Genomic DNA, 72,089 nt, shown 5'->3' with positions numbered 1-72,089 from the left:
TAGATTCATTTCTTTTCCTAATTTGAGTTTTACAATGAAAATAGTTAAATAAAATGATCACTTTTCTACCCTATCAAAGGTAAAGTAGCTGCAGAAGATTTATAGGTACCGAGTATTTTCAGTTTAAAAACATTAATAAAGATTTTCAAAAATGAATCAGACACATTTTGGCATTGTGTTTTACATTTCTTATGTGCTCATATACCTATACTAAATAATACATATCTATGATTCATTAAGTTACTTACTCTTCACATTTATTGCCATTGTTCATAACCTTTTATTCTCCTTTTTGTATTTTTATTTACAAATATTAGAGTTTAGCTTTCTCTAGAAGTTTGCCTTTTGATCCTCCATCTCTCCTGCCCATGAAAGAAGGAGCCCCATTGCATGGGGTGATTTCAGGAAAGCAAGACCCTCATTCTAGCCACTCAGGTAGCCACAACAGCCCAAGCACACACTCACACAGATTTCACCACAGGCCAAATTGAATAGCAAAACACTTGTCTTTATTATGTATATTAAGTATCTGGTTCCTCAGGATCTGACCTCCCCCAAAATTAAGTATTTCCATTAAAAAATATATGTTATCATCTGATCACCCTGGACTCAGTCATCGAGTGGCAGGAGGCAGCCCCCAATATACAACACTGAGAGTGTGTATAGACAAGTATTTGATTTGAACTTCCAGAGGAAAAAAATCCTCAGTTTTCTAGGTTCTCATTAAGGTGCCTCTTTAGGCGGTGGCACGTGAAGGAAAGGTTTTGGCTAAGGCTAAGGGGCCAAGTTGTCTATTGCCCCTCCCTAGCACGCCCCTCCTCAAACGTTTGTCTGGGAGTGTTCCTGTTCCCACCTACCTAGAAGCCGGAATACAAATTTGTTCGGAACTCTTCCCTCAGTTCGAGGGCCAGGTCAGGGACAATGGGGATCGTGGGATCAGCGGGTTACCAGAGCGCTGGACGCAGGGAAAAGTCGAGAGAGGGCTAGGGACTGCAAGCTTTCGGCTTCTCACACAACAAAACAAACCCTGCAAATGGATCGCTCCTTCCCCGACTGTGTTTTCCCGTTCACAGTCTACGTCGAGATGAGCGCAGACGAAGGGGATTAAAACAACAGATACATGCAAATGTAATACTGCATTCGACATTGGAAGGAGGAAAATAATTCTTTGGGATTTCCTGGAGTAACACAAACTGCTCTCCTCCATACAGATAGGCGGAGGATGCACTTTTGTTTACCAGTTCCCTGCAGCCAGGACCTAGATCCTGAACCCCCATTCACCTCTCTGTCTGTCAATTTCCTCAACTTTCACAGCTTCTCCTCCTCCTCCTCTCCTCACTCTCCCGCCCCTCACTCGGCTTGCTGGCCCAGATGCCCCAAGAGGTAAAAGGCTTCTGCCCTGGTCCACACACAAGCTGTAGAAGCCATCCGGATTTTTTTTTCTCCTTCTTTTAATGTCACAGCTAATGATTTCTGCGCGGGGGGGGGGGGGTGAGGACATCAATTGTGTTTATTTTGGACCATGTGGAGATTTTTTTTTTTTAAAGAATCTATTCTCGTTTCGAAACGGAATTGATCTTTTCCTCTGAAGGAATTATTCCGACCGTGCGTTGCTACGCAGGAGGAGGGCAACTTCTTTCGGAGTTGCAAGCAAAGAGTGATAAGGGGACCCCTAGATTGGGCTTGTGTGTGAAGGGGTGGGGGGTGGAGGGACGGCAGGGGTCCAAGCCCAGCCAAACGGTTTTCTCACGTGCGAACTCGCAATCCAATCCTTTCGGAGTTGAGCCCAGGATAGGAGGGGGAAAGTCTTATTTAAAAAAAAAAAAAAATCGAGAGCATCTCTCTAAGAAGCCCTTTCAAACAAAACCAAAGCAGGACCGGAGGACCTTAGACAGTCCCTAACATCCCTGCTGCGAGGCCCCTGGGCTGTGGAATCTCGCAAGTCACCTGGCCCCAGCAGGGTGGCCCGCTGATTGGAGGTGGGGTGCGGGGGTGGGGGGTTGGGAGGGATGGGAAGAGTTCTTTTCTTTTCTTTTTGAAGTAAAGACTGAATTTCGGCTTCAGAATTGGGGCCAACGTTTCTGCTCACCAGAAACCCAGCAAACTTCAGGACCCATATGAGCATCTTAATTTATTGATACAAAACAGGTCGGCTCGGTTGTCCCCAGTTCTCGGCCCGCCCTGCACCCCTCCCCCGCCTCCTGGAGTTCCGGGCGTTCCTTTCTGATTTCAGGGAAAGGCCCCGCAGCGCAGGCGGAGCGCGTGTGAGTGTGTGTATGTGAGTGTGTGTGTATGAGTGTGTGAGTGCGTGTGTATGAGTGTGTGTGTGTGCGTGTGAGTGTGTGTGTGTGTGTTGGGTGGGGGAGCGTCCCAGCCTCCCCGCGTCCCACCCTCCCCCTTGCCCACCCTCTACCCCCCTCACCCTTCACCAGGCCGGTCCCCCCCCCCCCCGACCCCGGGAGTCCCCCGACCCCCACCACCGCCGCCCGGTCAGCTGACCTGGCTAGCTGGCCTGGTCCCCGCCCGCCGCCCCGTTTCCGGTCCCCCGGGTCCGCGAGCCGCGCACGGAGAGGTGATGCGGGGGGCTGATTATCATGAGAAAGGCTGTGCCTGCGAAAGCCTCCTCCACGCGACTGTCAATCTCCTCGAAGGGGGTGGACGGGAAGGGGCCCTGTAGGAGTCACCAGAAAACTTGGAGTAAGTTGGATGCGACGCATGCAGGCCGGAGGAGGTGGCATGCGTAGCCACTTGGAAGGCCTGGGGCGTCCAGGGCGCAATCGCCAACGACCTCACCAGGGGACTGGAAACCAAAATTCTTCCTCTTGCCCTCCATTCAGCCCCCCCCCTGCCCTTCATACGTATTTTTTTCCCCCTTGAAATTATTTCCCAGTTGCATTTCCTACATTCTCTTTTCTTTTGAGATCCCTCCTGCCAATGTCTTTTCTTTCTTCAGCCTCCCCCCACCCCCTTCTCTCTCCTTGGGATTCTTTTCCGTGTTTCCTTCATGAGTCCAGATTTATCTTTTCGGTTTTTAAAACACAACGGTTAATATGCAATTAATCTACCAGCAGGAGGTCAGGGACACCCTGACTAAAATAACTCCCGGTGTCTCAGAGACTACACGTTCACCAGGTGTCAGTGAAAAGTACCTCCCCCCCCAAAAAAATGACTAAAGATAAATCAATAGCTCAGTGACCATAATGGATTATCAAATCAGCTCTGACTGCTTATTAAAAAAAACAAACAAACAAGATACAATCTTCCCGAAAAAACAAATGTGCTTAGCGTTTGGAATAGGGAGAATCTTTTAGAATTAAGGCAATATGCACATTTAAAAATTTTTTATAGTGCTACTTTAACAGTGCAGAGCAGACTTTAGAAATTGCAATAGGCAGATTTAGAGAAACTTAAGTTGTGACTTTATTTTAATGTTTATTTGTAAAGTAAAAAAAAAAAAGTCTCAAAGCACTCTTCTGCTCCTCAACAAAGACTGATCACTTCATCTGGTCTGGCTTTCCTTTGCTAGATTGCCTTCTATTTATCTAGCAGGTGAGTGAGCTTGAGATTTTCTGTGTCATGAATGGTTGGCAATGTTCTTAATTTTCATTATTATGAAAACTATTGTCCTTTCTTACACATTGAGCACATTTGCAGTTCTACTTAAGATTCAGAGTTTGAATTTTCTTATAATTTGTTTACTTTGTTGAATTTTTAAAACTTGTTAGAAGTCAATTGAACACGTATATGGAAGCTTTTTTAGGCCAGGAAAAATAAAGATGCCTTAGAAAGATGCCTTTTAAGCTTCATAATTATTAATTGACATTTTTATGATGAATAATTAATCATTTGAATAATTTTGGTATCTCTGATCTGAACACATATTTGCATATCTAATGCTCAATTTTTAAGTGTGTCTTTAAAAAGTCATTCTCTCAGGACAAAAAATAAAGTTATATTTTAAGATAAATTTTCTCTTCTACACTTGTAAAAGTTTATTGAGCTGTAATTTTTTTTCTTGCTTATCTGTAAAACTTCTTAACAATTTGTAAGTCATTTATGTAGCAGTCACATATAAATCTGGTAGAACTATGTAATTAGGAAAATGATGGGTAAAATCAAGTAACTGTTCTCTCTAAATTCAGAGACATACACTAATTATGCACCATATCCTGTTATTGAAAGTTGATCGTTGAACTTCATATTCTATTTACTTAGTCCTAAAAGCAGAAAATCAAAGCATTTGATAATTCAGCCTTGGTATTTAGGATAACTTTTCATCTTTTACTTAGTAATATACGGGCTGATTTAATTTTTCTAAAAAGTGATTAAGTAAGCCTTTCTTTGATATTTTTATGCTGCTGTGCCACTTGAAGTCCAAAGTATCTATTTTTAATATTAGCCCTGCAGGTTACTACCTGTGTGATCACAGGCAATTTACTCTAAGCCTCTTTCTTTATCTACAATGTGGGTATAGTAATGGTGCTTATTCCTTAGGGTTTTGTTAAGAATTAAATGAAATAGAGCATGGAATGTCACTATAGTGGTTTTATTACTGCAGTGAAAGGTCGAACACATAACATGGAATGCCCAAGTTAAATAAAAACAACATAAAATAATTTTGAGTATTAAACAGAATTACTTTTTTGTATTTTTTAATTGAAAGATGAGTTTCTGTCATTATGTATTAAAAGAAAATGGAAAACATTGCAGGATTTATGCTGGTTTATGATTATTTAAGAACTATTCAAAATGTGGTACATAGTCACAAAAGTAAAAATAAAAATACCATTTTCTTTCTTTTAGTTCAGCAGTTGATTTATTGTATTCCATATAATCATAATCTGGTCATAAATATCACATTCTTTTGAAAAGGAGTTTAGTCCAAAAGTTTTACAAACTCTGTAACCCTCTATTTAGTATAAGGGTTAAATGTGCAAAAGATCAGAAGCGATCTTGAGTAAGACTGTTTTTTTTTTTTTTTTAAAAAAAAAGCAACTCACAACTTTGGATACCAGAAATTTGCTGTCAGAATACTATTTGCTTTAAAACCATTCATAATGAATTGAACATTCCCTTTTGGAATTGTATCCTGGGGTTTGCGCTAATTTCAAGTACCTATAGAAAGGGAGAAAATCAGTTTATTAAGTGGAAAATGAAATTCCCTGGTCTCTTAAATGTGCATGAGGCCAGATTTTCTTTAGTTGCAAAGCTGAAAAATCAATGCAAATGGTAGGGGAAAAGATTGTGATAGTTAATCCTTATACTGTGGCTTTTCTGTTTTTTTTTTTTTCTTTTGTTTTTTCCTTTAAGAATCTTCTTTAAAGAGTCTTTACATTGTTTCCTTTCTTGAAAGATCTACTCCAAATTCTGTGTCAGTCAAAACTAGCTTAGGAGATTTGAAGTGATCTGTACCTTTTCCTTTTTTTTTTCTTTTTTCCTGGGTATTGGACCAGAAATGGCTTACAACTACAAATTGTCCAAAAACTTGAAAATAGCCTCATAGTTTTTCAAAGTCTTCTTTAACACTCCTTATTCTGTTAAACATTTGACCTTACAAATTATGCCATAGAACCATACTGACTTTATATTTTTGCCATTCTAGGGATTCTTTTTTCTTTTTGCAGTTTTCCAGGTACTTAAATATAATACCTTTATGTTATAAAATTCACATTTGTTCATATGTATATAATCACAATTATTAAATAATAATAGCTATAAAAGACACCTTTCTTCCCTAGGTTTGCACAATGGTAAATCCAGTCACATACTACTCAATTCTGATGGCAGATATGAAGGAGTTACATCTGCCATATTAGATAAGAAAACTTTAGCCTAGAGAACCAATGACTTCTCCCTAATTCTTGGGGAAGTTTGTGCTTGGTTGTTTCTAGGTCTTTGAATCTAATGGGTCCATTCTCAGAGCCAATACCACGCATGTGACATATAACTTCTTATTATTAAGTATTTGTACAAAGGAATTATAATTTCATAAGTCAGATATTGAGTACTAGGCTTCTTGGTCAATGTTAACCCCTAATATTTTCCTTCCTTCCTTCCTTCCTTCCTTCCTTCCTTCCTTCCTTCCTTCCTTCCTTCCTCCCTCCCTCCCTCCCTCCCCTCCCCTCCCCTCCCCTCCCCTCTCCTCCCCTTCTCTCTCTCTCTCTCTCTCTCTCTCTCTCTTTCTTTTTCTCTTTTCTTTGTGTCTTTAATGGGCCTGGAAGTCAGTGCCTGGTGGTTATTACTTAGCTTTTTGACTCTGTTCTGGTGGTCTACCACTTGAGTCACTTCTGGCCTTTTGCTGTTTAGAGATAGGATTCTCTTAATGAGTTACCAGTGCCTAGCTTACTTTTTTATTTCAAAACATTTTTCTAAACCCTTTGTATTCATTCACTCTACACACTGATTTGTGGCCCATTTATACTTCTCCTGGGTGCTATAGTTTGTTGACCTTATATGTTTTTCGTGTATGGCTTACGTTGTTTTTTACAAACTGTAAACTAGAACATGGACATCAGTGTATTTACACCAGATTATTTATGTAAACCACAGTAATAGCATATTATACATTCAAATATATAGTGTTGTCAAATCCATGCACTAGATTTGACTCTGTTTTGTGAGGGTTAATTTTGTGCTGAATCTATCATTTAAACCCTGTGAACATCATTTCTTTTTTTAAATGAGCAAAGGAATAGATTCCAGATAATGGTAGTAGTGGAAAAAAATTGACAATATGTGTTAAACATCTGTAAAAACTAGTCATATTAATGCATTTTAAATCCCATCTGTAATTACCTGTAAATAATCTTTTATGTTTGGTATGTATGTATGTATGTATGTATGTATGTATGTATGTATGTATTTTTTTTTGCCAGTCCTGGCTTTGAACTCAGGGCCTGAACACTGTCCTTGGGCTTTCTCAAGGCTAGAGCTCTACCACTTGAGTCATACCAACCAACACTTTTGTCCATCTCTATATATGTGGTACTATGGAATTGAACCCAGGTCTTTGTATATGCTAGGCAAGCACCTCTACCACTAGGCCAAACTCCAGGCCCCTGGTTTATTTATTTTATTTTTTTCATATATTTTTTATTGTAATTAATAGAAGGGTTACATGATATTTGCCAGATAGATGGTGCATTAATTCCCATACATTGATACCCTTTCACATGTCTTAGTCCCCATTTCCCTCCCCCACACCCCTTCCCCTCATTTATTTTTTAACTGTGTTTTCTTGTTTGGTGCTGGGGATTAAACCCCAGATGTACTTGTTAGGCAAATGCTTTGTCACCAAGCTACATCCCAGAAATAAATCTTTCAGATGATTTATATTTGACATTATTACCTCTAAAGACTTTTTTGTTATCTTTTTGTTTCTGTGATTTTATTAAGAGTTCTTTAATTTGTTTCTACATTTTAATAAAAAATAATGTTTAATGATAATTACACCAAAAACTTAGTAGGCTCATAGGATTTTTTAATTTGTAACTTAAAAAGTGGGGTGTCTGTGATGATAGAAGATCATGGTATTAACAAAGATGAAAAGTTATCTTTTAAACTTGATTATATATTTCACACGTGTATGTCTACCCTATGTATTCTAACTTGCATAAAACACCCTTCCAGCCAGCTTAGGGTGGTCAACAAGTGTCAGTCAAAGATCTCACTTGAACAAGACAAAATCAAAGAAGAAGAAGGAGGAGGAGGAGGAGGAGGAGGAGGACAAGGAGGACGAGGAGGAGGAGGATGAGGAGGAGGAGGAGGAGGAGGAAAGGAGAAGCTCTTAACATTGCTCCGCTTGTCACTTGCTCCTACAAAAACATCTTAGAGTAGATGGACTAGTGGAGAGATAGAAGGGATAGACTAACACTGAGGAAGTTTGCCTGCATCTCATCATTTTCCCACTCCCTTAGGTTAAAGTGCTTGGACATCTACCTATAAAAAGAAAAACAACAACACAGCAAAAAGGTGAGACTATGTATTTAGTTTAGACGTTGCTCTACTACTCTCTGCCTGCAAATTTGGGAGTAGGGTTGAGTCAGCAGGCCTTGGCAGGGTCTACTGTGTATGTGACTTTTCTACCCTATGCCCTAGAAAGGAGAGTGTCAGGGGAGGACAGGGAGCATATTGTTTTAGTGGTTCTGCTACAGTGCAAACCAGGCTTCTTTCTTTTTCTCTGGAACTAGCTTTGCTACACATGCAAAAAAAATCTGTTTCTATTAGATTGTTTTTTTCCTTGGTCATTGTAGGACCATAAATATGGCTCCTGTGGTAGAAGGAACATTTTTTTCTGGGTTGAGGGATGCTGACGTACCTGTTGCTCTTGGCACACAGCTAGCACCAATCTAGAAGAGGGACAGAATGCAGTTGAAAGTTAATAGAAAATAGTTGCCTTTGACATGAAAGGGAAAAAAATCAAACCGTGCTCTTTTAAAGCTTAATTTATCAATCTACTAAATATTTGGAATCTCAATTTAGAGAAATCAGTATACTCCTGAGTCACATTATCAGTTACTGTCATTTACCCTTTAGATGGGACATTGAAATTTTACTTACAATAGTTTTGTCATGTCATTCTGTAGTTATGATCTATACTGAAGTTTTGCTTCTATTGGGGAAGATTCTTACATGACTGAGGGAAATGTTCAGATTGAGGCAAATATACTTGAAAATGTCATTTGAAATCACAATTGACCTAGAATTTGTGGCAATCATACTTTTATTAAAGCAAGTCCACAATCATGTGGAAAATTTAAGCTATTGCTTCATTTAGGATCTCCACAAAGTAATTTATTTGACAAGGGAAGGTGATCTATCACTAATGTACCTTTCACAACCCCTGAAACAGTCCCTGTCATATAATAAATATTTGCTGCGGTTTGTGAGATCTTTCATTCATTAGCAAGTTATGGAGGGACAAACAGACATTCTCTTTCAAATGTATACCTTGATCTAAGAGTGAAGACAGATGCGGGTAGCAGGAAGGACCGCAGATGCTTAAGCATAACCAACCTCATTTTTACCAAATTATGAACTTGTCCCTGTCATTTTTATTAGCAGATCAAAAGTAGAATGGTGTGCATATATTTGTCTTACTTTTTAAATGAGTAAGGGCATTTTTGTGGCTTGTTTTTCAGAAAATCCATTAAAATTTAATGATTTTTTTCTCTATACAAATAAATAAAAAAGAAAGAATGAAGTCCACTAGTAAGGGCTTAGAAAGGCAAAGTGCAAAGTGGCAATTTATGACGAATAATTTTTCTCCTCAAGACAACACAATTGCTAAAGAAAGAAAGCAATGCTGACAAGTTTTGTTTTGCTCTATTTAGGTAAATGCACAGGCTCTATTATCAAATGAAGTCTTTTTTTTTTCTTTCTGGTAATGCTTAATTTTCATGCAGAATTACAACATCTGATTGCTCAGTTTTATTGAAGGAAAAGTTGGAGCCCTGTTGAAGTTTTTTTTTTTTCTTTCTTTCTAATGCCCTTCTCTTATCTGTGTCTTCTCTGCTTTAGGCCTCACTTCTACTTCTTGCCTTTCTGGATGCTATATAGAAAGAAAATTTGTTCTCAATGCTAGGCTTCAAAGAGGCTTAACTTGTAAAATAGTTAGATATGACTCTAGGATTTGCAATTTCCTCTGTACTATGGAAAATTGCCTTGAGGAAGTAGACTATCCATCTGAAATACATTTGTATGAACAATACTCCCATTATTAGTTCTAATGTTGTGTGCCTAGTGCCTAGGACAGAGCTTGTTCCATAAGAAGATCTGAATAAGATGTATTCATCCCTGAATCCCATAGAGAAATTCTAGCCATAAGACAATAGTATTTGTGGCCAATAAGTCAAAAGGTGCAAAAATAGAATAGAATTCTGACATAACTTTTGATTTTTTGTATGATACTGTATTTCTAGAATGAAATACCTAAATCATTTACAAAGCAATAGAGATATAACTGTCCCTCATTTGCTTGCCTACAAAGGAGAATTTTTCAATACAAATAAAGTCATACATATTTATACTAGGGTAATTCAAAATAACTCCCTCATATAAGCACTGCTGCATTCAAATAAAATCTTGCCAACACTTCTAAGTACATTACTTTAAGGGGAAAAATGTTCCCCATCGTGTCCAAACTATTTAAAATCTCAGCAGCTTCCTAACCTTTGTCAGTTATCTCTCTTTAAGTCATTGACAAGCATTTAAAAACTGCTTTATCGGAACAACTGTTACACTTTCTCCTACTCAAGTTAGAACCTGATCCTTTAAAAAGGATCGTATTTACAGCTTCTTTGGAAAATTTGAAGCCATTTGGCTGATACGTTTTTGCTATATTTTCCTTTTCTGATTTAATTACTGGGAACATTTGCATGAAAACAGGAGGATAGGGACATAGGATTTTTGTCTTATGAGTTCATCTGTTTCTGAAGCTTATTCCCCACCTGAGATCACTATCTGTTTTATTACAATTGGGACACCAGGAGCGGCATTGGAATTGATTTTTAAAATTATTGAAAGTGAAATAAAGTTCAGAAAAAGGAACTCCACGATCTGAGGGACCGATGGACAGTATTGATAATAAATTTTCTTCCAAGTTGCTTATTTATAAGCAATCCATATTGCCAGTGACTTGTGTTGTTGCTAGTGAATAGACAGAAATTCAAGGGCCTATGGATCAATGATTCTCTAAGAAAACCATGCCCAGGCAATTACTCCTTGTTGTAGGTGTTGACAGGTTGGCAGAACTCAGAGACAACAATGAAGCAACCAAGTCTAGGGAAAATATGAACTCCAATGATGATCACTGAAAATTGGAAAGGTGACAAGGCAAACTATTTTCCTAGTTACATCCTCTTGGCAAGCGCTTGAGATTTTTTCATAAAAGGAACTAGAGAAGATTCTCAGGATCAATGCTAAGCATTTTTACTTGGAGTTACATGAACTGAGAGCAACTCATGTAGTTAGAGCTGAAGGCATATATACTTTTGGCAGCTGGGACTTTGGGCTTGGGCTCTGTCCCTGAGCTCTTCAGCTCAAGGCTACCATCCTACCCCTTGAGCCACAATGATTTCTAGTGATTAATTGGAGATAAAAGTCTCAATGTCTTAGTGCTCGGGCTGGCTTTGAACCTTAATCCTCAGATCTCAGCCTCCTGAGTAACTATGATTACAGGCGTGAGCCCCCACACCTGCCTCCACTAATGAGCTTAACCTGTGCATAGTCCTCAGATGCAGTGCTGTTTTCCATCCTTTTATCTCCACCCTAGGCCAACTACTTACATTTATTGAATAATTGACATCCTTCTGACTAGCTTTTCTGAGACTCTTGGTTTTTTTTTTTTTGTTGTTTGTTTGTTTGTTTGTTTGCCAGACCTGGGTTTGAACTCAGGGTCTGAGCACTGTCCTTGGACTTTCTCAAGGCTAGAGCTCTACCTCTTGAGCCTCAGCGCCATTTCTGGCTTTTTTCCTATATATGTGGTACTGAGGAACTGAACCCAGGTCTTCGTGAATGCTAGGCAAACACTCTACCACTAGGCTAAACTCCTGGTCCTGACTAGCTTTTCTGTTGCAGCTATCCTTCCCATTCATTCTTTTCACCATCACCAGAATGTGTGACTGGTTAAAACTTGTATCTGATAAAGTCACTGCTGAGCATAGCAGCTATCAATACATGCTTCTCAAACTCCTTCCCAAGTTAATCCTAAGGATAGATACTTCAATATTTACAGAGATTATTTTCAGTTAATAATAATTCAAGTTTGCCTATTTTCCTCCAGTTTTGTATAAATCCAAATATCCGAGAAGCAGGGTCACATTAATTCTGCCTGTTGCTAGGGTTCAGCAGGTGCTAGAAACATGATAACAGTCATATAGCATTAGCAAAGCACAAGGGCCCTTTTAAGTGGAATGTTTTCATTTCTTCTTCACACTTCAAATGGCACATACAACTTTTATAATGTTGTTTGTATATGTTCCTGAACAAAGAATGTTTGTTTTTATTGTTGGACCTTCTCTTCCTACCCTTTCTCTTCTGTCAGAAATAGTCTTCCCTCCTCTATGACTGTGTCCAACGTCACCTCTCCCTGGAAGTTCAGGTCTGGCTCTTTTCTCTTTAGAACACTTGCAATCATTTCTTTACATGCCCCTCAACTAGAGCACAATCATTCTTATGTATCTCTGTACTGTGCATTCTGGATTCAAACAATCATAGATTGAAAATATTTCAAAATCGTATGAGTACTGAACTTTCTCTTGGTCATTTCTATAGCAAGTGTCTACATTGCATTATAAGTGATACAGATGATTTAAAAATACTCAGATCATGCACAATTTACATGCAAACATTATGCAGTTTTTTTTTTGTTTGTTTGTTTTTTTTTTGCCAGTCCTGGGCTTGAGCTCAGGGCCTGAGCACTGTCCTTGGACTTTCTCAAGGCTAGAGCTCTACCACTTGAGCTTCAGCACCACTTCCGGCTTTTTTTCTATGTATGTGGTACCGAGGAATGGAACCCGGGTATTCATGCATGCTAGGCCAGCACTTTAACCACTAGGCCAAACTCCCGGCCCCACATTATGCAGTTTTATGTAGGGGTGTGAACACCATAAAGATTTGATATCGGAGGTCATGAAGCAAATTTCCCATGATTATAGGAAGATGAAATCATGGCCTCTGTGGGGCCAGAGATGGTACCATTTTATCTATATATCCCATTTCTTATCAAATAATTATCACCTACTGGAGAGTCAAAATACTTTTGGAATTAAATTTAAATAAACTAATTTGTCCTTTGACAAAACATATATACAAATACATTCTACTATACAAATATATTCTTATAGAACATTTATCTACAGGAAGGTTCTAGGATATCCTCACTCTTACAAATAGAAGACCCAGAAGTTAAAAAGGTCTTATTATATCTTTTAATAGCTCACTTTTAGTTAAGGCAAAAGTACTAGTCTCTTAGTAAAAGTACTAAGATAAAAATGCCTTTTACATGAAAATCTATGTCAAATATCAAAGCTATTTCATATGCACGATCTCATTTGATCTTTATAGTAAACATTTTAGTTTGACTGATAGTACTATGCCCTCATTTTGTGGATGTGTGTGTGTGTGTGTGTGTGTGTGTGTGTGTGTGTCTATTTGTATTTGTGTGTTGCTAGTTATTGAAATAGCATGCTAGGTGAATACAACCTCACACATAATAGGTACACATGCAACCAACAGAACTACATTGCTCAGCCCTTACTTTCAGTTCTAGAAAAGAAGAAATTAAGATCTTGGTAGACGAAAATAAAAGAATCAAGCCAATTTTGTAAGTTCCATGTATGTTTTACCATGGATGATGCTTCCTGGAGCTGGTAAAGGGGAATTCTTTTTTTTTTTTTTTTTTTTTTTTTTTTGTGGGTCACAGGGCTTCAACTCTGGGCCTGGGCGCTGTCCCTGAGCTCTTCAGCTCAAGGCTACTTCCCTATCACCCCACTTCTCCTTTTCTAGTGATTAAATTGGAGATAAGAGTCTCACTGTCTTTTGTTCCCTGGGCTAACTTTGAACATACTCCTCAGATCTTGAGTAGCTAGAATTACAGGCATGAGACACAGCACCCTGGTAAAGGGGAATTATTCTTATGTGACAGATGATGAAATACTATATGGAAAAACTAGCCTACAGTCATATGTAGTCATAATCTAAGCAGAAATTGAACTCAGATTTTATGTAACTTTAATCAGAACAATCATTTTGTAGAGAAATCAAATACGAATACATTAGACTAGAACTTTCCTTTAGGAGTACAACTGGAAAGTATTCTTTTCCTTTTTGTAACTAATTTATTAATTGTTCTTGGTACAAGAAGACACTGAATCACAGAGCTGATTGAAACAGTAGTTTTTAAAATTGCTATTGTAAAGGTGATGTAAAGAAGGGGTCAGGAATATGGCCCAATGATAGAGTGCTTGCCCAGCATGCATGGAGGCCTGGGTTGAATTCCTTGTACCACATACTCAGAAAAAGCCAGAAGTGGTTCTGTGGCTCAAGTGGTAGAGTGCTAGCCTTAAGAAAGGTCAAGGAGTGCACCCAGGCCCTGAGTTCAAGCCTCAGGAATGGCAAGAAAAAAAAAAAAGGGTTACAGTTACTTAAGGCAGGTAACAAGCACATCTCTTTTGGAATAGTGCCACTTTTCTCTCATTCTCTCTGCTTTTCCCCTCCCAACTTTCTTATCCCTCAACTTGAACAGTTCATTTTCAACTAATGTCTAATGAGTATCATTATTGCTTTTGCTCACTTTGTCCTACCATTTTTGTGGAGCCTCCTTACCCTTCCCCAAATAGAGAAACTTATAAATAAGACAAAGGATACAGAAAACAAAAACAGAATAAAGAATTTTAAAGCCTCTTATTTCCATTTTTTAGAGTTCATTTTGTTAAATATAATTTTATAGGAACATATGTATATGCGCTTTATGATGTTCTCCTATGATTACCCTCTTTTGGTCTCACTGTGTGAATGTCTAGAGACCTGTATAATTTACCATGTGCAAGTGTATGTATATATATATAAAATGCATATATATATGTATATATTGTGGACAGCACTTTGATACCTGTTGTAGTTTGGATCTTAAATGAACCCCCAAACACATGTGTTAAAGGCTTGAGTCCCAGGGTAGCACTGTTGGGAGATGGTAGAGACTTTAACTTTCAGTTTACTGGAAGGTCATTTAGGTCACAAATTGCTGTTTTCAAGGGATTATGAAACCTTGCCACCCCCATTTAACAGGTCCAAAGCCAGTGATGCAATCAAGACTTTGAGTCAAAATGCTTTTCTATTTGTCAGTTGGTTATCTCAGGTATTTCATTGTAGTAGTGGCAAGCTGAGTACCACAACAGTGAAATTAGAAAATGAATTTAGTTTATTTGGGATGAAAGAATAGGACAAAAGAGATCACATAGGGACTAAATATTAAAAACATTCCTTTTTATCATGGATTAATAAAATTCTTAGCTTTAAATTATTAGAGTGAGACTATCTGACCATGTTTCTTTGAGAAGGAGTATCAATGTATGAGAAATAATGCCCCTACTACCTGACAAATATAACTGTAACCCCTCTATACATTATCCTGACAATAAAAAGAAAAAAATAACTATGCTTTAACACATTATTGAGAGGCAAATGATGCAAATTCTGTACCCATATGAGGCAACAACTAAATGTACTGATATATAAAATATTCCTGTCCCCAGACATTGATTAAATAGTTTTTCAAAATACGTTCTATGCATGTTAAAGGCATTGCTCATGCCTTTAATTTAGCTACTCAGGAGGCTGTGATTTGAAGATTGTGGTTTGAAGTCAGCTAGGTAGGAAAGTTTGTGAGACTGATCTTCATTTAACCACACAAAAGCTAGAATTGGACCTGTGACTCAAGTGGTAGAATGTGTTAGCCTTGAGAAAAAATGCTCAGTTACACCACCTTGGCCTTGGGTTCAAGTTCCAGGATCAGCACACATACACACATACACACACACACACTCACACATACAAATATACACACTGATCTATTCACGTTGGTTAAATGTGGCCAAGTTAATACAAATGTGTTGGCTAATGCATCATAATTATCAGCCAATTAATACATTTCAATAATGACAGGGCACTTAATTTCCCTACTATTTGATTAGTTGACAAATTATACATGTATGTTATGCATTTATTCATTCAGCAAATGGCAGTCAATTCTCTATGATGTGCTTGGCATTTCTCTAAGAATAAGCATAAAACTATAACCAAGGCAGAATTGTTTCTTACAGGCTAGCAGGGAAGACAGGCTGTGTGTGATGAATGCTATTGGGAGTGGAGAAGGCAGGCCCATCTAGTCAAATGATAGCTACAAAATAAAGTGAAGGTGAGAGTAGATCTTCCTAATGCACAGGAGGTCAGGTCCTTGAAATCCATCAACCACCACTGGAGTTAGTTTAAATCACCTGTGACATATTATAACCCTTCCAGGCTCTGGGCTAGGAGCATGTTGGGAACCTCAGAGGCTGGAAGAGAAAAAGAATAAAGCTTAGCCTTAGAGCTACCAGAAAGAGTCCAGTGTTCCAGTGATGACAGTTCAACTGCTTTGGTGAGCCCAGTTCTCAAGAAGCTAACTTGAATATCCAAGATTCATTCTGGTCCTTGGCTATCCTTATACCAGTGCAACAGGTCTCTCCATTACTGCAGTCTGGTTGTAATAGGAGCCCGGTTAGATGCTGGAAACAGTATCCTCCCTGACAGTAAGAGGTGGGCATCAAACTAGACAGACTGAAGGAGCAGCCTCAAAGGAGTCCAAGCCAGAGCTCTTGTCAGAGAGAGATTGAAAGGACATAATGAGAACCCCAGAACCCCAGAAGGTCCTCGAGGCTCGGATGCTGCTCCTTAGGGGCTCTCTGGCATCTATGGTCTCATTAGATATCAGGCTTGTTTAATACTCTATTTTTTGCTCCACGTCCTTCTCTATCATCAATTTGCTAAAATCCCAATACTATTAGTTGTGCTCAAATATTGACCAAACTTTGGTTTACATCAAGAACTATTAGCAGCTTTTTGATGTAGATATTGTTTTTGGAAACATATTGTTTTTAGTAAATTGCTAGCTCATTAGAGCACAAGTAAGACTTGAATTTTTGCTGCAAAAGTATGATCCATGAAATTAAGATAAGTATAAATACCCTCAATATTTAATATGGTTGGCTCTAATATTTGTACATTTTTATGAAACATCTAAAAAGGGATAACAAACCTATCACAAAGTAGTTAGTGAATTTTCCATTCATGCATCTTTGTTATGTACTGAAAATAACTAGATAAGTGGATATGTGCTACTGTGTAATAAATTGGGAGTCTTAAAAATGAACCCATCTTAAAAAAATAAAAAAATGAACCCATCTGATAATAGTTATTCTTCGTACTTTTGCTCAACTTTGTTTTAAAATGTGATGTTCAATGGAAAAATGTTATCCTCTGTTCAAAATCATATTCACTTTTCCACCTCTGCCTCCAACAAAATCTGGTAGCATAAGCACAAGTTTTAACTCAGTCACTTCTCATTTGGGCAAGTGACTTGGGCTAAGTCCCTTAACTTCTTTGGGCCTCAGATTCTACTTTTATAAATAAAAGATAACAGTGCTAACCTGACGGAATGGTGGCTTAGAGCAAAAGATTTACACTGAGGACTTAGAACTTGCCCCCTAGGAAGTGTTAATGCAGGTGTTCAGTATTTGTGTTTAGGTGCATATTATGTGAATTAACATATGAATATGTTTGAAAGCTTCATCAGTTCCTGAGGCAAGAAATATGAAATGGCAGTGAGAAAAGAGTCAATGAAACTCTTGGCTTCTAACCAACCCTCTTCAAAATCTTTCCTAACAGCCTATTTTTGAAAGATGAAGAAAGATAAAGGAATGAAGAGAACTGCCCTTTTCCTCTAACCCTTGAAACATTTTCTCCTTTAAAGAAACTAAGCTATAGAAACAGGAGGCCTAACCCAGAACGAAAGGTGCCCACTCAAAGGACTGTTTAGAATGTTATGAAAGTGAAGTGCTATGAACATGTCCTTGAATCAGACAGCGGTGGACGTGATCAGAACAAGATTGTTCACATGACTGTGTAGGAAGTGCTTTGCATACGTGTGTGTGAGCATATGTGTGTGTGTGTGTGTGTGTGTGTGTGTGTGTGTGTGTGCTTAATATATGAAGGGAAAATGAAATTGAGACACACTAAAGACTTTCATTGCTCCTAGTTTTGGGACAAATATTCGTAATGCAAGCTGTCCAGATGTGAGATCTTAAGGAGAACATAAGGAATTCCTGGATAGAAAAGGGGATGGTTTGCCCAGTGGCTTGTCTCCTTTAAGTTACTTGCAATACACCTCTTTGTGTCAGCATATCTTTTAAAACTCTTTGCTGACATAAACATGTGCAGCTGTCTCTTAAACTCATTTTCACCCAAAAGATTTATTTGGTAATTCTTAGTACTTTCCATATGCCTATAGATCTGTAGACATTATTACTATCTTTTTTCTTACAACTTTTAATGGGTTTCATTATGTGATTCTCATACGTATATACAATATATTTAAATCATGTACACCTTCCATCACTCCTTTTACTCTTGCCATTAATTCCTCAAGCAGTTCCTTTTTACATATCTAATATATCATATATAAATATAGGAGTCTATATATCTATGGATGTTGGACCTTTTTTCATGTGTTTATTGACCATTTGTACTTACTTTTAAATTGTCTGCTCAGTTCATTTGCTCATGTATGGATAGAATTATTTGTTCTTTTGGTGCTTAAATTTTCAACTCCTCCTACATTCTCAAGAATTCTTTTGTCAGAGAAACAGTTAGCAAAATCTTCCATTAAGTAAGCTGTTGTTTTATTCTAGCAAATGTTTCCTTTGATGTGCTTTTTAGTTTGATGACTTCCAGTTTGTCTACTTGAGCCCTGCCTCTAGTTCTGACTTTTGTTAGGAACTGGGAACAGCAGTCTTCAGGATTTTTCTGCTAGGCTGGACCAAACTTCAATGCTCAGATTCAGCCTTGAGTAATCCGGATTATAGGCTTGACACACTGATGTCTGAAATTTGTAGAAGTCACACTTTTGGGGAAGGGTCAGTATTGGAGTTTGAACTCAGGGCCCTGTGATTACTACCAATTGAGCCATGCCTCAGTTTTGTTTTTTTTTTTATTATCCAAGCCCAAATGATTTATTACATTAAAAATGGGCTGGAAAATGTTTTAAAATCAGTCCTATTTCACCCATCTCCCTAACTCTTCTTCAAGTTGCTTGTTTCCTAGTAGCATGCTATGGAATATAAACAAACACCTTGAATGATCCCTCAATGTCAGAATACAAGGGCATATCTTTTCTCTAGATTTTGTAGGAAAAGTGATGTTAATTGAGTTATTTTAAGCACATATCTCACAAGAAATTCTGTAGACATTTTTTTCTAATTTTAAATTTGGGGACTGTGAACTCTTTCAGGGAAATGTCTCAATAAAGAATACACTCAGACCTACTCCTTAATGATTCCTAGCTTCAGTAAAATCATTTGAACGATTCTTATTCCTAACAACTGTTCTGCCAAGCATTGTGTAAAACAGCATTCTTCAGGGTTAGATAATCCCATGGAAAATGGCCGAAGCACTTTTTGATGCAGAGGAATGTAATCATCCACGTTCTTCAGGATGTCTTCATATGTTTATTTGCATACTGTGTCTCTGTTGTCATACTTTGTCCTCTGTGTGTGTGTGTGTGTGTGTGTGTGTGTGTGCGCGCGCACGAGCATATATGTATTTGAATGTGTATAAACATGTACTATTTAGCTTCACAAAAGGTCATGAATGTCTTTCCTGGTCGCCATACTGCATGAATGATCCATTTCATATGATGTGTTTAGTATGGTTCATTGCCCTCTGGTCTTATTAGTTAACAATGTGCACTAAATTGAAATTTTCTATTTACAGGTGTAGAGGGAAATTTTAGCTTCTGAGAATTTATTATTTACTAGCTAGGAGATTCTCTGTTGCACTGGCTCTGCCAATGTTGTATTGTAAATACCTGGAATAAAGTTGGAGATATTTAATTAGAATATTATTACAATGTAAGTGTATTATTTCTATAGCTAAGCTTGAGGAAGTGAGACTTGATTAACATTATTAATGCAGGGGATATTTATCACAAATGTTTTAGAGGTTTTCAAAAAACTATGTATGTGTCCTCATGGATCAGAGGAAGTTAAATTAGTGGTCACATATGGCAGTTATTCAAAGATTCAACCTTTTACCATTTCCTATAACTTATTGTTGTTTCCCATTGGCTTGAAGAAGTAATATTTGTTCACTGAAAACTATCTGCCAGACTCTGTGTTACATGTTTTATCTATATTGCTTCATTAGTTCTTCAGAGTATTTTATGAGGTATAATGTTTATTCCCATTTTACAGACAATAGTGCTGATGGAAGATTATCACAGACACCCTGAGTATACCTTTGCAGGACACTCACATTCTGAGTCAGGGCTTTCACACCTTGTATTTAGCTTTTTCTCCTGGGCCATTCTTCATAGCCTAACTTCTCAGAATCTCAGAAGATGCAGAAACCATTTTCAGCCTCTTGGGTTTTTGATATAGTTTTCCATTCTTATCTTCTCTGTCTGATAGTTCCTGATTTCATTGATTCAGTTTAGGTTTTTTTCTTTGTTGTTGTTGAGCTCCAACACTGGAATGATTACCAGTTGTTGTCATCCATTTGGTTCTGAGAAAAATCTCTTAGCAAATCAACTCTACTTATTCTATTTTTTGGCTTCTTTATAAAAGACAGCTTTATTGAGGCATAATTCACATATACTATGACTCATCCATGTGAACACTTATTAATACATTCAAAGAAATACGTACAACGATTGATATCACAATGGTAAAATATTTAGGATATAAAATTACTGACACATGAGAGGCCCTATATCCTTTAGTGATCCCTGTCCTTCAGTCTATCCTTCCACCTTTCCCTGCTCCAGTCAAAAGTGCTGTTTCTGTAGATTTGCCTACTCTGGATCTTTTATACAAATGACATTATATAATAAATAGCTTTTTTGTGACTGACTTATTAACGTTTAATGCTTTCAAAGTTCATCTATATTTTAGCACACCTGAGTAACTTATTTTATTATTTCTAGTGGAGTAGTATTTATTTAGTTATTTATTCTCTTTGCTGGCCCTAGGCTTGAACTCTGTGCCTGGGCACTGTCCCTGGGATTCTTTTGCTCAAGGCTAGAACTCTACCACTTGACCCATGGCACCACTTTGGGTTTTTCAGGTGGTTAGTTGAAAATAAGAATCTTATGGATTTTCCTGCCCAGGATGGCTTTGAATCCCAATCCTCAGATCTCAGTCTCCTGGGTAGGATTTCAGGAGAACTACCAATGCCTGGAAGTATTTTATTGTGTAGATATTCCATTTTCTATTTATTCATCTGTTGATGGGTGCACTGAATTGTTTTCATGTTTTTGTCATTATGAATAATGCTACTTTGAAAATTTGTGTACATATTTTTGTTTAAACACCTACTTCCCATTCTTTTGAGTGTATATTTAAAAGTAGAATTCTGCGTCTCAATAATGCTTTACTTTTTGAGGAATTGCCTAACTTTTCTAAAATAGCATTTTACATTTCCATCAATAATGTATGATGATTCTATTTTTTCCACACACATTTTTATGAACATTCCTGTGTTTGCCTTTTACCTTTTCTTTTTTCTTTGTTTTGTCTTGTTTATAGCCATTTTAGCCAGTGTTAAGTGGATAAAATATTTAATGTCTTGTAAAAAATTCTAAAAGATTTTGCTCTAAGGCCATACTATAGTATGACGCTAATTGAAAGGACCTCTAGGATATAGAAACAAAAGCCATATAATGAATGATTGTTGTCCTTAAGGTACTATGTTATCTCTCAGCTCTTTTGCTGTACCTTGGTTATCTCATATTGTAACAGTATCTCACTTTGTTATCTGATATATCGGATAAATTTGTATTTGGTTATTTGAAATTGGTTAGGGAAGGGGGGAAAACAAGATGGGGGGCAGGGGTGGGGAGGAGGGAAATGGGGACCAAGACATGTGAAAGGGTATCAATGTATGTGAATTAATGTACCTTCTATCTGGCAAATATCATGTAACCCTTTTATTAATTACAATAAAAAAACATCAAAAAAATTCTAAAAGAAAACTTTATTTTTCTCTTCTGTCCACTAAGATTTGAGTATTTGTTTTTATATGCTTTATTTTTTATTTTTTATTTTTTTGCCAGTCCTGGGCTTGAGCTCAGTGCCTGAGCACTGTCCTTGGATTTTCTCAAGGCTAGAGCTCTACCACTTGAGCCTCAGCACCGCTTCCGGCTTTTTTCTATGTATGTGGTACCGAGGAATCGAACCCGGGTCTTCATGCATGCTAGGCAAGCACTTTAACCAGTAGGCCAAACTCCCCGGCCTTTATATGCTTTAATCTTCTCTCTTTCTCCTCCCCTCAGCTTGTTCTTGAAATAAGGATGGACAGTCTTATTTTTTTCATATTTCTAGGACATAGCTGAAGGTATAATATATATTTGTGAATGGATGAATGAAAAATTGAGGGAAAGTTGTGTGTTGGGAACTACCCTTTCATTCTTATTGGGCCAAGAACTGTGCAATAATTGTATGAGTTATCTCATTTTATTTTCATAACTGCAGCAAGAATCAAATATTAAAGTATTCATTTTACAGAGGAGAAATAAAAACTGTCAGAATTCTCTTGTGATTCAATCACCATGCATAGACCTTGGTGTTTACACTCTCTGAAGAAAGAACTTGTATTAATTTCCCAAACACATGCCACACACACACACACACACACACACACACACACACACACACATACACACAAAGATGAGAACCATTATCACTTGCATTGCTACTTGTGGTACTACTAAGATGAAGAACCGCACAAAGCATATGCTTTCTCTGTGCCATGCTCCACAATAGCTGCCCTTTGTATACTATCTAATTTAATAAAAAGCTAGCAAGTCAGATTTTATTATTATTGCTATTATTACTATTATTTTCAGACAATGAAGCAGTCACTGAGAGTCACTGAGATGTTAAGTACTTGACTCAATAATAAATAGCTAGTAAGGAATTAGGTTGTGCTTCTAAGCATGTAGAGGAACTGCATATGTAGATGGAACCTAGGGGCTTGCTTACCTTTGAGATATATCTCCATCCCACTTACTGTATTTTACCTATGATATATGCAGAGTTATACTACATCTGAGTAGAGCATTTTTCACATAGTAAAGAGCTGGCTATGCTTAGTATTTATCTTTTCATTATAATTAATATATAATATTATATACTATATAATGTATAATAATATAGTATAATATATAATATATCAGTATTATCGTATATCATGTATCACAATATGCTATGTGTATATTATATGACACTATATAGTTCTATAACACAATATATATAATGTCAATATTTATATTTAATATTTAAGAAATAGTTTTTTGTCTTATTGTATAAAGTCTATGATGGCATCACATGAAATACTGGTAATAATCAATGGTTATGATATAATATAATATCAGATATAGGTTTATGTTCTCCAAGTTTATATTTTATATGTGTATGTATATTTATGTACATACTGATATATACACATATAAGAAGTATAAAATTTTATATAATATTTTATATATATATTCTGACATCTGACACTAAGTTATGTTTCAAAGTTTTATATTAGATTCTTAAATATTGGAAAGGTAGATATAAGTGGGAAAGCAAAGACATCAAATGCTTTTAAACTTTCAATAACTAATCAGTGTATTTTCTCATTTTCCACATACAATTTTGTTGTTTTATTATTCTTTTGTATCATATCCTCCATTGTTTTTCAAGCTTCATTCAGATTTTTTTTGCCAATCCTGAGCTTGGGCTTTCTCAGGGCTAGAGCTCTACCACTTGAGCCTCATCACCACTTCTGACTCTTTCCTATATATGTGGTAGTGAGGAATTGAACCCAGGTCTCTGTGCATGCTAGGCAAGCGCTCTACCACTAGGTCAATATCCAGGCCCCAGATATTTTTTTTCAGATAGAGGTCTGCTACCATTTGGCATATGTCTTCCCTTGGCAGTGACATCTTGAAAATTAAAAAAAAATAATGCCTCCCTCACAAGCATCCAGGTTGGCTGCCTGTAACTGCACTGTGCTTCAAAATGTGTCACCTTATTAAATTCTGAAAATTGTTCAGAACATTGTCTGAATAATTGTTTTGGAAGGGCTTTACTGTCAGGTCAGCTTTCTAAGGGCTAGAAATATGTCAAACCTGGCAGCCTTACCTTTATTTAAGAGCCAAAATACAAATAAGTAGATTACAAAGCAATCAATCAATACAGAATTTAGGATGTTATGGTTGGCATTGACCTCAAGAGTTCAGCACCCTCATTTTACGGATGAGCAAACTCATCTGTAAACTAGAGAAGACAAGGCTATATCCTCAGTTACAGCTAAGCAGGTAACCTTGGTCATGCTCCTGTGCCTCAGTTTCCTAATCTGAAAGACAGATTTCTTATCATTAGATAATCCCAAGGCCTTTGCATGATGCCTCAGAGTTGATTCTCAGTAACTTCATGACAAATTTGATATATTTCTAGTCTTAAAAAAATTCTGGCCTTGTGTAAAGAGAGAGTCATCTTTTATGTAGTCTCCATATGCATAAGTACTATATATAGTAGTTATTTATAATATTATAAAATATATATTTATTATAAAATAAGCATATGTACATATATTTATGTATGTATAAATGCATTTATATAGCATGAAATATATTTAAATTTGGAAACATTGAAAATTTATAGCTATTAAAATATAGTTTTATTCACTGGTGAAAATAAATAAAGGGAGAATGTATTTTTTCCCTTTATCAGAATGTTTCTTTACTTTTTGCTCCTTCTGGTTTGTTGTGGCAAGGTTTCTTGGGGATATTAGGTTACTGACCTTTGTTTTCTTTTCTATAAGAAGCTTTTACTAAAGTATTTTGTGGGGTCTTATAAGAAACCATGATTCTCACATGCAAGTAATTAAATGGATTTAAGGCAAGAAAAAAATAGGCACAAATTTGAGTTGATTAAATTTGTCTTGAAAAGCTAGTGTGTTCTAACTTGAAAGTTATGTTGTGCAAGAGTGCACTGGCTTTTTGACAGTGTTTCTTATCCTAAAGTATCTGGGTGAATTCAAAACTCCTGTGTGGCCCACAAGTTTAGGAAGTTTGGCAAATGATCTAATCTTACATGATACATACATTTTTTCCTGACTATAAACAACTATTTTCTTCAGGTATCACCTGCTATTCCTATAGCAAGTCTTTGGAACAGAAAGATTCTCAGTGTGTTAAAAACTTTTGATTGAAACAAATGGAGATGTGGTTGACTTAACAAAGCAGTTTTCATGTGTGTGGGCCAGGACTTATAGAATTCTAAAGGAGGTTACGTTAGCCTTCTCACTTACAACATCTTTATGGATGTGGTGTTTATATATCCTAGATTTTCCAGGGCAATGCTAGGTTGTAAATATTCTGTCCTGTTGTTCCCATAAGTACAATCATACTTGTCAGGCTACATGTGCTAAGTTTTGGTTTGGAAAATATGGACATTGTATGCACATCAGAACTCGTTTTTTCTGGCCTGAAGCCCTGTGCTGTTCCTTTACTCTGCTCTGGCCCTAGCCTACTTCTCATTGTCATCAAAGGCTTGTGTCTGTTACAGTCCACTTGCTTGTGCTGCCTAGGCCTAGTGTCTAGGGGGCAATGTGAACAGTAAACTAATCTGTGCTAATGGGCGAGGAGGAAAAATTAGGGTCAGGAAAAGCTGCATATCCAGAGCTTTAGTCTCTACTCAGGTAGCATAAGTGGTACACTGGAAAGAATGTGTTGACTTCATTTATCTTTAAGAAAATCCTTTTGTGATTAGTTTGTAGAAGTGGGTTCACAGAGGCTGCAAATGACCATAGCCATGGATAGTATCACTACCTCAGATCAGTTTTTTATATGTGTCCCAAATATGATTAGACCCCTGTAACAGTTGGACAGGATTCAAAGGATGGTGTGCCAACTGTCTTCTCTGCCCGCAATGGTTTCTTCTGCAATATGTGTGCTACTCAAATGGAAAGCAAAATGGCTTTATGATTATATTTGCTGAGTTAGCAATGAGAGATTTGTGCTTCTCGATTGTCAAACCCAGCCCAACTTTTAAAAACTTTAATCTTTCATGAGAAAGCCAGCTTGAACATTCCTACAAAGATCTAAAGGATTGTATGAAGTATTTACTCTAGTTTAAGTTTACTGGTAGACGTTTGTTGTTTTTATTTGACGTGATTTTTATTACATAAATGTATAAAGATTTTCACAAATTGAAGAGTTTGCCTTTAAAGTCTGCTTAAGCTCTTCTATTTGTATTACATTTAATGTTTTTTTTTTTTTTTTTTTTTGTCTTGGTTTGGTTTTTAGCTGTGATAGAGTTCAACTGAATCTCCTCTAGCTCTTTGAAAAATAACTGCTTATTTCTCTGTGTTAAGCAGTTTACTGTTTAGAAATTCAGTCAGCATTCTTTTTTGGCAGTTTGTGTTCTCTTAAAAAGCAACATTAGTACCTTGACTTTTTCAGTCCTAAGAGCATTTGCAAAACCAGATGCTTTCAATATCATCTGTTATTTTTTAATCATACACAGTCTCAAGAACCATCTCTTGAGATGGCTGACTATTTGGAAAACTAGAAGAGCAAGCTATAATGCCTTTAGTAAGAGGATACAAATTTAGTGTGATTATTATTCTAACCAATATTGAAAAATGAAGCTATTTAATTATCAATCTCATTCTTTATATACCACTATCAAATTGTTTTTTTTTACTGACCTTTTATGTCTAAATTTGAGGACCTTAATGCTAGCATTGAAGATTATTCTAGTTACTTTTGCTAACTGTAATCTCCACTGGCAATATGATATTTAATTGAGGACTTATTACGTACCAGGCATATTAACTTTCAAAATCTTAATGGAAACTTTGGAAACAATGCTATTATTAGCCCATTCTGCAGATTGGGAAACAAGATTCAAGCAGGCAAACTATATATATATATATATTTTTTTTTCTGTCTCACTACTGGTAACATTAACACATTCAAACCAAAATCTGACTCAGAAACCCCCATTTCTAACCACTGTTTTATAGTACTTCTTGCTAACTCTGCCTAAAGATGTCTGTTGTGTAAATCAACACATTCATTGATAATGGATTTCCTTCTTTTATACTACAATACACATATATGAAAGCATTTAATAATAGACTGCATAACGTACACATTTTTTAATTTGAAAAATGCCCAAGTGCACATAATTTATTCTGAGAGTGATACAAGATAAGGAAAAAAAGACTTCCTAGCTCTTCAAGGCCATATCTTCAAGGATATGACTCTATGTTCATTTCCTTTGTTATTATTTTAAAAATTGCATCTTGCAGTTTATCAGCAAAATTATTATATCTTATCACTTTTTGCTTGCTTAGGGAACATATAAAATTATTTCTTTTTATCTTTTCGATTTAAAAAAATTTATCGTAAAGGTGATGTATAGAGGAGTTACAGCCAGGTAATGAGTACATTATGAGTAACTTAAATATAAATAATGAAGCTTACGCTGATGTAAGTACTTAAAAGTTGAGCATTTAAAAAAAAAGTTGAGCATTTTTAACTTCAGTATATTAACTTCCATTTCTCTGGAAAATATTGCAAACATTTCTTTCTCTCTCTCTTTCTTTCTTTCTTTCTTTCTTTCTTTCTTTCTTTCTTTCTTTCTTTCTTTCTTTCTTTCTTTCTTTCTTTCTGTTGGTTGTGGGGCGTGGGTGCTATTCCTGAGCTCTTTAGTTCAAGGCTAGTGTTCTACCACTTGAACCACAGAATTACTTCTGGTTTTTGGGGATTAATTGGAGATAAGAGTCTCATGGACTTTTGTGCCCAGGCTGGCTTTAAACCATGGTCCTCAAATCTCAGCCTCCTGGGTAGCTAGGATTACAGGTGTGAGCTACTGGTACTTGGCTTTTTTTTTCTTTTCTTTCTTTTTTTTTGGTGCCAGGCCCCCTGGGCTTGACCTCAGGGCCTGAGAACTGTCCTGGGACTTTCTCAAGGCTAGTGCTCTACCACTTGAGCCTCAGCACCGCTTATGGCTTTTTTTCTATGTATGTGGTACCGAGGAATCGAACCAGGGTCTTAGTGCATGCTAGGCAAGCACTCTACCACTAGGCCAAACTCCCAGCCCCGCTTTTTTTCTTTTTTAAGGGCTTTGAGAATCAGAGTCTGTAAGCTCTGAATAGGGTAAATATTTTTAAAATACTGAATTACCTTTTCATTGAATATTTGTCTATTAAACTAGGATTCAGTCAAATATTTACTGTTTTATACTATATGTATTTGTCTATTGCATAAATGGTTGTAGATCTTTTGTTTAGATTAGAAAATGCCTTTTAAATATAAATACATGGTCTATGTCCTGCATTCTCTTGAAAAACTGAGGTAATTTCATAATAAGTAAACAGGGACACAGGGCAAAAGAGCTCTGGCAGCCAGTCACCATTACAAAAGTTATAGAATGCTCCTTGGGCTCCTTTGAATCAACCAATCTAGGCCTGACATGCAGAATGCTTCAGTCTTGTTTTAACTAGGGGCCTCTCCTTTCCTCCTGTGGGCTCCACAGAAACCTGCCTATAAATCTACATTTCAGGCTACATGGCAGGACCTTTGTTTTCATCTCTGCTGGACTGGAAACCTTGACTTTGCATCCCAGCCTCTAGTTAGTGCCAAGTAAAATGAAAACAAACATATGCAAATGATTAAATAATAGTGGTTAATATTTTTGTTCCCCAAATGTTATGCAAATATACAAGAGTGTGAAAGTCAGGGTATCATGTTAGATGAAGCACGGATCTGGACTTGTTTTATCCCCCAAACCATTCACTTACTGCTGTATATGGGATTTGCTGAGTTCTGAGTTGCTTTCATATCTGCAGTCTTGTCTGTGATATGAAGGTAATAATCACTCCTTCCCCTTGTTACTTTCAGTTACGAAATGATGTAATGTCCTAGCTTCAACCTTCAGACTACATAGACTTTCTTTTCAAAACTTATCTTTGGGGCCGGGAGTTTGGCCTAGTGGTTAAAGTGCTTGCCTAGCATGCATGAAGATCTGGGTTCGATTCCTCGGTACCACATACATAGAAAAAAGCCGGAAGTGGTACTGAGGCTCAAGTGGTAGAGCTCTAGCCTTGAGAAAGGCCAAGGCCAGTGTTCAGGCCCTGAGCTCAAGCCCAGGACTGGCAAAAACAAAAACAAAAAACAACAACAAAAAAAACAACTTATCTTTGGTAGTTTTGAGACCAGAGTTTGAACCTAGGGATTGGTTTCTGTTAAATATGTACTCTCTAAATTATATCCTAATACTTACTTAGACTTTAAGTTGATAGTGATAGTAATCTACAACTTTCTTTTTGTCAACCAAGGGGCTTGAATTATAGGGCCTGGGATACTGTCCCTGGGTTTTTTTTTAGCCCCAAAGCAACACTCTGCCACTTTGAGGTACAGATCCACTTCCAGTTTTCTGGTGATTAATTAGAGATAAGGGTCTCACAAATGTTTCTGTCAGAGCTAGCTTTGAACTGAGATCCTCAGATTTCAGCCTCCTGGGTAGTTGTGACTACAGGTGTGAGCCACCAGTGCCCAGATCAAACATTCAGGTGTTACTTAAGGTACAGTAGCAGCTATGTTTGAAAAGAAGAGTCGTTATGTATAGATGATCACAAAACCTTGCTTTTATTATCCAGATAACTTTTTGCTCTGATTCACCTAGCAAAGTGGACAATAAGGAGCATTGACCAAAGTAATGCCCTCAAGAGCATCTTCCTTCATACTGACTTTCAGAGATGTTCTAATAAATGGGCTGTAGCAGCACTACAGCATCATGCTTTTGCGCATTGATCATGCAGTTTGCAGAGTTATTGATAAACCAGGCCTCAGATTTCTTTCTACCTGTTACATGATCAGAAGGAAATCTCCATGAAACCCCTTGTAGAGGCTAGAAAGAGAAGACAGAGTAAGAGGGATTGGGACTGTGGACTTTTGAGCCATTTCTTTTACTATTCAAGCCCTCATGGATCCTAATACTAAAATACCATTTCTGTTTGATGATAGATTATTGTATGTAGACCCAATTTTATAGTTTTGTGGATCTGTCTGCCCAAGAATTGTAACTGGATTTTTCTTGCCTTTTAATATGCAAATACTTTACCTATACATTTATTGTACTTGCTACTTTGTGTGTGTGTGTGGGGGGGAGTCCTGGGCTTGAGCTCAGGGCCTGAGTACTGAGCACTGTCCTTGGGCTCTCTCAAGGCTAGAGCTCTAACCATAGCACCACTTCTGCCTTTTTCTATGTATGTGGTATGGAGAAATCAAACCAGAGTCTTTGTGCATGCTAGGCTAGCACTCTACCACTAGGCCATGTCATCAATACTGTGGACCAATGCAATATCTTGGGAAATAAAAAGGTGGGTGATAAAGATTCTTGAAAATCCCATTAAGTTACAAACCAAGATCCTAGAAAATCCCCATTTCGTTATACAACCAAGTAATATTTAGTTAGAATTCACTCTATTCCAGACCCTGTGTACTCTAGGAACTTATAGTGTCTTTTTGAGGGCTCAGATGCTAGAGTATCTGCTATGGTGTCTGCAATACTCAAAGTAAATATCCATGGTGCACTGAAAGTCTGCAAGTAGATGCAAGTAGGTGCAAGTAGATGTCATCCTTTAACTTATGAGAAGGGGGGTCATATAGTTTATTATCCAAACTGGGGCATGTTAGGAGTGATATGGGCACATGGCTAATATTTATTCCATAGTTATCATATTTAAGTGCTCAAAGGGATAAAACCAAAGATTGCCACCAAATTTTAATTGTTTTGGTCACTTGCTATGTTTTGTCTACCAAAATATCACATAAAAATTACAAATATGATGGGAGCAAAATAAAGTATTATTAGCCACAGGAGCAAGTTACCTGCGTACCTCTTAGGTGGCTTAACATCAGTTATCCAAGATGAACTCATAATTGCTCTTTTGACACTGGTGCTGTTTACCAGTTCCTGTGCAATAGCAAAAACATGATTAAATTAAAATCTGACCTGATTTCTTCTATACACAACGAAGAAAGCCTCCCATGCTTTTATTTCAACTCCTTCATGCTTTGCTACTTCAATGTGTTTGTTATTTTTGTTAAGTGATTCGCAAGTTTGTAGACATCACTGTTATATATTTAGTCCAAAGAGGGAAATGCATGCAAAAGAGTTCTTCAATGTACATTTTACACACTGAAAGTCAGGTGTACAGAAACCTTACCTTATAAAAGGAAAGTTTTCTAGCAAATTAGACCTGATAGGTTTTGATCTTTGCAGTAGCAGTTCTGGTGACTTAATGCAGATGTGCATTACTGCACTGTGATGTGATTTGTAAAATCATTCCAGTATCAACTTACAGTTGTCATCACAACCCTTCTGACTTTCAAGTGTAAATTTGACACCATTGGCTCTTAGTAACAAATGAAAAAAAGTTATAGCCCTCAAGTTTCCATGATAAGGGATGCATTCTTGAAATTATGGTTACATTAAAATTCTTACTACAAATGAAGCCAGCCAAAAATGTTTACCAACTTGAATTGAGCTCGTCATGTTTTGTTTGCTGAATAGTGTTTTTTGATTTTCCAACATGAGAATGAGTCTCCAAACTATTTTTAAAAGTGGAGTTCTTATTCTAAAGAAGTGCTTGTCTCATTTTCTTCGTGCTACTCCAAACAAGATGTTGTTTATTACTTTGAAACACTATATGTAAACCCCAGGAATATGTTAAATATGATTGAAGTCTTGGCTGTCTTTAACAAATTGAAGTTTCCAGAAATTTAGCTATGTTTAAAAACCAAAGCCATGTTTTCAGGAAAGATTTCGATTTCCAAATATGTGGTTGCCCAAACCTTTTATATTTTCATGTCAAATTCAGCTGCCAAATAACACACACTGTACCTTAGCTATAAAAAAAATAAAATCCAACACATAGACTTCAGATTTTAAAAAGCTCTTCAAGAGAAACAGTGATTGAATTTCTTAAACTTATGCAATTTATATGTGTGTAAGTGTATATTAGAGAAAGCTCTGTAAGGCATCAGTCACTTACGATGTTTTAAATTGATGTGTACAGGACTGGAATGGCACTTCAGAACAGCTGACCTAGGAAAGTACAGGAATTCCTAGCCAGACCAAAATAGGAGGTCAAAAAAGTCATTTTTATAATAATAGTGGTTATCTGTTTAATGTGTGATCTGGCAGTGATATGATGTTGACCATAGGCAATTATGCATATTTCTCAACTGATTTGTATAGGCTCAGAAAAAAAGAAATCCCTTAGTCTGTGATAAAAGGGTATTTATGGCCCTTTTATTTCCTTCATATGCTTGACTTAATCATTTATAAAAGACAAATTAATAGTGAATAGTGGTTTCCCTTTGTATTTTATTTAGTATGCATTCCTACACATTTGGGATAGCTATTAATATGTGTTCTCAATAGTTTTGGCACAGGTTCAATGTCAATGAATGAATGATGTACATATTTTATAGCCTTCTTAAGAGAAAATAATGAGGCTATGTGACAGTGTGTCTTGATTTCTTTGGAGGCAGGGTGCTCAGTTATGATTCATAAAGGAATGGGAGCTGTTAGTTATTTTTCTTTAAGCTAATGATTTGATATGATTTTTGTTCTAGTGTATGTGTTTTCTTTTTTCATATAATTTTTATTGTAATTAATAGGAGGGTTACATTATATTCACCAGATATAAGGTGTATTACTTCATAAACTTTGATACCCATTCTCATGTTTTGGTCCCCATTTCCCTCCTCCCACCCCCACCCCTCATCTTTTTCCCCCCCTTCCCTATCCTATTTCAAATAACCAGATAAACATATATACAATATATCAGATAACAAGGTAAAAAGCTGTAACAATATGAGATAACCAAGGGACAGCAAAAGAGATGAGAGATAATATAGTACATTAAGGACAACAATCACTCATTATGTGGTGTTTGTTTCCTTATCCTGGAGGTCCTTACATTTAGTGTCATACTATTTGGCCTAATGTCTCTAGATTTTTGTTCTATTGTAAATCTTTGCTAGTAGAGCCCAAGGTTTCTACTGATTATAACAAATGAGGCAAACGATTGAGCCTAAGTTCCCTTGAGTCTGGCCTTCTTTACTCAATATTATGTGTTTTCTTATAAATGCAATATCAAGAGTAAGTTATAGATTCATGCTGGAAAAATATAGCTGATGAAATGGGACTATCTTTTGTATTAATCTTTCAATGTAACTGAAAACGCATATATTTCAATGTGATATCAATGTGATAACACAGCAAAGGAATTATATTAGCTTGTTGCACCCATCAAAAGGATTTTTTTCTTTTGAGAACAATACATTTATTTATGATCAAAAGAATAGAATTTGGAGTGATTCAAATATCAGGAAAGCTCTTTAGGAGAGAACAGTAGTTGGTGACTGTTTGCCTATACCATGGGCAAAACAAGGAGAAATGAGATTGGATTTTAGCAAAACAAGCTTAAAATAGTCTTGCAGGAGCAAGTACATGAAACACTGTGATGTGCTGCAATAAATATCTTCTGTAATTTCAGGGCTCAGTCTGCTCTACTCACCAGGACTCAGTGCTGGGCCTTGCATAGACACTTAATGTAGTAAATAAAAGTGCATTGGTGAGATACTTAAAAAGACGGTATCTGGTGCTGGGAGCTCATGTCTGCAACTCTAGCTAATCGAGAGGCTGAGTTCTGAGGATCAGATTTTCCTCCCTGGCAAGAAGGTCTAGGAGACCTTCATTCCCAATTAACCAGCAAAAAAGCCAGAAGCGGTGGTATGACTTAAGTGGTAGAGTGTCTTGGGCAAAAAAAGCTGAGAAACAATGCTTACATTTTGAGTTCAAGTCCTAATACTGGCACACACGTCTACACACAAAAGATATAGTATTTTGCGGGGCTGGGAGTTTGGCCTAGTGGTTAAAGTGCTTGCCTAGCATGCGCGAAGACCTGGGTTCGATTCCTTGGTACCACATACATACAAAAACGCTGGAAGTGGTGCTGAGGCTCAAGTGGTAGAGCTCTAGCCTTGAGAAAGTTCAAGGACAGTGCTGAGGCCCTGAGCTCAAGTCCAGGACTGGCAAAAAAAAAAGAAAAGAAAAAGATATAGTATTTTGTTACAATATAAGGGCATACATTGGGGACATAAGTAAGGTATAAATTATTCGGTACCATTGCTTTAAAGTGTAATATCATACACAAAGAAATCTGAATTGTAAATATGGAAGAATCTCTCTAGAACTTTAAACAATGGTAATAGACAATAATTCCTGACACAGTTTTCCATATTTTCCTAATGTTTTACTTTCCATGCAGCCAGCAGAGAGGATATGAGTCTGTGGTGGGTGGGGAGACTTCTGATCCCTGCAAAATTTATCATTGGTTGGGTGTTTTGGCAATTTGCCTCTCCATTGCCTTAAGAAGCCCCCAAAGTCTGCATAAGAGATTTTAAGATATGGTTGGTATTTGCTTATTCTCAAGACTCCTTCACTTAAGACTTTTTGTTTTTATTTTGGGAACTGGGAGTGAATGCGGTAAATGATGTATTGCTTCCTTACCATTCATCCAGACCTCCATAAAGATTTCAGTAGACAAAAAATGAAAGAGGAATTATTTGAGCATGAAGTCTAATGCAGCCATTGGCGTTTGGCACTGAGGAGTTCTGAGTGCTCTGAGAAGGAATCACTTCCATGTACATGTGGATTCCAGACAGAGGTGAGTCAGCAGTGGATTTCATCCAAAGATGATGCTGTGTTTCATGCAGTGCTAGTGTTGACTTTTCATGGCTCAGCCTCCACAGACTTCTAGCTCAGGTATCTGGTAAAGTCAGTGTCTGATGTATGCAAAGCCACTTCATTTAGGAAGGAAAGATATGCCATGCCAAAATTTACAATTGTTTGATGGGTCTAGGGAAATAGTTAAGGCCGGATTATAGTCATCTTGGTCAAAAAATAAAAAAAACCTACACAATTTGCATTAAGAAATATATATATAAACAATAATGGGATGCCATCTCGATATGGTTTCCAGTCTGTATTAACTTAATTTAAATTTAGTTTATTGTTTTATATTGCATGCATTTAATTTTTTCTTTATCCCTAGGGTTTAAACTCAGGGATTTGTGTTTGCTAGGCATATACTCTATTGATGGTTCTTGCTACCAGTCCTAGTGGCATTAAAATCAATTTATATCCTTTGGAAAAGAAGCATTATATAAAGATATAATAACAGAGGCCAATGTGTTAAAGCCACTCATTTAATCAACTATTTTTATTTCACATTTTTCTCTTCTTCAAGTTTTAATACCAATCCACAACTATCTTGTGTCAAAATTCCTACTGGATTACAGTTTTTTTCTTTTTTTTTTAGCTAAGAATTTGTCTATTACATGGAAAGTAAGTTGTTAATAGCTGATCTCTGTAACTACCACTTTCTAGTTATTTGAATTTTGCCAAATTAATCTATTTCACTGGTAAGAAGAGTAATACTCCTTATCTTCTATGAAGGTTATGAGGATTACAAGAAGAGTGTATGTAAAATGTCTAGTATATTACATCATCTTTTAACAAAGTCTTTTTTTAATTGTCAGGATAATGTACAGAGGGGTTACAGTTACATTCGTCAGGTAGTAAGTGCATTACTACCCCTTCTCATGATTTTGGTCCTATTTCCTTCCCCCCACATTCCCAAAATGCATTGGGATTGGAGTTTAAAGTTCTTGTTATTTCACATTTAAGGAAAAACACCTTACCTTTTAGGCCATACACACACACACACACACACACACACGCTGTATATATAATATTAGACATCATATTATATATACAAGATTATATAATATATAATATATGTTACATATATATGTATATATTAGTTTTATGGCATAACCAAATGAGTTCTTAGTGTTCTAGTTTTATTATCATTGGGTTCTCAGAGGACTCGAATAAATTGTCAAGAATGTGTTTCCTATCTCACACTATATCTATCCAAATATATAAAAGTATGGGAAAAATGATCCAGATATAGAGGCCTTTTCTGTTGGTCTTTGTGCTCTTCACTGATATTGATTATGGTGTTTGCAACAGGAGATATTGTCACTAGGAAAGTCCTGAATGGCTAGCAGGTATAGTCTCAAACTCAACAGGATTAGGAAACACTGGTCAGTACAGATCTATTCTATGAAGGGAATGGTCTGAAAACTTCATGTGTGATGAGGACAGTCAATCCACATTAGTGACCATATATTGGTGTCTGAGATATGGCAAAGTGGAGCAAAGTGAGTTGCTATTGATGGTCAATGACCATTTGGTGTGTGACCACATTTTGTTCAGTGATAGCATCAACCTAAACAAGTGTTTGCATCTATGGGTTTCTACTCAGCAACTATTTGGCAGTAAAATAACACCAAAACAAGAGGGAACTCATTTATTAAAAAGACAAGTAAGAGCTTCCAAGAAGAACAACATAAGTTGAACTCTAACTACACTCACGGCAGTGCATCAGGATGCCGCAATGCATCAGGATGCCAAAAGCTCTGTGGTTAAGAACAAAGCAGTGTGTTAGTGTATAGTTTTAACCAAGTTACTTAATCTGTTTTAGGCTCAGTCTCATTAAATTTCAGAGGATATTGATGTTTGACTTACATGATATTTTTTGGGGGGAGGGGAGATGGTATAAGTGCTTAAGATATATTTGTCCATGGATTATTGCTATTAATAGCTATTATTACTACTACTAATGAAACTGTCAGAAGTTTCCCAAACCTCAAATTCCTTACAGTCATTAAAATTTTGCTGTACCTAATGAATAAGATAAACAGTGCAGCAATAAGCATTTTAAACAAATAGTTTGGTCTTATTAAGGGTATATATGCAGAGAAAAAGTTTTGAACTAATATAGCATTTAGTTTTAACTATATTATTTTATTCTTGAGATCTTAGGCAAAAAAGATGTGATTACTTTTCTGCACACGTGTGTGTGTGTGTGTGTGTGTGTGGGTGCACGCACGTGTGTGTGCGCATGCTGTGCCACTTGGAGCCTCAACTCAAAAGTTGAAAGTTCCCCGAACTGTTTTTTCTGAAGAATTTTCTGTCACTTGAGAGACAGCTCCATTGATGGCTTTTTGGTGACTAATGGGAATTAAGAGTCTCTTAACCCCTGCTCTGGCTGGCTGCAAACCTACATCCTTAGAACTCAGCTTCTGAGTATCTAAGATTGCAGACCTGAGGCAATAGTATCTAGCTCTCACTTTTTTTTTTTTTTCCCCAATCCTGAAGCTTGAACTCAGGGCCTGAGCACTCTCCTTGGGCTTTCTCCAGGCTCGTGCTCTACTACAGTTTTTCAATGTATGTTGTACATACATTGAACCCAGGTCTTTGTGCATGCTAGGCAAGCACTCTACCACTAGGCCAAACTCCAGGCCTTCCCAATTTGTTTTGTGTGGGACAAATATATATGGACTTGTGAAAGCAAGTGAAAGCTTTATAACCCTGAATTAGGGGGTTGGGGTATCATTTTGTATATAATTATTAAAAAATAGGGCCGGGAGTTTGGCCTAGTGGTTAAAGTGCTTGCCTAGCATGCATGAAGACCCAGGTTCGATTCCTTGGTACCACATACATAGAAAAAAGCCGGAAGTGGTGCTGTGGCTCAAGTGGTAGAGCTCTAGCCTTGAGAAAAATCCATGGACAGTGCTCAGGCCCTGAGCTCAAGCCCAGGACTGGCAAAAAAAAAAAAAAATACTAAAGAAAGTAACCAAAGTAAAATTGTTGAAGAAAGAAAAAGATCAATTTTGAAAAGTGAGTAGTGAGATACTGTGGAATTACTGTAATGGAAATGAAAAGACCCATTGAAAAGTAGATTAGTTTAGGGTTAGGTATTTTTGTCTCAATGAACTTCAGCTTTTGATTGGTCTACCAAATACTCAGTGAAATTTTGAGATGTTAAATGGCAACTATGTGTGTAGCTCTAGCTTCAGATCAGAGCACCTGGTATGGGTGGTTTCTGGTGTTTCTCTGTTTGAGTCTTTCACAAGAGAAGTGAAATTCTATAGTCAGACTTTGGGGAAGTTATTTAGTTTTAACCTGTATTTTCAGGTACAACGTCTCCTATGTTAAGTCACATACCAATTTTATTTGGAATTGAAAAGTTTCTAGATAATTTCCTAAACAAAAGACAACAGAGAAAAAAAATGGAAGAACTAAATTTTAGGAGTTGACCTCCTAGCATTTAAAATCAGAGTATCTTTATTGTATCTCTTTATAGGTGTTCTTTAATTATTCATTGTTATTAAGTCAATGAATTTTCCTAAAATAGAGTTGACTAAATTTTAATGAAAAATTATAGTTAAATAACAATGTTGATCCTATGTTTAACTGCTTTTTAGTATAGTTATATACTGTATAATATATACATTGCTAGACATTTTTCATCTTGCAAATTCCATATCACAGATAACAACTTTCCATTTTTTTGCCTTTTTCCTTAACCCTTCCTCATATTAAATGAGACATGCACATTTTATAATTTTAGTTTAGATAGACTGAAAGCCATAGGAGTCCTATGCACTTACTTTGAAGCATAGAAAAGTGGCAAGAATAATTGTCTGTAGTCATATTTATTAGTTATATTTATTAAATCCTATTGAATAGGACTTAATGGTGCTATACTTTGAGTCCAAATCAAATCTAGCAAAAATTTTAAGGAAGCAATGTATTAAAAGTAGGAAATTCTTTCTTCAGTTTGTACTTGCAATCCTACATCAACATATAATAAAATACCCAAAAGGGAGCTATCACTCAATATTTTCCTTTTGTAGAATTGGAATAAAACACATGCCTCATACATTTTAAACAACTAGTTATATCTCCAGTTTCAATTCATAGCTTTGAAGAACAAGATATACAGTTAAAAATCACAATTAGAAATTACATAAAAGCTTAAGAACATGCTAATAAGGGAAGATAAATAACCATGGGAATACATAAGTGATGAAACGAGTTGTGAAATAATTTTTGTTGAGATCTTTAAAAGGATCAGATATTCACTTCAGTACTGTGGTTTTGTTGAGATAATCTCATAATATCAAGGAACATATTATGTAGGTTCTTATTTAAGTTCCTTTCTTAGACTTTGGAAATCTCTTATCTAAGGATTTTGGTGTTAGAATAGAAAAACATAGGTCCAGGAGTGCTTGCATGTTTTAGACCCACCCTGCCCCCCTTTATTTACAATGAGAATTGAAAAATACACAGGGTCTTTCATGGAAAATAAATATCATCATGGAAGTTTTAAGTACCGAAAGAAATCTTGGTTCTCAGGTATAATTTTCCTTTACCTATTTAAAAAGTCATAATAATGAGATTTATCCAGTTAGCTTCCTACCATTAGCTTCTTAATAGGTGTTATAGCCTGGTATTTTGGGTTAAATGTGGCTTGCCAGAGATGGTGGTGTTGGCATTATGGTGATGGTGAATGCATATGTGTATGATTAAATTTTATAAACGATCCATCCATTTATCTGATTTTGTGTTTGCTATGCCCTGAAGTTTGACATTTCAATTCTATTTTCTTATTTATTTATTTATCTTTTTGCCAGTCCTGGGCTTGAGCTCAGGGCCTGAGCACTGTTCTTGGGCTTTTCTCAAGGCTAGCACTCTGCCACTTGAGCCACAGCACCACTTCCAGCCTTTTTCTATGTATGTGGTACCGAGGAATCGAACCTGGGTCTTCGTGCATGGTAGGCAGGCACTCTACCACTAGGCCAAACTCCTGGCCCCTTTTCTTTATTTTTTTGAGAAATAAAGAAGATGGAGATTTGTACTCCTTTTGGCTTGCATAAGTAGAAGTGAGAGATAAACCTACAAACTGACTTTTCAGTTCTCAAGGGTAAAAATAGATTTACAAAGGGGAGCAAAATTTATGTATTGGGCATGAGTTAAGATTTTTTTTGGAATATGAGTCAAAGTCATTTTGCTCCTTTAATTGAAATTTAATTTAATTTTTAGTACTGGCGTAGTACTGGAGTACTACAGATTGAATCCTGGTCCTTAAGTGTGCCAGGCTTGATGCATAACCCTAGCCTTTCTGATTTTATTCATTTTCTTTTATAAGATAGATTTCAATGATAATTTTGCATGAGCTGATTTTGAATTTGATATCTTCCTGCTTCTGTTTGTTAAGGAGTTGGAATTATGGTGAAGAACCTCAAAGCCTGGTGGAAATTCAATTCTTAATGAAACTTGGTTAGTCTTTAAAGGGCTAAATATATGAATACCATAACCCTAAAGTTGCTCAAGGGTCAGTCTTGATGTGTTTTAGGTTCGTTTTATATTATATAGGTTTTTATGTGTCAATCTGGAAATGTAATGATAATTTTATAATCTTTTTCCTTGGTAAAAATATTTTTTGAGTCCAAATCAAATAAACTAAAAGTTTTAAGGAAATGACATATTTAAAAGTAGGAAATTGTTTCAATTTGTACTTGCAGTCCTACATCAGCATATAATAAAATACCTTATTATCTTTGGAATGATATCTATGGCTTAATTTTAATAACAAAGAATAACATAGCAAGGTAGCTGAAAATCATCATTATGACATAGATTCATTTTTGGTATACATTAGTTGAAATAATAACACAAAAATTTATTTATCTTTACTTGTTTGACTTCGATGTACATTCTAACATTAAATTGTACTTTATGATTACAGTTTTACTTCAGAATGAAGGTTTTCTCATTTTTTATTAACATGAACATTTATTCTTTGAAGTTACATTTTTACCAACTCTGAGCTTATTCTGAGTGATGAAGAAATTAACCTAAAATTAAAAATGTTTCAAGTGATCCACAAATTAGTTGGTCCAAGCACAGATAATCATATACATATGCTGTTACTACTTTTAAGGCAGTGATGAGATGCAGGAAAATGTGATCGAGAGAATTGAGCAATTACAGAGAACTCTTTAAATTTCATCTGCCTCTGAGATCCTTTGTTTGGTGGAGTATATAGAAACAACTGTATCATTAAGTATGACACATTTTGCCATACAAACATATGTGACATTTCCCTTTATGTTTCGTGCCAAGGGTAATACTAGGCAATGGGAGCTCTTTTCCTTTCTACCATTCTCACCCCATTTCTTCTGCTCGGTCCAAAACTAATTTAGTGAGCATATTCTGTGGCCAATACCATCATGTAAAATTCAGGATGTTAATGTTGAAAGAGAACAGAAGAAATATCAGCATCTTTGAAGTTGAGGAACTTTGGAGGGTAAGCTCAAGGAGTAATTTTTTCCACAGGCCATGTTCTGTGTGCTATGTCCTTTAAGATCCTCTTGTTTAATTATATGGAAGCCTTATCATATATGTCTTATAATTAATCATATTTCAAAATGAAAAATTTACGCAGAGATTTCATAAACTTAAAGCACATTCCTTAAGCTTATACAGATGGCAAAAGAGATGTGGACTTTCGCCAAAGACTATCAACACAAACATGTCAATTACTTGGCTAGTCCTTACTGTGGTAGTGGTAGGGATTCAAGACATGGTCACTATTCTTTGGCCAACTGTTTTACCCAGTTTTGTCAAGTAATTAAATGTGACTTAAAAACTACTTAAAAATAAATCTCCTAGGTTGTTAATTTTTTACCCCTAGTTAATTTCTTTCCAACTCATCATATCACTCTCAGATTATAAGCAAAAGCCTTGATTTCTGCCAGTTCTGTGTCTTCACGACAGGTCTGGTAGGACAGTGAAGCAAGGTACATGGTGAGCACTCCATTTTACTCTCCAGGATCTTTAGTCCAGCTATGGGAATAAATTCAGATTAGACATCCTCAATGGTATCTATGAGTAATAACTATAAACACTGTCATAGATAACTGTATTGTATGTGTTTAAATGTACAACTCTGTTTTTCTATTATTATGTGATATTTCATGTTGACTTGTCAAACTGAAAAATACCCATATTGATTTTACAGAAAGCCTCACATGTGAGATAAATGCACTCAAAAGATTCCTCACAAGTAGCTCTTTGGAGCTTCAGATGTGAAATGGATCATTCCTCAATCTATAATAGACCCTTCTGTGAAGCTCTTCAATCAAACCTGAGGATTCAAGGTGAAAATGAAAGGAGTATAGGAAACTTCTATAGGGTGATGAGAGTGAATTAGCTGAAAAAGGAACCCTGAGTGCCTTCAGCATAGGAATAGTGTCAAATACTGTGTGGTCTTATGCAAGGTATGTGCATAATACCTGGTACAAGAGGACAAACTGTGGGGGAAGGTCAGTGCTCTACCACTTGAGCCACAGCCCCACTTCCCTGACTCTTTTTTAAATTAGGCATCTCATAGATTCAGTATTGGAATTTCTATCACCACTGAATGATAAGTTTTGTCGTTTAATGGGTAGATTATTTTTGTTGCTGTTGTTGGAAGTGTGCTTGAATTCAGGGCCTAGGTGCTATTTCTGAGCTTTTCTTACTTAAGGCTAGCACTTTACCATTTTGAGTTACAGGGCTACTTCCAGTATTTTCTGGTGGCTAATTGGAGATAAGTGTCTCAGGGACTTTTCTGACTTGGCTGGCTTTGAACCAGGATCCTCAGATCTCATACTCCCGAGTAGCTAGATTTTAGTCATGAGCCACAGGTACTCAACCTGGATTAAAATTTTTATATCTTTTTCTTTAAAAGCATATATGTAACTTTAGGAAACTAAATGATATATGATAACTAATTAGTTAGAAATAATTGAAATTTGTAAAGGAATGGTTTTGGTAAGTATACCTTATTTAGGAATATATAGTTAGATCATGTAATGACTTTTAATTCGTTGGTTTCCAGTAAAGAAATAAGACAAAGTTATCATTAGTAAACAGAACATAATTCTTCTGAAACTAGTTTTTATGTTACATTTTAAATTTATTTGGTGCTGCATTTCCAGCTGGACATTTCTAGGTTAATACAACAAAACACAACAAAACGAAAACTTTTCTAGAATTTTTAATGGGCTATTTGTTTAGAGAAGCAGGGAATCCAGACGCCAAATTCAGCAATAAAAACTATGCTTTGGAATTTGTGTTCAGACATGGAGTATGTTTGACAATACTTTCTGAAGCTCAATCTGCTATGAAATAATTGCTATGCCATGACTGTGTTATGGTTTTCCTGAGCAGTGTTGTTTGTAAAGTCTCATTATTAGTATAATCTAAAGAGCATATTAATTGCCCAGGAGGTTTATATATTTGCTTGACACATGTGATTAAAGATCACAGCAGCTTATACAGCATAATTTCAGAAATGGAGACATGAGTATTGTAATAGTTACTGCTCTCAGTTTCCTCTACAGCAATGCCCTTACACCTTTATTTTGCAGACGATTTGTAGCATCCTAAACAGAAGGATATTGCAGGGAGCTGATTCTGCTTTGATCCTTGTGCTTGTTGTCAAAGCGCTTGGGATTGAAGAGACTGTTGGCTACAATTGACTGTGACAATTAGGAGATGATCAGAGCCCTAGAGTGGAGCACTTAAAGGGTAATTTACATGTCAGTTTGTCGAATAAAAAAAAAGATATTCAGCTAAGATTTTTTTTCCCCCTCAGAGCCTTGTAAACTGCAATTTGTGCACTGGTAAGAAAAACCTGGCAGAGGAGTTAGGATAGCCATTACCATTTGAAAAGAAGCAATCATAAGGCCGCTGCTGAGCCCTTTGTCCACTAAAAATGCTGATTTGCAGGCAGTGAGTGAAAAAGTGGAACCTCACTAAATAAAACCTTGAGCTAGGTAACTTCCCTTCAAACCCAGCCCCTTAGTGGCGTTTCAGTATTGGTTAAAGGTACTTAAAAATGTATCTTAAATCCTACATCTGCTATCATTACACTATGAATGACCATGAAACTCCTTTTCCTTCCTCCAAAAGAATCAAAGGATGCATTGAGGAAGAGGTAAGTGGAACAAAAGCCAATCATCCATTGAAATTGGGCAAAAGCTATCAGTTGCATCAGACTTTTTCTTGTTCTTTTTATACCATCACAATATTCCTGTCCACATTTGTTGTACTATGTGGTTTCTCCTTGTACTATGTCAGTGTGATTCTAGCTTTTTGTTTTTATTTATACTCAAATGAAATAAAATGGGAGTTGTGTTTTTAGCCTTTAGTCCTCTTGGGTATATGTGGCTAAAGGAAAACAATAATACGGCATCTGCATCTGTCTGTGATTTACTAGTTTCATGTGACTATCTCCATACTTTTTTTAGATAATCCATATACACAAGTAAAGATAACTGGAATAGTAACTGAATGTAATCACTGGCAAATATATGGTAGTAGTAATTGTACATTTAGTTGTCAAGTAGAATGAGAAATATTACAATTGTTTAAAAATTTTTAGTCTCTCCCCAGAATTATTACTAGCACTACTACTGATACACTTGTACAATTTTCACTTGTATATTATTAATGAATCAGTTATTTGATATTAACTATCAAGGGCATATACATTTTATATTCCAGTGTTTGAATACTGAATTACAGTGAAGGGCATTTCCACAAATTCAGCAAAAAAAAAGTCTCCTTTTTTTGTTGTTAATATTATTACTATTATTATTATTGTTTTTACTGGTGCTGGTAGCATGTCTTGAACTCAGATTGGAACACTCACACTTGGGTTGCTTGCTCACAGCTGCTGTTTTATTACTTGAACCACATCTCTCTTCTGGCCTTGGTAGCTGAAGTGTCTCAGACTTTTCTACACTGGTTGGCTTTGAACCATGACTCAAAGAGTTTGTCTTTACCAATCAGAGCAAGGAACCTGGGAAGTATTCACATGCCAGGGGCTCCCACTCTGAGGAGCTGTCTGACTATGCACAAGAGCTTCCTCCAGGTCCTTGACCTTGATAGATGCCTGGATTTTAAGGCTTCCCTTTCATTAAATTACTTATTACCTTATAATTCCAAAAACGTTTTTTTTCTTCTTGGTTTGCTTTTAGTAACTTAAAAGAAATGTGTTGAAAAAGGAGTTGGATTGTGCTTTCAAAAATTCTGAAAAATCTCAATAACCAATGAGAAATTGGTTGAAGAAATGACCACAATTTGAGGAAAGAGAGTGGTATCTTCTCTGCTTTTCAGGAGGGTCCTTAGCTTCTTCATGAATTTTCTCAGCAGTCTACTTTGCTTTAGATGCATGACAGGCAAGAATAAAATAGGAATGAATAAGTGAATTGATTATTAGGAACAAAAAGAATAATGAAAGGGGGAGTCAAAGAAGGTCTGTATTTCTTAGGAAGTGGGGATAGGATGCAGGCCAGAGTAAATCTGTATCAAAAATCATGCACAGGGGGGAATGCTCCTCTCCTAGGTAATGGGGAAATGATAAAAAAAAAAAAAAAGCCATTCTGATGTTGATTTTTAGCATTTTCTTCTCACCAGTCACAATTAACTTTGATTTGTTTTAGTTTCCTCTTATAGGTGTGTATGTAAAACATCCTTGGAGTACTAATTTTATTAAAGTTCTGATAATACTCATAATGTTTTTAAGAGCAGTAATGAGAGAAGGAAGGGAACGGTGGGGATTGTTTGCCATTCTAAGGAGGACAACCCTAAGATGCAGAACCTTTCTCGTTGACTGAGATTGTTTTGGAAGGTGAGTGGAATGAGAATACTGCAACTAAAAATAAAAGTGAGTCTGTATTGGGTTTGCTTCTCTGGAACTTACAACTTGATTTACATTTTATTTTGAAGAGAATATGTAAATAGGATGAAAATATTTAAAAGTATATTTGTCTCGAGCAAATTGGAGGCTTTTGAAATCTCTTTTGGAACTATTTGAAACTAGTTTTTTTTCCTGACCATAGTAGTGTTTTAATATACAAATTGGCATGTTGTGACAAAATAAACTATTGGAATGCTTTGAAAGTTTGTAGAAACATGTCTAAAGAAACAATCAGTACATTTACTATTACATTCACAGGGCATTTATTGAAATGTTGGTGCTACTGAAGAGTTCTAGAGTTCTAGAGTACTTACTGTCTTGTTTTAATATACACCTCTTACTTTAAGATGAAAACTTAAGTCACTATACTTATAAAGTATATGAATTTTAAATCTGAATTTTCTATGTGTAACAAATATATTTTCCGTATAATTATGACTTATGCAACATGGGTTTTTTGTTTGTGAACCTTAGCATCTGTTTGTGGCATTCTGATTGGCCAAAAATTACACTTATATGTCAAAGGTAAAGTACTAATATTTGTAATAGTTTACTTTTATGTGATTTTACTTTTTCTTATTCAAGGAGATAGGCCTACAGCTTGTTCCCTTTACATTTATTTAGTTATTTATTTGTTGGATGATTGTGGAGCTTGAATTTAAGGCCTGGGCATTGTCCCTGAACTTTTTTCACTCAAGGCTAGCAGTCTACCTCTTCTGAAAGCATCACTTCTGGCTTTCTGGCAGTTAACTGGAGATAAGAATCTCATCGACCTTCCTGTCAGGACTGGCTTCAAACCTTGATTCTCAGATCTCAACCTCCTAAGTAGTTAGGGTTATAGGTTTGAGCCATGCGTTCCCAGCTCTAAATTCTTAACTCTTTTTTTTTTTTTTTTTTTTTTTTTTTTGCCAGTCCTGGGCTTGAGCTCAGGGCTTGAGCACTGTCCGTGGACTTTCTCAAGGATAGAGCTCTACCATTTGAGCCTCAGCACCACTTCTGGCTTTTTTCTATGTATGGGGTACCAAGGAATCGAACCGAGGTCTTTGTGCATGCGAGGCAAACACTCTACCACTAGGCCAAACTCCCAACCCCTAAAACTTTTAACTCTTTGATGTGGTGTTTAATGTCCTCATAATTATCCAGGGAAATGACTTGTTATTTCCCATACACCATGAAGTCTACTTCATTAATATCATGAAGAATTCTGAGACCATAGCTGAGGAGGTTGTTTTACCTAAATTGTTTAGGCTTTCATTCGAGTTTGTGTTGCTAGTTGAATGATACGATGAAGATATATTATGCTTTTGAACCACGTCTTTTCCTTTTTTGGACATACTGTGACTGCATATAGTAACCAGATTTGAAAACCTGGTGAGTTTATTAAGACCTTCTGGGAAGGGAAATTGTCTATTTCCTGGCATCTTTATTTTGTATCATATAACTGGAATAGTAACCAGTTATATGACCATAAAAGATATTAAGCCAAAATCTGTAGAAAAATCAAATATATCATTGTGCCATCATTTAGTTTTGCTTTTACAATATTTCTCACTGTCTTGTCTTTGAATGGCCTGTCAGAAGGACTATGGTAGGGGATAAGTGCTAGTAGAGCCATGTGGCATCTTCTAAGCTCCATTCTGATTTCAGCCATCACTTTAGTGGACAATTCCTTGGAAACCCAGGCTAGAAATCTTTGTGAGTCTTTGCAATTTCTGTCCCAGAGCCTTCTCCATGCCTGCTCTTTGGTCACAAAGTAAAACAAAAATTCCAATTTTACAGATGAATCAAATAAGGTTCATGGAGATCAAGTGATCCCCCACCCCCGCCCCGCATTAAGCTGGTAAGTGACATAGCACACTTTTTTGACTTCAAAGTCCATCCTGTTAAACTATACAAAACTCTTTGGAAATTAAAGTTTCTTCAAGTACCGGTACGTGGGTCAACAGAAAACTAAATTTGAAGTACGACAAAAGAATTAGCTTATAGCAAATGAAGGATACATATACGTAAAGAAGTCTTTATATCAGGGTATAACTGAACAAAAGTTCTGAAACATTTATTCCAACAAAAGACCCAGAGCTCTATAAATATGCTTGTTTTCATTCACAGTTTTTATTCATACCAAAACTTGATACATTATATTGTTTATTTATTTATTTTTTCTTTCTTTTTTATTGTAATTAGTAAAAGGGTTACATGATATTTGCCAGATAGAAGGTGCATTAATTCACATACATTGATACCCTTTCACATGTCTTGGTACCCATTACACATTGTATTGTTTAAAGTGACTCAATGAGCTCAAATTGCAATAGTCTATTTTTTAAATTATTGATTATGGAAAATTTTTAGATTTTTTAAAGATTTATTTTACTTGGAAAAACCAACAGTAGTGTTTTATTTTTTAATATTTTTTATTGTAATTAATAAAAGGGTTACATGATATTTGCCAGATAGAAGGTGCATTAATTCACATACATTGATACCCTTTCACATATCTTGGTCCCCATTACCCTTCCCCTCCACCCCCCCATCTAGGTTTTTCCCCCTTCCCTATCCAGTTTCAAATAACCAAATATGCATATATCCAATATATCAGATAACAAAGTGAGATACTGTAACAATGTGATATAACCAAGGGACAGCAAAAGAGATGAGAGATAACATAGTACATTAAGGACAACAATCATTCATTATATGGCTTTTGTTTCAGTATCCTGGAGGTCCTTTCAATTAGCTTCATACTATATGGCCTTATGTATCAAGGTTTTGCTCTATTGCAAATCTCTGCTAGGAGAGCCCAAGGTTTCTACTGATTATGACAAATGAGGGAAACCATTGGGCCTAATTTCCTTTGAGTCTGGCTTACTTCACTTAATATGATTTTTTCTAAGTCTTTCCATTTCCTAACAAATGGGTCGATATCGTTTTTTTTTCTGACAGCTACATAGAATTCCATTGTGTACAAATACCACATCTTGTTGATCCACTCATCAACTGAGGGACATCTAGGTTGGTTCCATATCTTTGCTATGGTGAATAATGCTGCAATGAACATTGTTGTGCTAGTGGATTTAGTGTGCCCTGGTTTCTGGATGGTTGGGTAAATGCCAAGTTGTGGAATTGCTGGGTCATAGGGGAGCTCTATGTTTAGCCTTTTGAGGCACTGCCATACTGCTTTCCATAGTGGTTGAACCAGTTTGCACTCCCACCAACAGTGTAGTAGTGATCCCTCCTGGCCACATCCCCTCCAGCATCTGTTGTTATTAGTTTTCCTGATCCTGGCCATTCTAACCGGAGTGAGGTGGAATCTTAGCATTGCTTTGATTTGCATTTCTTTTATGACCAGAGATGTTGAGAATTTTTTCATGTGTCTATAGGCCATTTTTGTTTCTTCCTCAGAGAAGATTCTCTTTAAGTCTTTGGCCCATTTTTTTTTTAATGGGATGGTTGTTACTTTGGAGATTAGTTTTGGAGTGATTCAGTTTTTTGAGCTGTTGATATATTTTAGATAGGAGGCCTTTGTCTGTTGTTTGGTTGGTGAAGATCTTCTCCTATTCTGTAGGCTTCCTAATTAATTTACTAGCTATGTCCTTTGCCATACCAAAGCTCTGCAGTTTAATGCAGTCCCACTTATCCAGCCTTTCTCTGATTTGTTCTGATTCTTGGTCCTTATTAAGAAAGTTTCGACCTGTGCCAAGGAGGCCTAGTGTATCTCCTATTCCTTCTTGTAAAGTTTTCAGTATGTCAGCTTTTACCTCCAAGTCTTTGATCCATTTGGAGTTAATTCTAGTGCAGGGTGACAAAGAAGGAGTCAACTAATTTTTCTGCAGGTGCTTAACCAGTTCTGCCAGCACCACTTGTTGAAGAGGCTGTCTTTCTTCCATTCTGTTTTTTTTGGCTCCCTTGTCAAAGATTTGGTGGCCATAGGTCTGTGGTTTAATATCTGGGTCCTCAGTTCTATTCCATTGGTCTTCAGGCCTGTTCTTGTGCTACTACCAAGCTGTTTTGATAATTATAGCTCTGTAATAGAGTCTAAAGTTTGGTATTGAAATTCCTCTGGCGCTGTTCTTTCTGCTAAGAAGTGTTTTTGCTATACGGGGTCTTTTATTATTTGATATGAAATTTTGGATTGCCTCTTCTATTTCTTTAAAGAATGCCATTGGGATATTGATGGGTATTGCGTTGAATTTGTAGATTGCCCTTGGCAAGGTTGTCATTAACTGTATACCTATTTCTTTGATGAACATCGATGCAAGCCTTCTCAACAAAATACCGGCCAACCGTCTATAACAACTTATCAAAAAATTATACACTATGATCAAACAGGATTCATCACAGGGAGGCAAAGCTGGTTCAACATAAGCAAATCAATTAATATAATTTAACACATCAACAGGAACAAGGACAAAAATCACATGATTGTCTCAATAGACGCAGAAATGGCATTTGACAAGATCCAACACCCCTTTATGTTAAAAGCTCTGGAGAAACTAGGAATCCATGGAACATTCTTCAAATATAATAACGGCTGTGTATGACAAACCCACAGCTAGTATTATACCTAATGGCGAAAAGCTAAAGCCATTCCCTCTAAAATCAGGAATGAGACAAGGATGCCCACTCTCTCTACTCCTCTTTAACATAGTATTAGAATTCCTAGCCAGTGCAATAAGGCAGAAGCAAGCATAAAGGGGATCCAAGTAGGGAAAGAGGAAGTAAAACTATCCCTCTTTGCAGATGACATGATTCTGTATTTAAAGAATCCTATAGACTCTACTCCCAAGCTCCTTGAGCTGATTCAAAACTTTGGAAGGGTAGCAGGCTATAAAATTAACCCTCAAAAATCAACTGCCTTCCTCTATGCCAACAGTGAGAGGAACGAGGTAACAATCAGGAAAGCAATTCCTTTTGCAATAGCCTCAAAGAAAATAAAGTACCTAGGAATTAGCTTAACTAAGAATGTAAAGGACCTTTTTGATGAAAACTTTAAAACCCTGAAAAAGGAAATTAAAGCAGAACTAAGGAAATGGAAAAACCTCCCATGCTCCTGGATTGGAAGAAACAGTAGTGTTTTAATATAGAAGGCCTATAGTATACTATAGCAGTGTCCTAATAGTGGGTTTTTCTTGTTTTTGTTTTTTTGTTTTTGACAGTCATGAGGCTTGAATTTTGGGCGCTGTCCCTGAACACTTCAGCTCAAGGCTACTGCCCTACCCCTGGGCCTGGGCATTGCCTATGAGCTCTTCAGCTCAAAGCTACTGCCATACCCTTGAGCCACAATCCCACGTCCCATTTTCTAGTGATTAACTGGAGATAAAAGTCTCAGGTTCTTTATTGCTGGCTTTGAACTGTGATCCTCAGATCTCAGCCTCCTGAGTAGCTAGGATTACAGATGTGAGCCAATGTGCTCAGCCCAGTAGTGTCTTACATAATGTAGGACAAAGAATTTAGATCAATGTTATAATATGTTTCTCAATTAAATATGTCGACTTTAAATCTACAGGGAGGAGGGCAAATGGAAGTATAAAGATTTCATTTGATATTGTAATAGGTACCTATTTAGAGAGTGCAGAAGTCAAATCCAGTTAACATGAACTTCTGTGGAAACAGGGAGAGGCTACTCAGAAGAAACCATAGTATCTGGGCTGCATTTAGAAAGGGTAGAGGAGTACCTCTTTATGTCTTAGTTTGGGGACATTAAGGACCCTAAACACATTTTATTTTGTCTTACTTTCATTATCTTGAAAAATCAATGTTTTAAAAATATGGAAATTCTTACCTCAGGACACAATACTGCTATATTCTAGCGTCATTTTTGTAAGCCTGGCATCAATTTTCAATCACATGTTTTGAAAGAGAGTCAGGGGTTCCCCCACTTAAATCTGTGTTGAGTTTTTATTGCTAGAACTTCACAAATCTTCCTGAAAGGTTAGCTTTGAATGATACATAAAGATGAGCAAATTAAATTTCTACTTGCAGGTTACTTCTGTGTTTCTTGTGGCCACTGGAGAAATTGGAGATCTCAAGATTGACAACAGAAACTACAGCCATCCTATATCATCGTCACTGGCCACAGCAATGAGAAATATCAAAATCAAATCTAACTTGATCCTTCATAATCACCAACAGGAGTAAAAGAAGTTGTTTTTTGGATTACAAGGCTGTAAAGAAAGTCTGATGGTCTTTCATTCAGAATATTGGTAAGAATATTTTGGAACAGATTCAATAAACTAAAACACCCACACAAAGTATGTGTATAAATGCCTAAATTCTTATTTTTTCTCAGAAATAAATTTGTCTTTGCTTATAGATTAAGTTATCTCAAGTAGCTGAGTTCTAATGAAGAATTCAAATGTAAATAATAGAAACAATGTAAATGTTTATAAAATTATTATTTTTTCTCTTTCTTTATATAGGAGAACCAAACTTGCCTTTGCCCACAGATTAAGTTATTTTAACTGGCTGAATCCTAATGAATAATTAACAATGTAAACAATAGAAAAACATGATTATTATATGTTTAGTTATATGCCAGTTATTATGTATGCATCTTAACTAGGATTAAGGTTTATATATTTGTGGAGCTACTATGTGAATAAATGTGAATCACATAACTGCAGCTATAAAGATTAGACTCATGTGTCTGCATAATTAATATTAGCAGTGGGAGCATATCTCATCAGAACATTTCTTACACCAAAGGAAATGATTCTGGGGAAGCCACTTATTCAATAGGTATTTATCAATTGTCTACCATGTACCAGTCATTGTTGTAGGTATTGAGAATGACAAGGTTCTCATCCCCTGTCAGTATAGGTTCCAGTGCACAGAAGGAGGTTGTCACTAAGCAAACAAGCACATTAATGAACATTAACTTACAACTGGAAATAACAAATCTGAAAGAAAGATTATTTGTTTCATAAAAGCATCAGGAAAAAATTCAACCTTCTCAAGGAAGTTAAAAAAGATTCTGAGAAGGCTATTCTACCTGTGAAAGTATCAGAATGAGTAAGGTGTATGTAGGCAAAAGAGTGGACAAACAACATGTCAGACAGATGAAATAGTTTATGTAAAAACTTTGTACAAGAGACAGCAGATACATTCAAGTTGCTTTCAAAAGAATTGTCTGCTGAAGAAAGAGGAGGAGAAAGAATCATATCAAATGATACCATTTGTCCAAATGGTCAAGAGTCCTATGGGCCATTGCTAATAATTTAACTTTGATATAGCTCAATTGTTGTCCTCTGGGAGCTATTTTTCCTTCTAGGGGACATTTGGAAAGGCTGAATTTTTTTTGATGGTCTCACTGGATGGGGTGCTGTTGGCATCAAGTAGGAGACCGGAGTTGCTGCTAAATAACCTATAGTACAGAACGGGAGTTTGGCCTAGTGGTATAGTGCTTGCCTAGCATGCACGAAGACCCAGGTTCGATTCCTTGGTACCACATACTTAGAAAAAGCCGGAAGTGGTGCTGAGGCTCAAGTGGTAGAGCTCTAGCCTTGAGAAAAATCCAAGGACAGTGCTCAGGCACTGAGCTTAAGCCCAGGAACGACCTTACACAAAAGAAGAATCCTCTGTCTGGAAATGTCATCACTAGTGCTGATGTTGAGAAATCCTGGTACAGACAATGAAATTGATTTGAGTAATTAAAAAGAATTCCTTAAATGTGATAGGGGATGACTTATATTCAATGAGCTCATTCTGATGATGACACCACTGGTGAGGGTTGTCTGAAGTGAGTATATTTTTCTAGAACATTACTTGAGTGAAGATGGTGGTTGGACTCCTGTGATGGAAGGATAGGTATCGATTTATTTTCATTGTTAGAGGAAGTTATCCACAAGAAACTAAGAGGAAGTAAAAATCAGGTCAAAAGATGATCTGCATCAAAACTGCAGATGAGATTCTAAAAGGTTAGAAAATAACATGGAACTAACCACACAGGCAGATTTTAGTTTATCCATCTATTTATTATTTGCAGTTTCTCATATTTTTCTCTGATGGTATGCATTGCTTATATAAAACAGAAAAAGAAAATTTAAAGTATAAATTTCTCATCCCCAACTTTGTTTTTTAGTATATTATATAGACCAATTTTCATCACAAAAATATCACATGTGTGACACATTCTTCTTGAATATTTCCATAGTAATATAATTTTACAGCTCAAAGGCAGCCAAAGCCAGAAAGTGTGTGTCTTATCTCCAAATAAACTACCAAAAAACTAAAAGTGGAGCTGTAATTCAAGTAGTACTGAGGAAAACACACACATATATACAAGGACAACTTATAAAATAGAAATTATAAAAGTAATTGAAAGAACAAGTCAAACTCCAAAGGAAGATAACTATTTACTAGTATTAGCTAGTATATATTTTTTTACTTTGGAGGGAAGCGTGGCCCTTTGATCATTTTGTATACCTGCCAATAAGACAAATTTCTACTTTCTAAGTAGTTATTCATATTCTTACATGCATATGTGGCCTAACTCTCAAATGGAGGGTATTTTTTTAGTCCTTGAAGGATTGAGACAAAACCTGCATGTTAGAGGAAATGCTGTAGTCCAGTGTTATCTGTGTATGTGTCTAATTATATATTTGATGTTCAAAACTCATAATTTCTACAAACCAGCATTTCTTCATCTGTTCTGGTTCTGAAAGTATATCTCATGACCCTGTCATTGTAATTCTTAGGTATCTTTGCATGGTAAGCAATGTTATGTTTATGGTATAATTAGTATGTTAATACACAAATGTAGAATAAATCCCTATAGTTTAGCTGACTTTAAATGCAAAACAAAACAAAACAACAACAACAATAACTAATATTGACTCGGCCTTGAAAATGCTAGGCAAGTACTCCACAAGATGAGCCATATTCCCAGCCCATTTTGCCTTAGCTTCCAGAGACAGTCTTGTACTTTTGTTTGGCAAACCTAATACTTTGATCCTCTTAACATTACCTCCTGACTAGCTGAGATTACAGGTATGAACTACCATGTTCAGTTTTTATTGGAAATAGGGTCTTGCTGACTTTTTACCTTGGCTGGCCTCATTCCCCCTATTCCTGCCCTTCGTGTATCTAGGATTACAGGTGTTCAGCCAGCCATTGACGTGCTCTTCAGTTAATAGCACCTTTATAAGTTATATAGCTTCTATTTGTCACCAGTACTCAGAAGCAGTTCATTGATAATAGTGTTTTGACCTTGAAGTGGTGCTGATCTTATGTCCAAGCAACAATTTAGATGGTAGTAGTATCTACTTTGTTAATTTGCTCTCTAAGTGTGATGTTCAGTTAGCACCGTATTATGGGATAATACAACAGTTGATACAGCACTCAGAGAGAAAGTAGCTAGTAGCATAAAATTGATATACTACAAATAGTCATTTCCAAAATGCAAACAGAATATGGAAGAATAAAGCAAAATTCAGAAGCAAAATTTCTAGAAACATTAGACCTGTACACTTCAATTGCTATATCATCTCTTGATTTTATTGCCCTAACATTTAAATAGAGAAATTAAAACCAAAACTGTTTAATTTTTGTGTCTGTTTTATATATTTGTTGAATAATAGTATTTTTTCCAATTTTTTATTATGATTAATAGAAGGGTTACATTATATTCACCAGATAGAAGGTACATAATGTCACAACATTGATACCCTTTCTCATGACATGGTCCCCATTTCCCTCCCACCCTCCCCCTGCTTATCTTGATTTCCCCCCTTCCCTATCCAATTTCAAATAACCAATTAAGCACATATAAAATATATCAGATAACAAGGTGAAATATTGTAACAATATGAGATAACCAAGGGATGGCAAAAGAGATGAGAGATAACATAGTACATTAAAGACAACAGTCACTCATTATATGGCTTTTGTTTCCTTATCCTGGAGTGCCTTACATTTAGTGTCGTACTATTTGTATTAATGTTTGAAATATTTAAGAAGTATTATAGTTGGAAGGACATATTTTCATTTTTCTTAATGGTTTCAAAGTTCAATAAATTTAAGAAGTCCTAACATTTTCTATGAGACTGTAAGAATACATTAGGCCTCTGACTAAAACTTATCCCCTTGTATGTAGACAGAAAGTAATCCTGAATTTACAAATTACTTTGGCCTTATGTACACATACAAGAAGAAATCCAACAATGCAAGGAAGATTTTCTTCATTTAGAGAAATGTGCACAGGCTTTTGTTATTTGACAGCAAGGTATTAGAATCACAGAACTGCAGGTTGATGCTTGGTATGCGGCCAGAAAATACAGGGTTGAAAGAACATGTCAATTTATTTATATTCTCCACATTCTGTTATCCAGTCTCAGGCTGTCTGATCATTTGCTATGATTCATATTCTATTTCTAATTCTTATCCTCAGACTAATTCTTAGAATAAAAATATTATTGAGTAAAAGTTAGCAGTGGAATTCAGTAGGTTATCAATACAGATGGTAAGAAAAGTAAAAATCAGGAAAAGGTCAGTCTGCCATATCAATACTGTGGAAAAATAATTTTAATATATCTAATTTGGAACACAAAATCAAACACATGCACCAAGTCTGAACACGTGCTCAGAATAGATTTTCTTTTAAGTGCTGATCCCGAGTATTGAACAAATCAAACTGCAAACTTTTATATTTCCTATCCATGAAATTTTTGTTGTTATTTTGTAGTCTCTACATCTTTCAATTAGGTCACACAATGCATTAATATTTCAAACCTGAATGGACAGATTGATATTATTGATAGGGAAATAAGTTGAGATTTAATTGTGCTGATGTCTCCCTTTGAGATGGTAAACTTTACACTCATTATTATTAATATTGTTTTCTGACAGTTATATATTTTGACTTATATGCATACATCCTATATATGCTGCATATTTATTTCCTTAAATATTTCCTTGATATTTATAACTACAAAATAGTTAAAACTATCATCAACCAACAATAAGGCTATAACTTGAATTAATCTCATGCTATTTCTTTGCAACCAGAAATTCAAATACCTATGAGGGTCACTGGTATGCCAGAACAGGAGACATTTTGAACTATTGGCAAAAAATGTTCAAAAATTGGTCTTCTATCTGATTTAAGGAGAAAAATATGCCAACAAGAAAGTGTAATTTTTTTGGATTAAATTCAGTACTTGTTACTTAATAGCATTTGTCATTTTCTAGTTTCTCATATGTAGCAAATTAATTTCAAATTATTTTTGCTCTTCCAAGCGTCTCTGTGTATTGTATTTTTTTTTCATCTTCTTTGGATAACATTTGAGGGAAAAAATGAAGACTACAACAGTCAATGATTACATTTGGGATGGAAGACAGTTGTAAGACCCAAGGAGCAGGTGGAATATGTACAACGGGAGTATTCACTTTTTGTGCCACCATTTTGTAGTTGCTCAAAAAAAATTAGCAAATGGTAGATATTGTTTCGTTACAAAAAAATGGTTCTGTACTGGATCCATCTGTGAAGTATAAACATGTCATCAGCACTCATTTTCCATCTCCAAAAAACATTCTCCATGTCCATATTTGATTTTCAAGTGCATCTGTGCTCTGATGGAAACCCTCCCAACATGCTGCCACACAATTGCAAAACCCACACATTTCTGTCTTTGAATCAAGCTTTCACAAGAGCTTGGCCTCCCCTGGGTATAAGCTAGTTTCGAAGCTGCAAAGGTCCCCTGGGTGACCCCCATAAAAAAGAACTTCAATCAGTGTTCACGGTGAGGTTAAGTTATTCCTTTTGGAGAGGTGATATTGTCCATAAAATTTTTTCCTACTTTGTTCCAAACATTTTTGTGTGTGTCCTTAATTACTGCACTTATACCATTGACTTTCTCAATGACTACACACACATTTGAGAATGTGGAGCTTTCTGTATTATTTTAGCTACCTTAGAAAACATAAGTAGAAAAAAGAAGGGAGTTAACCTCAGAAATTTGAAAGGCAGGAATCTTGAATTACATGAGTCCCTAAAGTTATTGATGGTTTCATAATCTGTAAGAATTGAAAACTCACTGAAAAAAATTTCTTCTCTTCCTGAGCACACATTCAGATGTGAACTCTCTGTTACAGAAGGAAATTTTATTTCACCTCATTATTTTTGCTGCATAGTACAAGTGTTACCTTCAAGAAGTAAGCCTTCCCTGTCATTTTTAATCAGGTTGTTTTAGGTAATTTTGTTATGCCCCTCATTACTGAATTGTTTATCAATAGGTGCAGCAAGTGTCACTAGCTTTTCTCATCAAACCAGGTCTGACAAAGCAGCACAGTGCATGGGAAAGAGGCAGCTAGGTGAAACTAATGCCATAGATGTTTGATTCATTAGGAGCTTATTGTTAACGGGGATGTCTGATTGTAAAGGCTCAGTCAAGCAAAAGAGTGCAGAGTAATCAGTCGGATTTATAGTTTGCAGGGCTCAGAAAAAAAATCAACATAAACCTTTGGATAGAACAGAAACAGAAAAATCCCCTTTGGGCAGGCCTAACCTGGAACCAGCCAAATAAGGTCATGCTACATGAAGGTTTCCTGTTAGGTGATGGAAGATAGAGGCGGATTAGAGCCATATGGCATGGCCTATCATACCTTCTGACTTAAGATAACAAAGCCAAGCTTTGTGCTTAGCTGTTTTTGACTGACATCATCAATTTTATTTTATGTTGGTCACCTCCGGTAACAGGAAAAAATGGCCTAGGGTTGATAACACATGCTTTCTTCCCCACCCCCTTTTTTCTTTTAGTATTAAGATGCCTAGAAGCTAGTTGTGTGCTGTTAAAAATTTCAAAGAATTAGTAGCTTCCTCTTCTATCACCCATCCTCCAGCAACTGTCAGCCCCCCTCCACCTTGTTTTCAGTTTGTACCTTGCAAATGAGAGGCAGCCTTATTCAGAACCAGATGTAAGGCTCCTAGAGAATGAGCATAAGCTGGTGTACTTTAAGCCTAATGGGAAGTTTTATATGCAAGGGCCTTGAACTGATTAGTATAATTCCCTCTTTAATACAGCTGTCCCTCCAGATTAAGGTAAACCAAATGTTGCAATCAGAGATTAGTGTACCTTGCCAGTTATTAACATCCCTGGGTGCTCAGTGAGCACGTCAGACACTAATGCTGTGTATTTATTTGCTACTTCCCCACTGTAACTTGAACTTCTGCACCTGTCAAAGCATTGCAGTAACGAGTGGGGCATTATTGGAAAGCAAAAGTTTTATACCTGTACACCTGTTTTGTTCTGTCACAGCTAAGATTTTTTTGTGGCATGCCAAGACTGCCAGGTGCCTTAATCTGCTACTCGCCCGGTTTTGTAAAGAAAGACTTTGTGTGCTAAATTTCATTTGTTACTTTCATATGCTTGCTTTTACGCAGCTGGAAGGTGCACACCTAACATGTGTTTGTGTTTGTGTGTGGACATACATTTCTTTTTACAATGGAAGCATCTATCAAGGTTGAAGTTTCTTTCCCAGAAATCCCCATACCTATGTTCCCTGTGTGCCTAAGTTCTGTCTGGCCTTGTCTTTGTCACAAGGTGGGTGTCTCACAGCTGTAATATATTGGGCAGGATATCCTTCCTGCTTCTTGCAACCCAGATATCGAGAAAGACAAAGTCTTGGCTATCTCAAAGATCTGGCTCTGTTTCTTTCCATCCTCCACGCCCACCAGGGTCACACTCAGACTCTAGTTCTTATCCTAAGCAGCTAGCACAGTGTAGAAATGAGGGCTGGTAGCCTGGATTTCTTCCTTCTAGTGAAGCCCCTCTGGTATCAGTGTTTCTGGATCCAATGTCAGCAGTGTTACAGATGTGTCAACAATGAAGGGAAAATAGTGGAAAGTGTGATGAAGAGACCTCACATTTGCAGAATAGAATGGCTTTGTGATTTCCATCAACATCTTTCATTACTCAGAGATGGAGAATGAAATAACACTTTCTGTGAAAAATGCCTCGTTAGCTAAGTAACCACATTAGAATCTACTTTTTTTCTTTTTAAAGTGGGGTTAGAGTATATGGCTGGCTATGTTCATCCGCCCCTGTCCCTTAAATTTTGTCACAGACAGGAAGGAACCATCATTTTCCAGCTCAGCTGGAACACTGGAAGCAGGCACCAGTTTGGGCTGTTCTCATAGCTGGGGGACCCTCCTTGCCCTCTTTACCCCCAACTCCACCCTGCTATCTGCACATGGACAGCCTGGTACAGAGTCTCTCCATATTATAGCTTAATTGCAGATTTTTTCAAAAGACAAAAATATGTTCATATCTCAGGAATTATGTCTTGCAGCCTACTAAATATGCTAATGCAGCACTAAGCAGGGATAAAGTTCTTGCCATACCCCCCAACAGTTGCGTGGAACCTGCTGCCAAGTGATTGTTAATTGTGAAGCACAAGCAGGCTTTGCAATCCATCTTAATTGTCATACTTACTTCAGGTTTCGTGATAAGGCTCCACGTTCTGTTTAAAGTGACAATGTTGACAGGGGAAAGGGTGTGGGCCTGAGCCTGTGGTTCTGAAGGGGTTGCGTGCTCTGACCTGCCAAAGGTTGATATGGACGGTCTGAGAGGGGATTTTAGTTGTCATGGGGTCCCCAGGCGGTTGAATGGAGAGACTGTCTGTCCTGCTTTTTCCTGTTAGGATCCTGACACGTGGAGCACTGATGAACTCAGCACAACGTTGAATGGGAGCTTTTTGGCAGCTGAGACACTGGGGCTAAGCTGCAGGTCAGAGATAACACCACTGCGGATCTCCTCCTGCAACAGCTCCTAGCCTGCTTTCTTCCCTCCTGAGTGCAGGAAATGGCTCACGTTAAATACGTTCACTTTTCAGTTTTCCTTTTTTCTAAAATGGAGCTTGACAGATTGGACTTTTCAGCTGCCCCCTTTTCACCACCTCTGCTTTCTACCTCAGAAATACTCTTCAGGAAGCGGGAGTTAATCTTGGTGAGGAAATGATAAGGTGATGCTTGATTTTTCAGGGTAAAGCAGAAGGATACGGCTGCTTTGTTGCTTCACATAAACTTCAGAGTTGCTCACCTTTGAGGCTTTCCTTAGTTGTTCCCTTCCTGTCTCTTCAATATAGACCAGAGAAGTTACACCGGAGAGTCTATGGCCTAGACAAATGAAGGCAAACACCCACGATCCCAATGTCATTAAGTAGCATAAGAAGAAAAATAAGAACAGACTTGGGAGGAAGTGTGGGCTATTTAAAAGCATGTTTTCTTCGGAATGCATGTGACCCCCTACTAATGGGTGAAACATTGCTCATAACAAAAATGCTTGTGCATTGTTTTATATGCAGCTGAGTTTTACAGGTTTCTGAGATGCAGAGAACAAAGAGAAACTGCCAGCAAAGTGACTCTAATAATTTTTGGACAGCATCCCATGTTCACAAAAGTGATGCAGAAAGAATTCTATGTAATTTTTGTGTCTGTTCCAAATTTGAGTGGTCAGAGCTCCATGGAAAAGAAAGGTCTATGAAATGGATCCTTATGTGATATTGATTCATAACTGTGCCTCTAATACACTGAAACTACTTTCAACTCAAGTCAAATTCTGAGTTTGGAGTGCAAGTGCCTGGTAACATTTCCTTTCCTCTAAATTGAGTTTATGATGCTCATTGAAGCAAAAAAGATGTGTGTAAGAGTACATGCACATGTTCCTGCGTGTGTGTATGTGTGTGAAGGCACATGTAGACAGAGGTGGTCTTTCTGGTGGTGTGAAGAGAAGGGGATTGGTACTGATCAAGAGCCAATAAGCATCAGAAAAGAAATATTTATGGTAGAACAGAGAGTCACAGTACAGTCTCAGGTCTAATAACTTCAAACAAGTACGGTCAGGGTGCCTGTCATCAACTTTGTGTGTCTTTTAGATGTCATGAAATCATAGAGAAAAGATGAGAAAGGAAAGAAGGACTAGAGGGAGGGAGAGGTGGAAAGAGCAAGAGAGAGAAAATTGTAAGTGGCAAATATAGTAGAATGAGGAGGAAGCTAATTATTTACTCTGATGCAAGGCAGTGGTACCTGGGCTTACATAATAAAACATGTGTTCCATCCCTTTCCATACAATGTCACTCTTTGAGTGATTGGAACTATGCTGTTTCTGAGCTTAGTCTATCTATTTATGTGGCTACTGTTGAAGGCAGATTTCCAAAGGATTGATTACTTCAGGGAGGGCAGAACTGGAAGAAGTAGACAGTTTCAGGACTGCAAAGTAATAGTTGATTGGTAAAAGGGTTGAATATGGTTGCCAATATATGATAAATGTTGGGGATATTCTTGCTATTTCTCTTTGAGGAATGGGGCAGGCTGAGCTTTTGCTCAGAACATACTTTGGCTGTGTTTGTCAGTTGTAAAATAGAGGCAATCAGAGAGCTTGGTAGGGACTTCTATCTTGCAAGGGAGGTAGATTTGTTTGTGGATTTTTTTTTTTTGTGGGGGAAGGGGTGGTTGTAGGGCTTGAACTCATGGTGTTGTTGCTCTCCCTGATCTTTCGAGTTCAATACTAGTGTTCCACCTCTTGAGCCACAAACCCCTTCTGGCTTTTTGGTTTTTTTATTGCAGGTTAAGGTCTCATGGACTATCTTGCCTGGCCTGGCTTTGAATTACAATCTTCATTTCTCAGCCTCCTGTGTAGCTAGGATTACAGGTGTGAGCTATCAGTGCCCAGCCTTTATTTGTGTCAAAAAAAAATTCTATGTGTCCCACAGTTGGTTTGGGTAAATGATCACATAAATAATTTAAATTTTCTTTATATGTTGAAGAATAGTCATTCTTTTCTTGATTTAAGCTATGTGTATTATTATGCCAGGTTCCAGTGGCTCAGGCCTGTAACCCTAGCTATTCAGGAGCTATTCATAATCAATCTATAATCCTATTATCTACAGCTAAACATGTTTATAAATTGATTACTTGCATTTTTATCTCTTAGCTTATTGATTCAGGCATTGAAAATGTATCACTTTATAATTTTTACGTAATTTTTACTTTCTTATTCAGAGCTTGAGCTTTGATGATTTCCCCATTCCTTTTCTTTTTTTTTTTTTTTTTTTGCCAGTCCTGGGCTTGAGCTCAGGGCCTGAGCACTGTCCTTGGACTTTCTCAAGGCTAGAGCTCTACCACTTGAGCCTCAGTACCACTTCTGGCTTTTTTCTATGTATGTGGTACCAAGGAATCGAACCCGGGTCTTCATGCATGCTAGGCAATCACTTTAACCACTAGGCCAAACTCCCGGCCCCCCCCATTCCTTTTCTTTAAGAAATTTTTAATCTATTTCCATATATGCATATGAACCAGTTTGGTTATATTAACCTTCCCACTGTTTCTTTCATGTTGATGGGTCACAATTGTGATCAATATTCAGGTAGGTAGAGCTGGCTTCTATTCTGGGGATGGTATTGCACTCCCTTTTCAAACTGTAGTTTGAAGTTTAAATGCATTCTCCTGTTTTAAATCTGTGATGTAAAAAAATTGCTAATACTTTTCAAGCTTGAATCAAAAACAATTATTTTAAAATGACAAAAGATTATTGTCCCAGATTTTAAAGTAGAATAGAAAATAGATTAATATCTTTGATCCTGAAATAAAAGTTGTACTTCTTTTGCTATATTTCTGCATAAGAAGGAAGTTTGAGCAAATGACACGTTGATGTTATTTTATGCACGAAGGAGCCTATTTTGGCAGTAAGTAAACAAGTTTCAGCTTTTTGTAAGGTACAATAGCTCATGCATTTCAAACTTACTCACTAAGCTGTCCCTAACAAGTGGCAGGCACTGTACAATAAACAAGACAGACCCAAAAGCACCTGGCTGAATGCTTGGTGCTTGAAAATAAACGAATTGAACATATAAAGTTCTTACTTAAAACTCTACTTTGAAAAATAACTGTTCTCCATTTTCTAAGATCAAAGTCAGTTTTAAAGTACCTGGGAAGGTCTCATTATTACACTTTTATGCTTACATTAACTATGTCTTTCTTTGTACAGGCCTTTCTCCTTCATTATCTTTCCAGGTTCTAATTTTCAGTTGGGAAAAAATCAAATAGAAGTGACCAAGACCATTTGTTTGGTGTCAGAAATCAATTGCCTCAGTTTAAAACATTTTATTTTTTCAGGTGAGGATAAAAGTCAGGAGGGTTATGAGCAGTTCTGTTGTACAACCATGTTGAGTAGCAAATGGATGCAAAACTAAAGGAAATATTTTGCTTCCAAATAGAACTGAATAGTCCCTGAAGGTTCCACGTCTGAGGACACAAACATATAAAGAAATATGTAGTAACAGGGCCAACATAACTCTAAACTCAGCTGCTTAGAAGATGAATATCAACCAGGAAAGCTGCAATACAAGACCATTCTTAGCAAAAAGGGAATGCAACCCCATCTTAACAAATAAGTTAGGTATGGTAGTTCATTTCTGTAATTCTAGCTGTGACAAAGGCATAAATAGGAGGCTAGTTGTCCAAATAACTTGAACAAGAAGTGGGAGGACTTATCTTCAAAATGAACTAAAAGAAAATGAACTAGAAATATGTCATGAGTATCTGCCTAGCAATGCTAGGCTCTGAGTTCAAATGTCGATACTCCAATTAAGAAAAAAAAAGTAATCAGAAATTAAGAAACAGCACTTCATGATTATCTTGGTGGTTTTCTTACCCATTTCTCTCAAGCTGGGTATGTTTCAGGTAGTTTATCAAGAAAGGCATTGAGAAAAATGAACTTCATAAGTAGATTGGATAACTTTTTAAAAAAAATCTGAATTCAGGTATGTCATAGATTGTCACATGGAAATACTGAGTTTGAGTAGATTCTGTGTCAGAAATTATTCTGGAGTGTAGAGTTGGTACATAAGAATGGAGTATTTGTTAGAGGTGAATGAAAAAACTATATTAAAACAAGCGAGAAAAGGTGAGGGTGTATTGGAGACAAGAACTTGTGCTGTTAAATAACAATCTGTGGGAGAGAATATACCTGCTGACTGGTACTTGAAGGTACATTCTTTCAGATGAGAGAGTCCACAAAATTATTTACAAATGCTGGAAAACAAAGAAGAATGGAGGCATAAAAGGATGATGATGATGATGATGATGATGATGAAGATGAGTTTGAGGAGGAGAAGAAGGAGGAGGAGGAAAAGGAGGAAAAAAAAGGAAAAGGGGAATATGAAGGTAGATATTAAAGGCAAAGAGTAGAGAGACAGAGAATAAGAGACAGTGAGGCAAAACAGAGATAGAGACAGAGAGAGAAAGAGAGGGACAGGTTATTGCTTTGGAGTTTTAATCCCAGGTCATTACTTGTGAAAAAAAAATTTTTCTCTTTAGGTAGTATTATATAATCTGCACCTTCATATCAAAATCTTCCTTTCTACTGTGGGATAAGGTAGGCTACTATGCACAAACCTGGAAAAGGCATTTGTTTTTATTTATTGTGATCACGAACACTGTAAGCAAGCAGGGATAGGATCTTTGTATGTAAAGGACTGCATACTGTAAAATAGACTGCATACTGTGCTGCCTCCACACTTTGTTCAATAAATATTAATTGTTGTTGATGAGAGAGCACATGTCGTTAACAAGAACCTCCTGCGTAACTCTGGGCCTTTGGAGGACTGAAGATTCTTGTGAGCTGGAATGATGCCTTGTGGTAATTTCTTATATTTGGTACAAATGAAGACATGATTTTCCTTGTTAAAAGCAGTATCACTGGAGAATTCTGTATGATGTATGTTTATATTAGTTTTCCAAGAGTTCCTTATATAAAAGAATTAAAAATTAACAATGCACATATATACAGTAAATTTACATATCCATATTATGTATACATTTACATATACATATTTTGATGGGTACATTTACATATGCATGTCACATATACATTTATCTATGGGCATATGTACAGATGGGAAAAATACAATTTGAAAATAAGAAACAAAAATATATTATATGCCAGACAACACCTATTTAGATGCATTGGCTCATTTCATCCTCACAGCTTTCTGAAGCAGATATTTCTTCTCCCTTTCTCACTGTACCTCCTAGACTAAGCAACAGAGATCTATCCATTTTGGTAAGTTAACCAAGGCAGGCACAAGGCCAGGACATGACCTAAATAGGACAAGAGAATCAGTATACACCATTCATTCATTCATTGCCTCCTAGAGGATAGAGATGGAGAAATCATGCTGGAATAGTGGGTGATCCAAAATGGTCTCACTTGAAAACAGGACACTGGATCTATGTCTTAAAGTGTTGGCAGGATGGATTTTGAGGAATGAAAGGAAAAATCTGAGAGTCGCTTCATAGGTGAAAAGGCTGTGCTTGGATAGTGTCCATATGGAATGAGCAAGGGTTACAGCTGAGAGGTAAGGCAGTTGGGGCAAAACAAAGATTTGAAGGCCCAGGAAATTGGTCTAAATTAAATAGGACCAGGGTACAAAATGAAATAAAATCTTTAAATGTGTAAAAGTAAAGAATGATTGTTAACAAAGGATCATCATCTCAGAGATTTTAATTGGCAAATACTTTTAAATGAAGTGAGTTTAAAGTTCATGAAAATGGAGTTGAGAGATATATTAGCAACCCAGGAAAACGAGGAGAACCGAGTCCAGGCACTACTGAGAAAAAATTTGAATTAAGTGAATTTCTGTCCCTTAAGGACTACCTCACTCCCTCAAGTGTCTTCATCTCGGTTTATGCCCACCATCCTCTCCATTGTTCAAATATTGTCATGGCAACTTCTTACATCCCCTGCTTTTGTCTCTAACTTCAAGATGTATCCAGCCTGCCCTGCTCTCATCTTCATTAGATTCTCTAGAAGTCCAACACCCAGAACACAGGCCTCCTTGTCTCCTGTCCTCAGTTGGATAGCCATTGTATTTAGAAAAACTTCCACCCTCCAAGTCCTGCAACCACCTTTATTCCACTTGGCTTTCTCACTACCTTTTTTCTCTTCCTTGGTTTCACCTTAGAATATTCTTTCTAATTTTTTCCCAGATTTCTTTTTCTTCTAGCAACAGAGCAGCTCAAATATTTCAGCCTTTGATATTGTTATCCTGGATAAAAGCAGAAGTGTTCTGTCTACTATTCTTGCATTGGTTAAAAATTAAGTCATTGTCTTCATATTTAGAACTATTTTCTCTCAAGTCACTCTTTATTCATTTACTTAATTATATTTTCTTTATAGTGCTTACAATTTTCTGCAATTTATTTGAGACAGAATTTATTTAATTTTGTTTAAGAAAAATTCAAAATACAAAGCCTATCTTGTCTTATTTAATGCTTTAAACTTGGAAATTACAAAGCACTTTGAAAATAGTAAGTACTCAATAAATACTTTTTAAATGAATGTGATGTAAATAAGGATGAAAACTGAGTGCTGGGGAGGAGCTTGCATTTAATCTTAATTGATACAAAAATTGTAATCAATGTAATTCCTTCTGTGTTTGACACCTCACTAAGCTTTTTTCTTTTCACGTATCACTATATTGATGGTGGGAAGGTAGACTAAAAGCTTTTTGTGTTGCAGAGAGGAAGACAAAACTGAGATTTTTAAAGCCAAGATATATATTAGTTAATCTACAGGGTAGGTGCAGGTGAGAACACAGTCAGCCACTTTCCAGAATCCAGACTATCCAGTTACAATAGTGCTAGGTAGCATACAAGTGTTGGTGAAATCAGATGAGTTGAGTTCCTGACACATTTAATCCTTCTAGATCTGTTTGATTTTTCTACAGTTTCATGGTGACATTCAGTTTGAATGGGAAATGACCTATTTGTTTCTAATTCCTTCCCTAGCCAGTGTAAGATTACACCTTCAACAATTATTAGTATGCTTTCGTGAGTTTAATTCTCAAGCATCTGAAAAGTTGGAGTGTAGGGCTGGGAGTTTGGCCTAGTGGTAGAGTGCTTGCCTTGCATGCACAGAGACCCAGGTTCCATTCCTCAGTACCACATACATAGAAAAAAGAAGCTGGAAGTGGTGCTGTGGCTCAAGGGGATAGAGTGTTAGCCTTGAGAGAGCCCAAGGACAGTGCTCAAGCCCTGAGTTCAAGCCCCAGAATTGGCAAAAGTTTTTTTTTTTTTTTTTTAAAGATGAAGTATCCAAGTTTATTTGTTAGTAGAAACAGGGATTTTGAGGTAGGGAAGGGGTTATGGGAACTATATATTTTTCATTTTTTTAAAAAAGCAATAGCTTTCTGGCCAGTAAACAAGTAAATAAGCAGATTCCGGACTTTCTTGGAAGGAGTTGGTTGCCATAGGTATGGAAGAATTTCTTTTGTCAGCCTTTCGCCTTAACACGAAAATAAAATTTTCATTGATGTTCAGTGGCTTAGGGGACATTTCATATAACAGAATACTCCCTATTATAGAAAGATCTCGATTCAGAAAAAAAATAAAGGAAAGGTGGAGAGAGGGAGGAGGGGGGGGAAATCTCAGTGGAATCAGTGAAAAATGAAGATTTTACTGTGTGCAGTGTCAGTTGCCTTGCCAGTCTCAAGCTGGCACTGTGGGCTTGCTGTAACTGAGCCTGAGCTGAGAAGAGACAGTTTGCTTCGCTTTGATTGCCCAGCCTCTCCATGCATCTCCATATGTTTTTGATTTTGTATTTTTAAAGTAAGGTGAATGATTTCAAAAGGAAATCAATGCAGGAGAGTTTAGGTTTTGCTTTTTCTAAGGGACAATTAAAAAAGCCATCCTGGTCCCATTCCAGAGGTTTTCTCATTTCTTTGGGCACATTGAATACTGTAGTGATGTTATTAGATATTATCGTGTTTATTTTATTCATGAAAATGTGTGACACACCTTATTTGTATTCTTCTCAAGGAAATGTCCTGGAATGGGTTTTGTTCTATTTCCTTTTTCTGTGCATGTCATAAGGTGTGTGCTAGAATTTAGTTCCTAGGAATAAGAATAGCATTTCTTTTCTTTTCTTTTTTTTTTTAAATTTGAAGCACATAATGACTTTCAGCTTTGAAGCATTTCAATAGTCTATTGTTGTATGTTTTCTCACAATACTCGAATCCACTAAGTTTTGCTGTGACAAACTTCTTATCTCCAGTGACAGATATTTATATATTAAATTATAATAAACTGCAATTAATTATATTCTGAAAATTTTTGGAATTAAAAATGATCTCTAAGATAATTGGAGACACCCCTGGTTACTATAAACAAAGCAAGACAATACAAAAAACATGGCTAGGAATCACTACTTTAGTGATTATTACTTTGTAAGTCTTTAAGAAATATTAAAATCAGGATAGACTGTCTAATTTCTGATGAGTAGATTCACTCTACTATCGTGTAATGTTTTAACAAATGCTTGGAGAAGAAGTTGTGGATCCAGAAAGATGGCTTTTGCAGTAGGCTTTTATCCAAATTAATTCAAATAATAACAGGGATAGTTGTGTATTAGGGCAGAAGAAATAAGGTGACTCAATTAAATGGCTGAGAAATCTCTAGAGGAAAAGTTGTCTTACTTCAATCCAATCCTGACAATAACCTTCTCATCACTGAAACCAATAAGCTTTTAATAAATAAATAATAACTTTAAAAGAATTTTCTTATTAAACATTTTTGTAGGGTTGGCTCTAAATCAAAAGACTGAAACCAGATAGTACTTTCTTTACCTCAAGAATACTACACTACTTCTCTTCTAGGTGTATAAGTAAAATCTCAGATTAAGAAGGATAAATAGTGATTCTCAAATAATTTCACCTGCTGAATTTGTGCCTAAAGCCTCCTATCTTTACCTAATTCATTCTTGGCTCTTGGTAGCTTGAGCCATGGCAACATACTGACACATTCATGCCAAATCCACCCAGGTTGCTGGAACATGTGCAGAAAACACTGGTGGGTAAGTAAGGGAAGAGCAAGCCCCAGATTTCGGGTCCCACTCAGCAGGGGGTCTTCAGAATTGGTTCTCCGCATTGCCCAAAAATCCATTGTGTCGCTGGCTAATTGGTACTGTTAACCCATTACCATTACACGGATCCAGGAAAGCAATTTGGTCTATGTCCACATTCAGACTTGGGCTCAACACACCAGTAGTCCTGATTCAAGAGAGTTCAAGATCAGTCAATGTGATACTAAAACCTAGTTCTAAACTGCGGTTTTCTGAGGAATTTTTTTTTTTTTTTGTAGCGTTCACAGGCTAATGACTTACAACTGTATATGCAATTTGAAAATAGATTCACAGATCTACCACCTTATATGAAACTTGATAAGAGATTTGAGTAAGTGAATAGGTAGATCAAGAGAAGTTACACTATTATGAAAACATTTCTGTTTTCTATTGTGAATGTCTTTTTGTAGGGAGGTCTGGCTTATGCTTCCTGAGTTTTTGCATGGTGGGTGATCTGCTAAGTAATTACATTCCTCGAGATAGGGCAGGCTACCTTCCCGCTTCTGAAATCTTGGGTGGGTAGTCTCTTATAATAAAAGTTACCTTGGCCTGTTTAGGAGAGAAAAAATGTCTAACATTTGATTCACACATACACTGTTGATTAATCATCCATTATCTTGAATATACTTTCACTATAGCTTTTTTTGTGTGAGTAATGTGTCCCTGCTTTCTTTAAGAGGTGATATCTGTCACTGTTTGATGATCTTTAATCATCTTAAGGTACAAACATGAGTGAATTATCATTTTATTTCAGTAATGTTGCCTTGGGCACAAAGTCTCTGCATATTTCTTTGTTACATTTATTTTCTTAAAAATAACTGTGCATTTTAAGTATTTTTGTTTAGATATCTCTCTCTCCCTCTCTCTCTCTCTCTCTCTCTCTCTCTCTCTCTCTCTCTCTCTCTCTCTCTCTCTCTCTCTCTCTCCCTCTCCCTCTCCCTCTCTCCCTCCCTCTCCCTCTCCCTCTCCCTCTCCCTCTCCCTCTCCCTCTCCCTCTCCCTCTCCCTCTCCCTCTCCCTCTCCCTCTCCCTCTCTCTCTCTCTCTCTCTCTCTCTCTCTCTCTCTCTCTCTCTCTCTCTCTCTCTCTCTCTCTCCTTCTCTCTCTCTCTCCTACTCTCTTTCTTTCAGAATGACTGAGAAAAGAGGAATGATTCTGTGTGGGGCTATTTAAGCTTTCTTTCCATGCCTCAGTTCAATGGTATCTGATGTTGGTGATGCCAAGGTCAAGGGTTTGATCCTCACAGAGATCAGTTAACTGCAGATTTTCCCAGGAGTGTTTGGGAAGTTAGGCTGGTCACTAAAAAATGCTGGTCAGGAAGGGAACTGGAGAACATACCAGTGGTAAGTAAAAATCCAGTCTCACTCCTGGGAAAACAAGGCCCATGTCCTACTGTCATTTTTGCATCTGGACAGAATGTACCACTTAAAATGTGAGCTTGTTACTCAGCCTTCTTGCATCTCTGTCTCCTCATCTGTCGAATAGAGATAAGATTTACTCCCTTTCTACCTCCCTAGGATCTGTGCAGATTAGATAATGCCTGGAAAGTCCTTATACAAAGGTACTCACAGTATTATAAACAAGGGGATTAGCCAATAGCCAAAAGAGAAAATATTTGAAGGACTGCTCCCCCAAAGAGGATTGCCTAGTAAATCTGAGTTTGTATTTGGTAGTTTGCAGTCCAATCCATTGAGTTTGGTTTGGCTGGATAAAAGTTTGGTGTGAGTGTTTGACCTTTCTATTTATTTATAAGGTTAAAAAATATTTGATAGTAGACATTTGTATTAATAAAAAACAGAGTGGGCTTTGAATCTGAAAGAGGTTTTATTTGAAAAAAAGGTGAGGGGGAAGGTTTCTAACAATATATGTGCCAGTGAGGAATATTTGCATATATTTGATCTGCAAGTATGCTTCAGTGATTTTCACAGTATACCTTGGAGTTTAAGTTGTTGCAAAGAGCCTCTACCACTGTATTGCAACGTTAAGTCTGCTGGCTCCAGCTTTATTCTAGGATACAGCAACAACTTCATTTTTTTAGTGTTAGACAAGGAAAAAAAAAATCCTCTTCACTTAATTCAGATAGTGACCTGCAGGCCTCATTCTGACTGAAGGAGCCATTCAGAATACTTCCAGACAAAAGCAGAGCTTTTTCCTAGCAACCAGATCAAAGCCAAATCTCCCAGAATAGCTCCCTCCCAGGTTTCCTTTGGCACATAGGTTCACAAGGATTCTAAGGCCCTGGTATCCAGTTCAAACTGCTCTTTCAAACTAAAATGGAAAGGAAAAGTCCTGAGGAATTTTCACAGACTCTGAAAGCTAGAGAGCATTGCAACAGCACTTAATCTTGTGACAACATGGTGATCAGCTGGATCATCCCTAACTTTGTTATCGCCTGCATCTGCATGTACATTCAGTCAGACTCCTAGAGAATGAGGTCTCTGTTTCCTCTCCTCCAGTACCTAATATCAGCTATGCCCAGGAGCCCGCTGATGAAGACTTCCTGTTTGTTTTGAGTCACTGTTTGAGTGATAAATATACTTTAGCTTTCTGCTCAGAGAGGAAAGAAACCAGCTGCCCTGAACTAAAGAGAAAAAAAAAAAGGGAAAAATTCCATTGAATGGCTCTGTTATCAGGAGTTTCAA

The 72,089-nt window shown here is 36.7% G+C and overlaps 1 long non-coding RNA gene across 1 annotated transcript; it reads left to right on the top strand.

Moving 5' to 3' along the window:
- Nucleotides 1-16,183: 16,183 nt before the first annotated feature.
- Nucleotides 16,184-51,766, top strand: LOC150056405 (uncharacterized). The gene is made up of 3 exons (XR_016537322.1): nt 16,184-16,296; nt 41,827-41,965; nt 51,538-51,766. It is a non-coding gene; the product is annotated as an uncharacterized LOC150056405 (long non-coding RNA).
- Nucleotides 51,767-72,089: the final 20,323 nt, after the last annotated feature.

Source organism: Megascapheus bottae, chromosome 12 (genome assembly GCF_031878675.1).
Source record: "Megascapheus bottae isolate mThoBot1 chromosome 12, mThoBot2.hap1, whole genome shotgun sequence".
In the NCBI taxonomy this organism is placed as follows: domain Eukaryota; kingdom Metazoa; phylum Chordata; class Mammalia; order Rodentia; family Geomyidae; genus Megascapheus; species Megascapheus bottae.
This window is presented reverse-complemented; position numbering and strand designations above follow the sequence as displayed.